Raw genomic sequence first — 72,089 nt, 5'->3', positions numbered from 1 at the left:
TGGCCAAAATACTGGAGTTTCAGCTTCAGCATCAGTCCTTCCAAAGAAATCCTAGGGCTAATCTTCAGAATGGACTGGTTGGATCTCCTTGCAGTCCAAGGGACTCTCAAGAGTCTTCTCCAACACCACAGTTCAAAAGCATCAATTCTTCAGTGCTCAGCTTTCTTCACAGTCCAACTCTCACATCCATATGTGACCACTGGAAAAACCATAGCCTTGCAATAGATCCATACAATTAAAAAAGAATTTCCAGTCCTCCAAATTCCAAAGCCTGTGTTACGCCAGATGGCATCCTGAGCAAGCTTTATCTTATTCATTCACAAACAGTGAGAAATCCAGATATTATTCCTACCTTCTTCTTGACTTTGAGAATCCTAAGGAAAGCCTGGGGAAGCACTTTCTTCAATATGATTATCCTCCTACCCTCCACTGGGCTGTATGGCTATACTTCATGTGCTGAATCATCTCTAAGAGCATAGTCCTGCCCATCTAGGTAATTACAATCTCTTAAATTCACACAATTTAGAACACATTCTTACAATGATGCAGTTAAAATGAAAAGGTTATTTTTTTAGTTAAGATTTATAAAATTGCTGTGTTATAGTACCGGTAGAGTTAATGTACGTTTCTCTTAAGCGATTGATTCCTCCCTGCCACTTGGCCAGAAGGTGCTCTATTTAAAGGAAAGATCTATATACTAGGACAGTTTCAAGAATAAAATATTAGGAATAAGTTACACATTAAATAATTCCTAAGAGTTAGACAAAGATCTTCCCTGGTGGCTCAGAGGTTAAAGCATCTGCCTCCAATGTGGGAGACCCGGGTTTGATCCCTGGGTCAGGAAGATCCCCTGGAGAAGGAAATGGCAATCCACTCCAGTATTCTTGCCTGGAGAATCCCATGGATGGAGAAGCCTAGTAGGTTACAGCCCACGGGGTTCCAAAGAGTCGGACACGACTGAGCGACTTCACCGGAGTTAGATAAGAAAATCAGTTGTCGGTAGAGAACTTGCATTAGGTTTTAAGATTATGTTATTATTTTCACAGTGTAATATGGAATTAATCTTCATCAGTAGGAGAAAGTAGCTGATCATCACTTTGAAAGGGAAGATAGGTAACAAGCCAAAAACATTCTCCCATAGAGACTGCTGCTGCTGCTGCTGCTGCTGCGTCGCTTCAGTCGTGTCCGACTCTGTGCGACCCCATAGAAGGCAGCCCACCAGGCTCCCCCGTCCCCGGGATTCTTCAGGCAAAAACACTGGAGTGGGTTGCCATTTCCTTCTCCAATGCATGAAAGTGAAAAGTGAAAGTGAAGTCGCTCAGTTGTGTCCGACTCTTAGCGACCCCATGGACTGCAGCCTACCATCCATGGGATTTTCCAGGCAAGAGTACTGGAGTGGGGCACCATTGCCTTCTCCTCCCATAGAGACTAGCATAATTTAAATAAACAGTAGGTAAAGGAGAATATTTTCATGTTTTCTCAAGCACAAAAACATAGATACCCCGATTCTGACTGTTTTGAGGAGAATATTTTATTTTTGTGGAGGCAAACATGTATCCATAGAGTGAGGCGATAAAGTGAGTGAGGTTGGAAAACACATGATGGTAGAAAAAATAAGCTATTTTCATTTTTTCTTAAGTCTCTGCAGAATTATGCTTTATGTAATCTTTGTCATTTTATATGGCATTGTTTTATTAAATCTGAAATAACTCTGCACTCAAAATAGCTTAAAAGGTGACCACTGACTCTCACCTGTAGTCAGAACACTTCAAGAACACTTTCATATTCTGAGGATCTCCAAATAAGAGAAACTTGGGATATTCCTAGTAGGTGGATAATGTTCCTGGTTGTCTTCAGTAGCCCATTGATTGAATTTCCAGCCAGGGCAGTTCAACAGAAATCTCAGACACATTTGCAAGACTCCTTTTCCTGGCTTTACTGAAGTTCTCTCTTGTTCTAGCCAAAGCATTTGTGGTTTCATATTTGCCTTTTTCTGTATTTTTAAGAAAGTGATAGAATGGTATTCCTTAAACAATAAGGGTTTGCAAGGCTGCCCTAACATTACCTTCTTAAAGGGCACCCAAAAGACCCATCAAATTGATGTTTTTACTCTATAACTTTCTCCTTTTTTTCTGTTCCAAGTCTCTAATAATTTAAAGAAAAGTGATAAAAGCACATCTGAAATGCCATTGACAAGTTTTAAATGCACTTTTCTGTATATCATCATTTTTTTAATCATCACTTTTTTTATTTGGCAGTAGTAGAAATATGTCCATGTTACAGTGCTTATTTTGGCTAAAGAGCCAGTGCTATATTTTTTTCTGCTACTGTAGTGTTTCACTTTTACATAAATTAATAAGTTCAGTCCTTACATTATGGAAAATAGACATTTACTGATATCAGCCAAGTAAAGCTAATACATGGTTTGTTCTCAAACTAAGGTAAACAATAACATATTAAACATAATATACACAGGAGTAACAAAGAAAGGATGCCCTCATTTTCATTAACCACAGGTCATGTAAATTCTTAAGTCTCACATACAGAGATATTTCTAAATTTGATTAATTCAAGTCAAGAAAAAAAAGGCTTTAATTCAGCCTAGTTCTTACAATCACTTTGAAAGATATTGATATATTCCAAAGAATTTCCTAACATGTGTTCATATTAAAACAAAAGCAAATTATGTTATGAACATAATTTACAATTTCTGATTGTGAAGTTTACAGAGAAGAAAATCTTTATGTTTTAGGCATACTATATACAGGCTGGTTCTTTGAAAAGGAAGTCACAATTATTATCTAGTTACTGTAGCATTCTGCAACAATCCTGGGTACTCATCTAGTTTTGCTGTTAGATTCAAATTTGTGTTAAAATAATTTGGGGCCTGTTCTGCTTTTTTTTCCTAGAAGGATCATAAGATACTGTGATCAAGAAACTATTGTGTGCCATCAAAAGCATTTTCGAGTATTTCTAATAGAAAAAATGCCAGATTTGATTGTCTAAGAATTACAGAAGTCTAGGTTGTCTGATAACTACTGTTGGCAGTATTCCTCACTGCCTTGAGCTATTTCTTTCTTTCAAATTCCAGGAATAGAGGGATAAATAATGTACCTATATTTATTATTATTATCATTCTGCCATTAAAAAAAAAAAATCTTCTCCACTGTTCTCCAGGCCTCCAGCACACAGGTTGAAAATTGATTGTAAGTTGTTTGGAAATTAATCATCCACAGTCTTATAAAACCTCAGCATCACTTGTCCTCTGGCTGTATCGGTTAGTTTACAGCTTAAAACAAATGGAAAATTCTCCTGTCTAGATGCTTCTTCTGGAGTTTCTTTTTACATCTTTCATTGGCCCCCAGGGAAGAATCAGTGTATTTAAATATCGAGAAGATTTGTTTCAGGTTGTTGATATCACAATGTTTTGTAGTCCTATTAAAATGACATTTGCTGATGACTTGAGACAATGCATTGCGTCATTCCATCTCAGCATGAAAACGGACTGATCTTTTCATCACAGCCACCCAGGTAATCCGGTAACCCGCAGCTCTAATGTGATCAGCCACACCACTAACACCGTATTTGCATAAGTGCTTCTCTGAGATGGACTGAATTTTTAATCCAAAGTCAAGTCAAGGAAAAATAGCTGTTGGAGAATGATTTATCCTTTTATTGACTAAATGAAATTATTCAAATCCTGAAATCGGCTCTCTCCTTCAGTATTAGAATTTCAAGTAGACGCACCCTGGTTCTATATTGTATATTAAACACACACACACACAGTAGAACTTTTGAAAGATAGTATGTTTTTATTTCCATTACTCTAGGAAGTGAGTCAAAGAGGATCTTTCTGTGATTTATGTCAGAGTGTTCTGCCTATGTTTACCTGTAAGAATTTTATATTGTCTGGACATATATTTAGGTCTTTAATCCATTTTGAGTTTATCTTTGTGTATGGTGTTAGGAATTGTTGTAATTTTATTCTGTTATATGTAGCTATCCAATTTTCCCAGCATCACTTATTGAAGAGGCTGTCTTTTCTCCTTTGTATATTCTTGCCTCCTTTGTCAAAGATAATGTACCCATAGGTGCATGGGTTTATCTCTGGGCTTCCTATATTGTTCCATTGCTTTGTATTTCTTTTCTTTTCTTTTTCTTTTTTTTTTTTTTGTGCCAGTGCCATACTGTCTTGATTACTGTAGCTTTGTACTTATTTGCAGGGCAGGAATAGAGATGCAAACACAAACAGGCTTGTGGACACAGCAGGAGAAGGGGAGGGTGGGACAGACTGAGAGAGCAGCACTGAAACATACATAAAATAGGAGGTTGCTTTATAACACAGGGTCCTCAACCCGCTGCCCTGTGACAACCTAGAGGGGTGGGAGGGGGGTTCAAGGAGGAGGGGACATATGTATACTTATGGCTGGTTCATGTTGTATGGCAGAAACCAACACAACATTATAAAACAATTATCCTCCAATTAAAAATAAGTGAAAGACAAGATAGTATGGAATGTTCAGCTTTTACGCATTCTATTATTTTCCAATACCAGTTACAAAAAAATGGGCAGTTGATGAACATGGAATAATTAAGAAAATTAAATCACTCCTCTAGGTTAGATCGGATGAGAGCTTTCATACTGTTCACATACAGAACTAATACAACTGTAACTTTCTTTTCCTCTCTCAGTTCATTGGAGAGAAAAAAATGCAGTAGGCAACAAAACAAAATAGGAACATGGATCTCTCTGAGACATACATGACTCTGGGTAGTGTACTTGTCTTAAAAGCAGACAAGGCCACACAGACAGGAGGCTTATTTGAGAGGTCATGATGCTCTCTGAAGTAGAAAGTGAATTTCATATTCCCTCTTGAATATTGTGACTGTAGAAAAATAGAAAAAAAGCATTAAAGGAAACAAAATGAATAAAAAATACTCTCAAAGTACATTTTCAAAGTGCCAAATATATTTGAAGACATTTATTCTGTTTCTCTAGCAGAAGAGTAGTACCTATTTGAAACTAGATTCTAATGCCAGGTGGTGAAAAAAATTCAAAAAATTCATGGGTTAAAATATCAAAAGGGCAATTTTCTCTTCTGTGGTATTTTTTTTTAAATCTCACGTGAAAATAAGAGGCTGTGGACATTTCACAAAACAGCCTATTTTCCTGGCTGATTTTATAGACGTGCAGGATTTGGATATTTGGGGCAAGTTCCAAGTTTCTGAAGCCACCAGCGTTTTGTCCATCAATATTTGAAACCTGTCAGTTCCCGACATTAAGTCTGTGTGATGACAGACAGCAAACTGGATGTGAGACTGTGAAAATAAGGTCCACCTGGTTTAGAAAAAGCCCTGCATTCAGCTTCTGGCCTCATGACTTAGCTGTGAAGATGAGCTAGACAAATCAGATAGACTATATTTTAAGGGGAAACAACCTAGTTTTGTAAAGCACATGCCTCAAACCGTTCTTCTGAAATATATCCTCATTTTCTTAAAGTCAACTTTAGATTGCAGGACTCCATTTTAAAGATTGTGAAGTTTTATCACTTAAAAATAATTATATGTCATAGCCTTAGATGTCTATTATTTTGCCTCAGTACAATCCCCAATTGTAATTTCTAGGATGAAGTTTATAGGGCATTTTTATGACATATTTTTAAGTTTTAATAAGACTACATAATGGGAAAGAAGACTTTGGAAATCAAATTGCATTATGAATGCTATTTAGGTTTCTTGTTTCTGTTAATAAATGTCTCACATTTATAAGTTTGATTAAGCTTGTTACTGTTTATTCATAAATGCCCAACTCTTTTGACTAAGAAAAAGAAAAACTCCACAAGACAAACAACACTGCAAAACTAATTATCGAACTGTTCTTATTGACTAGAATTAATAGTCCAAAACATCACATAGAATGAAAAGGTAATGAACAGAATGGTGTGAGCAGAATGCCATTTGAATAGAGGTGTCTTCACTAAGATTTATACCATAATTAAGGACAAATTTCTACCTTTCATCATTTTGGGAACCTGGAACTTCTTTTTGTTTTGAGTCCAGGATTTCATGGGTCATATATTTTGTAAATGCGCAGTCCCTCTGTATAGCATTTTTCTGCACTGCTCCATGGATCTCGCAGCTTTTGAGTATTGAAAAAACTGACCTTAATAATACCTTGAACAAGAATCCAATTCAGTTTGATATTTCAGATGTTGGGGGAAAAAGAAAAAAACAACCAAACAGGAGCTGAGTTAGAATAGATTTCCTTCTTTTTACCAAGCATATGATACCGATCCTTAAACACGAAACATGTCCTCTAAAACTTTACACTTGACAGTCTGTTCTGCTAGTAGATAGTTGGGAGTGTCTATGCCAGTCTTCACAGAGTCGGACAGTTCTTGGATCATCATTTTTATACTAGTGTTTAAATAGATATTTTAAAATATTGGCAGTTCAAATCTTCTATAGATTTCTATAAGATTCGACAGTTCCCAATCTATCAAAAAGAAACATCTTTTCTGAAATTTACTTATTTCATTTCCATTAAACGAAACTATTTTTATACCAATTGTTACATACTTTTTACCATTACATACACTAGTTTCTGACCAATGAAGTAAAATTGAAGAAATAATGTGGATACTCCAGTACCGAGAGCTACTGTTTGCATGGCATTTTGTAATCATATAATGCATGCTAAGTCACTTCAGTTGTGTCTGACCCTTTGCGACCCCATGGACTATAACCCACAAGGCTCCTCTATCCATGGGATTCTCCAGGCAAGAATACTGGAGTGGGTTGCCATGCCCTTCTCCAAATTATATAATGGATATTTGTAAAATATCCATTTGACTCCTTCCAATAGCTTCATGAGGAAGGTTGCACTGTCCTATTTTCACAGATAGTACGTGCTCAAAGGCGTCCCATGTGACCCGGTGGTCAATAATCTGTCTGCCAATGCAGGAGATTCAAGAGACATGAGTTTGATCCCTGGGTTGGGAAGATCCTATGGAGGAGGAAATGGAAACCCAGTTTAGTATATTGCCTGGGTAATCCAATGGACAGAGGAACCAGGCGGGTTACAGTCCATGGGGTCTCAGAGCTGGACTTGACTGAGCACAACAACAACAAGACTTGTTCAAATGTCGCCTGCCAGGAAGAGACTTGTTCAAGCCTTCTGCATTTTTCATGTCCTGTTACCATGTTAGTTTAAATAAACTAACGACTCTCATTTCAATGATCTGAAAGAAAAATATAAATTTAGGATTATACAGATGATTTAGAATTCTCCGGTGAAGACATTCAACTGGTTTTAATACTGAGTGTCTCTTGTACCTTCCCTACAAAAAACAGTGCAAATTTATGATGTCTAAAAGATAGTAACTGGAAATGCAGACTTTTATTTGCTTTTAGTATTATATTAAAAAGGAAAAATTAGAATTAAAAGAGGCTGACTACTATATTAGCAGGGCATGGATACAGGATTTGCTCAGATAAAAGGGAGCATTATCAAGATTCCTGGCTTGAGCCCAAAGGAGAGAAAGCTTTCTCTAGTGCAAATTGCCTCACACTTCAACACTGTGCCAGCCTTGTAAATGGGACATATTTCCCCTCTAACTAAAGTAAAGGATCATATTTACTTTTTTTTGAATGCAATAATTAAGTCATTAAGTAGGAGGTTTCTAAATTGGACCATGTTTGAAGAAACCATTAGGAAAGGTCAGAAAAGGCCATTTTGCTTCTGAAACAACACAACTTGTTAATCCAAATCAACCCCACTGGACAATCATTATTTGTCCCTCTTGTGGAGGCTGGTTTTCCCTGTAAAGCTCATAAACAAAAAAGATACAATCAGCAGTTTCATACAATCATGATTGTGGTTTCTGTTAGGAAACTTCATGGAAGTTTTTTATGATTTTTTTAATGGAGTTTTATAATTTTTATGAATTAAGCTTCAAACTGGCAGCCCTAAACCTCAGATGAAGAGGATCTGGGAACTTAGATAGGAAACCATTACATCTATATTTTCACTAGCCTCTAATGGAAATTTAGCATTTCCTTCAATATTCCATCAAAGCAGCATATCACTGTAGTATCAGCAGTGCCTTTGAATTTGGTACCAGAGCAATCATGGTTATTTTCACATTGCATTACTGTTGCTTCAGCCATCTCATGTGTTGTTCAAATATTATCACTTCAATGAAATTAACAGTAGTTAGATATGTCAGTCCATTTATCAATTAATGAGAAAGAAACAATATTACTAGGTCACAAATGTATTTTAAAATATTTTGGTGGTTGTAATTAAATATAACTGGGATTTTTGTAATTAACTCCAAACACATTTCATTTCATGTATTTAAAAACACTTTTCTGAGAAGGAGTTCAGAGTTTAGCGTGCTGCCAAAGTGGTCTCTTGTGCATATCAAAAAGTTCAATACCTTTGAGAAGAATTCCACTGTTGAGATTGTCATTTCTATCTGGCTCAGATTCAACAAGTGTATGTGTACACATACCATGCATACATGCACACTATTTGCTTGACTCTGTTCTAGGCACTAGGAAGACAAATATAAATTACTATATGATTAGTGACCTTACAAGAAAGATACACACCATAGTCATGTTTTGCATGCATCATAATTTTTATCTTTACTTTATAGACAAAGAGGGGTTTCTCTGGTGGCTCAGATGGTGAACAATATGCCTTCAATGTGGGAGACCTGAGTTCAATACTTGGGTTGGGAAGATCTCCTGGAGAAGGGCATGGCAACCCACTCCAGTATTCTAACCTGGAGAATCCACCTGAACAGAGGAGCCTGGCAGGCTATAGTCCATGGGGTCACAAAAAGTCAGAAATGACTGAGCAACTAAGCACAGCACACAGACAAGGAGACTTTGGCATAAATAAGTTAGGTAAAAAATAATGAAAAAAGTATTTTTGAAAATAAACTGCTCAAGCAAGTAATTTGGTTGAGCTGGAATTTGCATCTAAGAAATTGAACGCCAAGACCCCCCAAGTAGAACCAATGGGCTCTCCCGCTGCTCCATTTGAAGAGTGTGGGCCTACAGATTTTTAGAGGCTCTCTGAGATCAGAGAGGGCACGTAGGCAGCCAAAGAATAGAGAGCATTGTTGTGGATGTCACTTCTTTCACTTATGATGTCTAGATAAGGTTGGCGGGATGGCAGCAGTCATCCAGGTGAAGAGGGAAAGTAGGCATGGCAGGAAAGGATGGTGACACATGCAATGAGCAAGAACATTTCCATTGAATTTACTGCAAAATATTACCAAGTGTATAACTGAGCCCAAGACTGGAGGCAGATGGGACCAGAAGGTAAATGGAAACCGAAAGCAGATAGCAAACTCAATGCCAAGCTCTCTATTTTTTCCTTCATTACTAGATGTACACTGTTTTGCAATGCACCCCTTAGGTTCTGCAGGTTAGGCCCACCAGTTTTAAAATCATGATATTTTTACTTAGTGACTAAATTACGAGGTTTCTACCTAGAGCTTCACATGTTGTTCAAGCAAGTAAACTTCTAAAGGAAACAAAAGACAAAGTCTGATTGAAGATTCTTGAGGAGATACTTACCAGAAGCTAAAGTGCTGGAAGCTGACCTGACTGACTCTCGTAGTCCTCAGTTCAGTTCAGTTCAGTTCAGTCGCTCAGTCGTGTCCGACTCTTTGCGACTCCATGAATCGCAGCACGCCAGGCCTCCCGGTCCATCACCAACTCCCAGAGTTCACTCAGACTCACATCCATCAAGTTGGTGATGCCATCCAGCCATCTCATCCTCGGTCGTCCCCTTCTCCTACTGCCCTCAATCCCTCCCAGCATCAGAGTCTTTTCCAGTGAGTCAACTCTTAGCATGACGTGGCCAAAGTACTGGAGTTTCAGCTTTAACATCATTCCCTCCAAAGAGTTCTAGAAAAGCTTATTTTACTGAAGAGTTGCCATGGGCTGTTGGTGGTGGTGAGGGTTCTGTCTGTATCATTCATTTATCATTTTTAGCAACATTGTGAGGGAGCTATTTTTAAAGCTCCTTTGCAGGTGAGGAAACTGAGTTTTAGGAGAGACTGCATAACTAGCCTAAGGCAGGTGGGGAATGGCATCCAAATCCAATCTCTCCCACTGGGAATACATCCGAACTAGACCACACCTCTACTTCATCCTCTTCAAAACAACACCAGAACAATTGCTAGACTCAATGACAAAATCTTCCTGACAAAGTATTTACATTTTATCACAAATAAATAAATATATGTTCCCTTAAAACCATCTATTTCTCTTTACTTGTGAAGGGAGGCATGAATGCAGCTTAAAGAATATGTAATATAAATGTTTAATAATCTAGTGTAAATATTTTGTGTTAATATTTCAATTGGGAAATTTAACCTAGTCTTTAAAAGTCTTTTAAATTATTAGACTATGAGTTCACTAGGAGTTCAGAAATTCATCAGAAGTTTTCATTTCATTGTCTCTGATAGCCCAGTTTTATTATCTTTGGGTTATTTAGAAAATATTTGTGAATACTGGGAAAACTCTCTTTTTACTGTATCCAAACAAAACAAAACAAAACAAAACCACTTTGGAGAAAACTATCCAAAGAGGAGGATTCATTACTCATCACCTGATAATTAATGTAGCTGGGGAGCCATCTTATTTTAAGTTTACTGCCCATTCTTGTCCCTTTTTAAAATACTGCTGGTTATATATAATCCCTTCTCAGAGATTTATATATGTATTGATTAAGCATCTTAAATTGCATGAGAACATAACATATAAGAATTTCCAATTGATTCCTACCAATAAGCAATGGAGCCTAGTTGTCAGTCTTTGTAAAATCAACAGAGGACAATAATATCTTAGATTTATATGACTTTAATATAATTTGAATGTCTCAGAAAAGGATCCTGAGGAAGATAACTTATTAGATTTGTATAACTTTAATGTAATTTGAATGACCTGGAACAAGATCCCCCCAATACACTAGAGCCTTTTAATGTAATTCATTATGGTACACAGTTCAGAATAAAATAGTTTTATCTTTGATCCCACCAGATTCAGGAATATAGAACCACATGGGCAAATTTAGCTAATGTCTGTCTCTTCAATAATACTGATTGTATGGCAAGGATGCCAAGTTTGAGTTATAAGGGTGTTAAATGACTCCTGTATAAGCAAAACTACGCAGATTTGGTCACAGCAAACCCTTCCATGGTGTTTACTTTGTGACAGGTTATCTTTAATTCTTATGTTAATACTCACAACAACTTTGTGAGGTCGACCCAAATATTCTCAGATCCAAATATTATCATTTGGATAATCTAGATTATTCAGATGAGGAAGCTGAGGCAATGAGTGTTTAAGAAACTTAGCCAAGGTTACGTGTAGCAGGGAACTGAGATTTGAGCCTATACAGTCTCCTGCCAGAGTACATGTTTCTAACCACCAAGCTTTACTTTGCCTCAACTTGAATATCTTAAGCATAGAAATGATGCTGAATTCTTTTTAAAGGGCTTGAAGTCTGTGAGATCTGGAAGTTTGCTGAAGCTTAAATTGAAATATGGTATAGTAAAAATATTTGCCATCTCCTCTCTAATTAGGCTCTTCAGAACAGAGATAGCATCTCTCACACTTCATTTCTGAGTTAAAAACTGACAATAAAATGGACATAGTGGCTACTGTAAAGCACTACATAAAAACACTCTTTTCCAAATGATGATGAAAACATACAATAAACCAAAGATAGATTACATTATAAAAATCACATCAAAAGACCTTCAATCAAAGCTAGTGATAAAATATTCAGGCACAGAAAATAGGAAAGGACCACAGGTTGTTGTTGATCAAAACGGAAGAGACAGAGGGGGAATAAAGAAACAAATAAACTACCTGTTGCATGGCTGCCAAGCATAAATAAGAGATGTTCAGATTCTGAGAGCAAATGAGAGGGCCTGGGAAACCACAGGCATTTGAGCACCTTGTTCTTTTTAAGGCAGTTTATAAGACAAACAAAACAAGGAAACAAATGTAAAAACTTAACTACAGAGAAAGAAAAATCAGAATATCACAGAACTAGCTAAAGAGCGACATAGACTTTATTTTTGGCTAGTAGCAGACTTAAAAGACTGCCAGTCTTATTGAGGATAAGGATAGGGAATTAATTAAAATCTGACGGAGCTGGTCAGATGGAAGAAGGAAAGTTTTTTTTATGACTCTGGCTGAGAAATATGTCTGTCCCTCATTAGTCCCAGGATGGATTGGGCAGACCTGGCTGGTTTATCTGTTTCTTCAGTCACAGCCTTCCTGAGGATGCTCAATTAAAGAATTACAGAAACCTGATTTTCAAACAAGTTTTTATAACCTTCAGGCCTCCTTTGCTAGAACTTATAAAGAACTGTTTAAGAAATAGTTTGCAACTCCAAGTTAAGCAAGGTTAATATCAAATAACGACAGCTAATAATTGTTCTAGAAAAATTCTTAAACTAGGAGCCCATGGACAATATGGTTTTCAAGAAGACCAATCCTTCACTCCGCCAAAAGAAATCATATGTATAATTTTGTGTATGGGGTGAAGTCTGCCATAAAAAAATTACTGTAAACAAAGTGACTTCAACCGCAGAAATTTGCATTCTCACAATTTGGGAGGCTGAAAGTACAAGATCAAGGATCAAGGTGTAGGCAGCACTGACTTCCTCTGAGGCCTCTCTCCTTGGTTTACAGATATATATCCTCTTGTTGCTTCTTCATGGGGTCTTTTCTCTCTGTAGATGTATACTTGTTATCTTCTTGTGTGTCCAAATTTTCTCTTCTTAGAAGGGTGCCAATCAAATTAAATTAGCACCCACCCATATGATCTCATTTAACCTTTGTTGTTATTTAGTCACCAAGTCATGTCTGACGTTTTTGTGACCCCCATGGGCTATAGCCCCCTCAGGCCCCTCCATTCATAGGATTTCCTAGGCAAGAATGCAGAAGTGGGTTGCCATTTCCTTCTTCAGGGGATCTACCTGACCCAGGGGTTGAAACCATGTCTTTTCCATTGGCAGGTGGATTCTTTACTACTGAACCACGAGGGAAACCCCATTTAACCTTAATTCCCTCTTTAAATACTCTCTCCAAATGCATTCACAGTCTGAGGTGCTGGGAGTTTGGGCTTCAACATATGAATTTTGAATGGGGCCAAAGCTGGTTTTAGAAAAGGCAGAGGAACCAGAGATCAAATTGCCAACATCCGCTGGATCATGGACAAAGCAAGAGAGTTCCAGAAAAATATCTATTTCTGCTTTATTGACTATGCCAAAGCCTTTGACTGTGTGGATCACAATAAACTGTGGAAAATTCTGAAAGGGATGGGAATACCAGACCACCTGATCTGCCTCTTGAGAAACCTATATGCAGATCAGGAAGCAACAGTTAGAACTGGACATGGAACAACAGGCTGGTTCCAAATAGGAAAAGGAGTATGTCAAGGCTGTATACTGTCACCCTGCTTATTTAACTTTTATGCAGAATACATCATGAGAAACGCTGGGCTGGAGGAAGCACAAACTGGAATCAAGATTGCCGGGAGAAATATCAATAACCTCAGATATGCAGATGACACCACCTTTACGGCAGAAAGTGAAGAAGAACTAAAAAGCCTGTTGATGAAAGTGAAAGTGGAGAGTGAAAAAGTTGGCTTAAAGCTCAACATTCAGAAAACGAAGATCATGGCACCTGGCCCCATCACTTCATGGGAAATAGATGGGGAAACAGTGGAAACAGTGTCAGACTTTATTTTTTTGGGCTCCAAAATCACTGCAGATGGTGACTGCAGCCATGAGATTAAAAGACGTTTACTCCTTGGAAGAAAAGTTATGACCAACCTAGAGAGCATATTCAGAAGCAGAGACATTACTTTGTCAACAAAAGTCCCTCTAGTCAAGGCTATGGTTTTTCCCGTGGTCATGTATGGATGTGAGAGTTGGACTGTGAAGAAAGCTGAGCGCTGAAGAATTGATGGTTTTGAACAGTGGTGTTGGAGAAGACTCTTGAGAGTCCCTTGGACTGCAAGGAGATCCAACCAGTCCATTCTGAAGAAGATCAGCCCTGGGATTTCTTTGGAGAGAATGATGCTAAAGCTGAAACTCCTCTACTTTGGCCACCTCATGCAAAGAGTTGACTAATTGGAAAAGACTCTGTTGCTGGGAGGGATTGGGGGCAGGAGGAAAAGGGGACCACAGAGATGGCTGGATGGCATCACCGACTTGATGGACGTGAGTTTGAGTGAACTCCGGGAGTTGGTGACAGATAGGGAGGCCTGGTGTGCTGCGATTCATGGGGTTGTAAAGAGTTGGACACAACTGAGCGACTGAACTGAACTCCAAGTTCAACGTATAACAAAACGTATAGTCCTCGTCTGAAAAAGATAAATAATCCAGAAAAAGTTAATGACTAAAGAATCAGAGTCAAAGCATCAGCTTCTTTTTATGATATCCTGTTTCTTAAAAGCCCACATCAAATAGTATTCTCCCATGTTGCTACATAGTTATAGATAATTAGTGTGGAATATTATGCAGTGTTTAGAGAAGTGCTGTTATTACAGACAAAATATACTGACCTCCTTATATGATTCCACAAAAAAGGCATCATTGCATGTTGTTTACTACTACTACTAAGTCGCTTCAGTCGTGTCTGACTCTGTGCAACCCCATAGACGGCAGCCCACCAGCTTCCCCCATTCCTGGGGTTCTCTAGGCACATTGGTTAGGTCACCAGTAATAATGCAAATATGTTGTCTAAGAGCAGATGACAGACTTGTTCTGGGAAAAAACAAATATCTTAGGCTTACCAGGCCATATTGTTTCTGTCCCAACTACTCAGCTCTGAAATTGTAGTATGAAAACAGCCATGGATGACAGGTAACAAGTAGGTGTGGTTGGGGTCTAATAAAATTCATTTATGGACACCCACACTTAAATTTCTTGTGATTTTCACATATCATTCTTTTGATTTTTTGACCATTTAAAAAAGTAATTATTCTTCTATCTGGAACTGTATGAAAAACAGGCAATGGGCCATAGTTAGCTGACCCCAGTCTAGGGAAAAGGATCAGTTCCAAGGAACTAAACCTGAGATTTTAGGGTTATTTGGTGTCTCAGACAGGAAAGAATTTGCCTGTGATACAGAAGGCCTAGGTTCAGTCCTTGGGTTGAGAAGATCCCTTGGAGAAGGATATGACATCTCACTTCAGTAATCTTGCCTGGAGAATTCCATGGACAGGGGAGCCTGGTGGGCTACAGTCCGTGGGGTCACAAATAGTCAGACACGACTGAGCAACTAAGACTGCTGGACTTTCAGAGTTTCTTTTGATAGGAAAGAAAAGTTCCCTATATTATCTCCTTAATGCTGTCATATCCAATATTAAGAGTCATGTAAACTGTATCTTGCAAACACTGTAGAGACTGTTTTCCCCCTAACATTTGTGTACTTTCCTGTTTTCAATACTAGATGGTCAATAACAAAATCAGATTGAATATATTCTTTGCAGCCTAAGATGGAGAAGCTCTGTGTTGCTGCTGCTGCTGCTAAGTCACTTCAGTCGTGTCCAACTCTGTGAGACCCCATAGACGGCAGCCTACCAGGCCCCTCCATCCATGGGATTTTCCAGGCAAGAGTACAGGAATGGGCTGCCATTGCCTTCTCCAAGAGAAGCTCTATATAGTCAGCAAAAACAAGACAAGGAGCTGCCTGTGGCTCAAATCATGAACTCCTTATTGCAAAATTCAGACTTAAATTGAAGAAAGGAGGAAAAAACACTAGGCCATTCAGATATGAGCTAAATCAAATCCCTTACAGTGAAAATGACAAGTAGATTCAAGGAATTAGATCTGATAGACAGAGTGCCTGAACAACTATGAACTGAGGTTCATGACATTTTACGGGAGGCAGACATCAAAACCATCCCCCCCCCAAAAGAAAGGCAAAAAGGTTGTCTGAGTCAGACACAACTGAGTGACTGAACAACAGCAAGACGCTGCAGACATTAGAGCTAGGAAAATGGAAAACTAGAAAAGCGTCCTGGCCCCATGGAGCTTATATTTCTTACCTCAGTAGCTGTTAAGAGGAGAAAATAATTAAAACTTAGAGAGTATGAACCTGATCCCAGATGTTACGTGAGCATAGAAAAATAATTGTGTCATTGGTATTAACATTACCACATCAGATGTACTCTGCACTGCTCAAGTCCCTGACTCATAGGTTGAAGCTCCCTTGTGCTGTTCTATGGAGAGGTCAGGGGACAGCATTATCTCCTTTTTGTGAACAGGGAAATTTATCCTAAGTCACATTGTTCTAAAGCAGCTTAACAAAGTGCAGGACTGTTTGCCTCCAAAGTCCATGTCATTTTCCTTACATAATTTTTCTTCCAAAATAATTTTTGTCAATATTAAAAACAAAAACTTTGTACGCCATTCTTCGAGAATATGAAGAAGGATGAGGTCAAATGCAAGTTTAGTTACCCAGGGCTCTTTCCATTGAGGATTCTCTTGTAGCACCACTTTGAACATTAACTGAGGGAGTTAATTAGATTTAATCAAACTTTTTTTCTATTATTATAGCAATGTCTCCCCTGAACCTTATTTCATAGGTAAATTTCATGTCACATTTCTCTCAATTTTTTTCCCTCTCTTAACTTACTTTCTACAATCTTCAATATCAATTTTGAAAGTTTGTATTTGCTTTTGATGACCATCCTTAAAATCACAAGCCAGTATACAAATATAAAATCTTTATGTCAGATTTCCGTTTAACAGATAAGCAAAAATGCTCCAGTTGGAGAAACTCAGGTTTTGTTAAATATAGAAGAAATCTAACTAACCTTATATTGGATTAGAAGGCAACATAATAAAATGAGGAAAAATGAGACTAGGTATCTTAAGTTTTAAATCTACCTAGAGTTATAAACTTGTCCAAGTCACCTCTCATGCTAAAATTCTTCCTTCTTAATTACTAAGTGGTGATTCCTTCAACCTTTTAACATGGCATGGGTTTTTCTACTTTGTGATGCGAGCCAACAATATGTAGACAGAGAAACTTCAGTAAGGACTGTAAAGTGCCCTGTCTTGCTATGGTCTCAGTGTCTTCTATCTGGGGTATATTTGGATAGTATGTGCATTGACTTTTGAAAGAAAAAATGTGACAAAATTGAAAGTATCTCTAGGATTATTGTGAAAAATAAGCAAAACTACATGTGCCTAGCTTAGCCCCTGTGCAGTGTAGGAATGTCTAGTACATGATGTTGAGTGGTATTATTCTTACCAATAATTCACAAGCTAAGAAAGTCCTGAGGGGACAGTCAGATGCCAAACGTGGTCATTCACAATGAGAACTGTAGCCGTTGAATGCGTCCACACATGTAACAGACTGACCGCTGCCTTCTCTCCAAGTAGGGAAACCCCATGGGTTGCTGTGTCCAGTGGAGATTATTGGTAAGCTTGGAGTTAGGCTAAAGGAGTTACACCTACATCCTCATACTTTTAGTCATAAATATGGTTTGATCTTCTAGGTTTGTTGTGGTTTCTAATGTCTTATTCTGTCCTTATTCTCTTAAATCTGTTAATATGTGACTCTGCCGCATTACAAAGGAGGATTTCTCTGTATAATTCACAACTCATTTGGAAGTCATCTGAAAAAAGTCCTCAAATTAAGACATGCCTCTGTTTAAGCATTCCATTTCTGGTCTGAGTGTAGGAGAAGCCTGCAGTCATGTTACTATTTATGGTACCAGTACTGGTTTGTATCATGTATTTAGCTGTTCCAACTGTTCTAAAGGAAAGTCAGTCTGCCTTTGTACCTATATTTTTATATATTCTCAATACAACATCAAGTGCAAAGGAACTGGGAATCTGACTCTCAGATTCTGCGCTTCTCAAAAGGGACTAAGGTTGAGATGCAGAATGGCATTGAGCTTGAAGTTAGCTATGACCTGGGGCAACCACCTATTATAGTTCAGTGATTGGGAAGTTTTGAGGTGACATAGAGATGTGACCCAGGGGCCTAAGAGAAATTTTTCTGCATTTACGATCAGCTGACCATTTTGTTTGTAGTGTAGTCTAGATTAAGGCCAGAAACTACTCATGGGAAAAGATGCATTTTTTTTTTTTCTTCAAGTGAAACAAACAAAAAAACTTTTATACCTCTTCGTTCTTCCTACCCACCACTGGGAAAGGGTGACAATAAGAAAGAACAAAATGTACAAAGATATCAAAAAAAAAAAAAAAAACCCACACGTTTTTGAATGTGATTCTGGAACTAGAGCAAATTCATAAAAACAGAGTTGTTTTTAGAGACTTGATTTTATGCTTTTCATACTAGATGTAATAATCAGTCAGTTCAGTTCAGTTCAGTTGCTCAGTCATGTCCGACTCTTTGCCACCCCATGAACTGCAGCATGCTAGGCCTCCCTGTCCATCACCATCTCCCGGAGTTCACTCAGACTCACGTCCATCGAGTCAGTGACGCCATCCAGCCATCTCATCCTCTGTTGTCCCCTTCTCCTCCTGACCCCAATCCCTCCCAGCATGAGAGTCTTTTCCAATCAGTCAACTCTTCACATGAGGTGGCCAAAGTACTGGAGTTTCAGCTTTAGCATCATTCCTTCCAAAGAACACCCAGGACTGATCTCCTTTAGAATGGAGAGGTTGGATCTCCTTGCAGTCCAAGGGACTCTCAAGAGTCTTCTCCAACACCGCAGTTCAAAAGCATCAATTCTTTGGCGCTCAGCTTTCTTCACAGTCCAACTCTCACATCCATACATGACTACAGGAAAAATCATAGCCTTGACTAGATGGACCTTTATTGGCAAAGTAATGTCTCTGCTTTTGAATATGCTGTCTAGGTTGGTCATAATTTTCTTCCAAGGAGTAAGCGCCTTTTAATTTCATGGCTGCAATCACTATTTGCAGTGATTTTGGAGCCCAAAAAATAAAGTCTGACACTGTTTCCATTCTTTCCCCATCTATTTCCCATTGAAGTGATGGGACCAGATGCCATGATCTTTGTTTTCTGAATGTTGAGCTTTAAGCCAACTTTTTCACTCTCCACTTTCACTTTCATCAACAGGCTTTTTAGTTCTTCACTTTCTGCCATAAGGCTGGTGTCATCTGCATATCTGAGGTTATTGATATTTCTCCCGGCAATCTTGATTCCAGTTTGTGCTTTCTCCAGCCCAGCATTTTTCATGATGTACTCTGCATTTAAGTTAAATAAGCAGGGTGACAATATACAGCCTTGACGTACTCCTTTTCCTATTTGGAACCAGTCTGTTGTTCCATGTCCAGTTCTAACTGTTGCTTCCTGACCTGCATGTAGGTTTCTCAAGATGCAGGTCAGGTGGTCTGGTATTCCCATCTCTTTCAGAATTGTCCACAGTCACACTAGGTGCCCAGTAAATATTAATTTCAATTAACAAATACATACACAGCTTTCCAGATGTCAGGGACCAGGAATTATTGGTTTCTCTATCTATATTGTCATATTCCAAACGAATGAAATATTGTATTCAATTTGATCTTCTGCCTAAAGACATAATCTTGTATTTTGAACAATATACAAGATTTTACATATATATATACACATACGTGCATGCATGTATACTAAATTGCTTTAGTCATGTCTGATTCTTTGCAACTCCTTGGACTATAACCCACTGATCTCCTCTGTCCATGGGATTCTCCAGGCAAGAATACTGGGGTGGGATGTCATTCCCTTCTCATATATGCACACATATATACACAAATATGTGTGAGAAAGTGAAAGTGAAGTCATTCAGTCGTGTCCGACTCTTTGCAACCCCGTGGACTGTAGCCTACCAGGCTTCTCTGTCCATGGGATTCTACAGGCAAGAATACTGGAGTGGGTTGCCATTTCCTTCTTCAGAGGATTTTTCCCACCCAGGAATTGAACCGGGGTCTCCCACATTAGAGGAAGACGCTTTACCCTCTGAGCCACCAGCTATGTATGCTAATTTTTTTAAAGTACGTCTGTGTGTGTCATCTGAATACTTCTAGTCACTAAACTGTTGGCAGAAAGGAATGTTATCATTATCAAATTAATGGAAATTCACAGACAATAAATTAAAACTCCGTTTAGAAAATGCTTTGAATGTTTTGTTGTTTTCTTGAGAAATTCATGCCTCCAGTTCCTTTCTTTCTGGAACTTATAACTTTTTGTAACTCTGGGTTAATGTATGAAACCAAATCTTTGTTATCAACATTATAGGCGTATTCCAGTAACATCTATCTTATCAACAAACTGAAAAACATCTTTTCCTAGCTGAAAAGCATTTTAAACACCTACATTTTATTTCAGGGAAATCTTTTCTCTCCTGAGATGTGTTGTAAAATAGAAAAGTTTAGATTTTCTGAAGAGATCTCGTTTACTGATACAGTTCAAATCTTGGAGAACTACTAAGCTTTCTTATGACTACAAATGTATCTATTTCCCTAGGAAAAAAATGTGCAAATTTTCAAGACATTTATTTTTGATCTATCCTTTTACTCTTCAATTTCCCCTATTGAAAAGACTGAAGGTAAAAGAGTTGCTTTGATAGTTAAAAAGACGAATTACCCTAGATGACAAGATTCAGATGTTATTTGATTATAGTGTTTTATAAAGCAAGCAGGAGACTCCCACCACCAAGGGAATGGAGGTTAGATTGTCTTTTTTATCTCAAAATCTGCCATATGAGCATTCTGTCACCAAAAGGGTTAGAAGGAATTCACTTAACAAACTATCCTGGAGGAAAAAAGAACATGTTGTTTCCTTAAAAAAAAAAAAAAAATGTCCAGTGGCTTCCCGTAGTGCTCATAAAAGACTCGAACTGCTTGCCACAAACCACAAGGTCCTGCCAGACCTGGAGAGTCTCCTGAGCATTTCTGCCACATTCATTTGTTTTGATATTCATGGTTCTCCTCACCAGACATTCCCTGCCCGCAGGTTTCCTCATGAACCCGCTAAAACTTGGTCTCTGCACAGAGACTTTTTCTCACCACGTATCTCAAGTAACTCACCCCCTCCCACTAGAATGCAAACACCATGAGAAGAGGGAATTTTCCATTGCACCCAAGGCTATATCCTCAGCAGTGGACTCGTATAAGTTCAGTGTTGGTTGAATAACTTTAAAATGTATGTATGTATTTACTTCTTCCTAATTTTATAAATGAATCTAAGTCACACATTCAAGGTTAGCCAGCAGCTCCTGCAAGAGCTTCATTGTCACCTAGCTCCCTAGACAACCAATGCTTTTCCACTGTGCCCTGCAATTAGAATTTTTTCTTTTCTTTTTTTTTAATGTTTCATTTTGTATTGGGGTGTAGCTGATTAACAATGCTGTGATAGTTTCAGCTGGACAGCGAAGGGACTCAGCCATACATATACATTCTCTCCCTAACTCCCCTCCCATCCAGACTGCCACATAACATAGAGTTCCATGTGCTATATAGTAAGACCTTGTTGGTTATGCACTTTAAATACAGCAGTGTGTATATAGCAGCATGTCCATCCAAACTACCTAACTATCCCTTCCCCCCACCCCCTCCCCCTCTGGCAACGTAAGTTCCTTTTCTAAGTCTTTGAATCTCTTTCTGTTTTGTAAGTGAGTTAATTTGTATCATTTCTTTTTAGATTCCCTTATAAGGAATGTTTGTTGTACAGTATTTCTCCTCTGACTTTCTTCACTCAGTATGAGTCTCTAGGTCCTCCCATGTTGCTATAAATGGCACTATTTCATTCTCTTTAATGCTGAGTAATATTCCATTGTATACATGCACCATTTCTTCTTTATCCATAGGATTTTTTTTTTTCATTTTAGTCTTTGCCTTTTATTATGTGTTCATGTGTTCATGTGTTCAGGTTTTCACAATTTTCTCTTTCCCTAAATACATTCTTATTAAAAATATTTGGAGATTTTTTTTAGACAGTATGAATAATATTTACAGTGTTTTATTTGATAAAGATAAGAATGAGGATATAGAGGTGTATGTAGCTTCTAGGATAAAAATGCAGAAATTGTAATAAGCATTTTGTATTTGTGCCTGCTAAAGAAACTCTGAAAGAATATGCATGAAATGAAGAACAGTGGGTACAATGTATGGACATACATTAGAAAAGGGAAGAAAATAAAATGGTTCATTTAAAACTCTTAAAATTTTTTAATTTTTAAATTATGCAATAGTATCTTTACTCAATAAAGAAATAAAATTTAAAACTCTTCACACAAAAAGTCATTTATATATATGAAAGTTCATTTGTGATTATTTTTGTTTTCAAAAGCAGAGGGACAATGTGGTCATATCCACGTGTGGTTACCAAGTCACATAATTGGGGTAGATTCACAAGTGTTTTGTATTTGTGATTTAACTTCTGAACAATATGTAGAATATTTCAGGAATTTCAAATGTTAGTAAATAACTTTTCTGCCATACTAGAGAAGGAAACACAATGATTAAAACTGCCAAGAAGGATGAGAAAACTTAAAAACAAATTTAATCCTTTTACTGATTAAATTTGGCTAATTCTTTTGCTGGGGGTTCCCTGGTGGTTCAGTGGTAAAGATTTCACCTGCAGTGCAGGAGATGAGTGTTTGATTCCTGGGTTGGGAAGATCCCTTGGAGAATGAAATGGCAACCCACTCCAGTATTCTTGCCCAGGAAGACCCATGGACAAAGAAGCTGGGCGGGTTATGGTCCCTGGGGTCGCAGAAAAATAGGACATAACTTAGTAACTAAATAACAACAGCAACAGTTCTTTTAACTAATGGTTTTCATATAGTATTTAAGTGAATTATGTTCATAATTATTACAAAGACCCTCACAGGGACCTGTAGCAAGTAAGAGTCTACAATTTTGGGGAGAAGATTCCATTTAGGTGGAGAACATTAACATTGAAGAAAATATCATGATTTTGAGGAGGGTTTTATAACACGGCCAGCTAACCTTACCAAGATCATCAAACATAATCAAGGTTTTAAAAGTTGATTGACAGTTATAAATTAGTGTAGGCAAGTAAAACATGAGAAGAAAATCTATGCATATGGTTAAAGATGAATGAACTAATTTTTCTTGGATTACAGTCCCATGAACCTACAGCTTTCACGATGAATAAAAGAATCCTCTATGTAAGCCTAAAGACATTTCTCTGTATTTTCTCCTGACTCTATTTTTTTTTTAGGTTAGCTGATTTAATTAAGTATTCTCTAAAACACTGGATGTTAAGAAATGTACAAAATCTAAGATCCTAAAATCTCCCAATTTAATGTTGATTAAAATTGATGAGTTTAGAGTTTTCTGTTAAATCAAAAGCTGCTGACTTTCAGCAACTCTTTATTTTTGGAGAAACAGGTTTTTCTTTATGTAACAAAAAGTCTTAGGAAAGCTTCTTAAAAAAAAAAAAAAAAAAGACATAGGCTGCTGAGTCTTGAAATAGCCTTTATGGACCATCCCAGATGTAGCAAGATGTGTAAAGGCATCTGGACCCAAACCCGAGGAGTCACGTGTCCTGCAGTTCAGGACAAGCCCTTTCTTGGGGTCACATCCTCCAGCTCAGTCCCGCTGTTGCATTGTGTGCGCCTTCCCTAGAACTCATCAAAGCAAAGGCCATTTCTTTTGTTTCATTTCCATTTATCTCATTTCATAAACAGCCTACTTCGCCACTGTGTAAATATTAGCTCCACAATATGTATCACTGATTGACCAAAGTATAGAAACTGAGTTAATGCAAAAATGTAATTCCCGAGACAACTGTGTTTCTCTGATTGCAAGAAGTTTGATATTTACCAAGGGCCCTCTATGTAGTGTGGCCCAAAGTTCCTAAATAAGAGACTTAAGCCATGCCCTCAAGTAATTCATCACATGTCATAAAGGAAGAAAATGCAGATTTTTGAAATTTGTATTGGATATAACTTTTGTTGAACAGTAATTCTGTTAAGGAATTAAGAGCTGTTAATAGAAATGTGGAAATGAATGCTGAGTGCAGGATAGATTGAGGTCCATGAAATGTGAGAAAACAAAACAAATACTGATGGAAAACACCCATAATTGGTTTTCAAAAGTTTTAGGGATAAGGAATTCTAAGAAAAAAACAATCTAAGGATTATCCTTATGTTACCCACTCTGACATTGGTTAATTTTGCATTCTTTTATTTCTAAAGGGGATGAATGATGGGAAAAGATTGCTTCTTTGCAGGGTACTAACCGAACACAATAATCTCTAACAAATTGACTCCAAAATGTATAATGACTCAGTCAATAGGTTAGCTTTTGCTCATATAACAGAGTGGATGAATGGGTTGATGAAATGGCTTATCTTCATGAAATGATTCTGGGACCCAGGTTTAGAGAAGTGTAGCTGTCTTTAATGGGGCTACCCTGATAGCTCAGCAGGTAAAGAATCTGCCTACAATGCAAGAGATGTAGGTTCAATCCCTGGGTTGGGAAGATCCCCTGGAGGAAGAAATAGCAACCGACTACAATAATCTTGCCTGGAAAATTCCATGGACAGAGGAGCCTGGTGGGCTACAGTCCATGGGGTCACAAAAAGTCAGACATGACTGAGCACACAAGAGCACAAATTATACTTAATATACTGTAGCTTCTAAGGTCAGCCTGAGTCTGACTCCATTCTTGGAAAGAGGAGGTGAGAAACATGGAAGATGTTTAGTGGGCTGTTTCAGTGGGCTGTTTCAGTGGACCATAACAGAAAATGGTGTACAAACACACCTCAGAAATATCACAGGGTATGTTTCAGACCCCTACAAGAAAGCAAATAGCATAGTAAGGCAAATCACACGCATTTTGGTTTCCCAGTGACATAAAAGCTAAAGCTATGTTTATACTATACTATAGTCTAGTAAGTGCACTATAATAACATTGTCTAAAAATAGTACACTACTTAATTAAAAATACTTTATTAATAAAAATATTAACACTATCTGACAATGCAGGGTTACCATAAACCATCAGTTTGTTAAAAAAAAAAAAAAAAAGATCTGCAAAGCACAATAAAACAAAGTATACCTACACGTCATTCCTGCTGTTGGCTAGAGCTTACTCAACAGCTATATCTAACTACAAAATAGACTGGAAAATGTAGTCTATCTATAGTGCCCTGGAAAATAAGAGAATATAGATTTAGGGGAATATACATAAGTCTCTGCCATAAACAGTGAGATTGGGAAGAATAGGGTCTTTTCCCAGGTGGCTCAGTTATAAAGAATCTGCCTGCAATGCAGGAGACGGGAAATGCAAGTTTGATCCCTGGATTGGGAACATCCCCTGGAGAAGGAAATGGCAATCCACTCCAGTGTTCTTGCCTGGAAAATTCCATGAACAGAGAAGACTGGCGGGCTACAGTCCATGGGATCGAAAAGAGTCTGACACGACTGAATGTGCGTGTACATATGTATTTGGAAAAACGATTGTCCCTGTCAGTGGGTATAATGACCTGCCACATCAGTTCAGTTTATGCAAACTGTCTTCAGATATCAAACAACTCAGTAAAATAAGTGACTGTGATGAATGGTCCCAGGTTTATATATTAATTGAAGATCTTATTTTAATTTAATGGTGAATTAGTTTGCTTCTTTTTAAACGCTGCCCCCCCGCACCCTCAGGAAGTACCATCTGCTAGGAAATTTGGCTTTCCAATTAAGGGTTCTGCTAACAGAAAAAAAGTTGTGTTCTTTTCTCTTTGCTTGTTTTCTGTTTTATCTCTGAAAGTCAAAGTCAATCCATCTCTAAAATCTTCCTGATACAATTTTACATACTGTTTTGCATATTACTTTTTTCCACTTAATACATTTTAGATATTTTTCTATGGCAGTATCACAGATGCATCTGTCTCTCTTTTTTGTTGTAGTGCAGCTTTCAAGATCTTAGTGCCCCTACCAGGATCCAATCCATGCTTCCTCCTGCAGTGAAAGCCTGGAGTCTTAACTATTCGACTGCCAGAGAAGTTCCCCTGAGAGTTGTAAGTCCTTCACATTCATAAAATTTAACACACATTATCATTATTATTGTGAAAGTTTTGTAGATGGAATGAGTTTGAAGCTGGTGGGAGAAGGGACACAGAGCTCACATTTGGTGGGCATTCATTCACCCAACCATCCACAAATGTTTATGGAGTTCCTACTCTGTGCCAGGCTAACACACTGCTGCTGCTGCTCCTGCTAAGCCGCTTCAGTCATGCCTGACTCTGTGCAACCCCATAGACGGCAGCCCACCAGGCTCCCCCATCCCTGGGATTCTCCAGACAAGAACACTGGAGTGGGTTGCCATAGCCTTCTCTGGGCTAACACACTAGGCATGCTTAAACAGTGGGCATTGACAGTGTATCAGACTCCAGGCTGGGTGGCATGCATCTGTTTCCTCTTATAATCCTCCCCAAATCCTTCTGAGGCAGAAGTGAAAACCCCTGAAAAATCAAAAGGGCAGTGAGATTAGGTCACTTATCCCAAGTCACTTGTTAGTCAAAGTCAGTAGTAGATCTAAGGTTAGAAACAAAATCTGCCTGACTGTAAATCTGTGCTGTTTCCAATGAGCAATCCTACCTCCTAAGGCAAGTGTCTATTTACCTGATCATCCACAGGATCTTGAGACCTTGATATATATCTGTACATAAAACAAAGTAATGGAACCAGAGGAGTTAAGGGATTTGAGGTGCTACTGGTTTCCCTTGTGGGAACCCCCCTGCATGATTGCAGCAGTTTGAACATAAAACTTGGCTTTTGAATATTAAACACAGATGTTTTTGTCTTTCTCCCACCAATGTGGGAAAAAATTTTGAAAGAGGACTTGAGAACAGCTATAGAGAAAATAATCTATCATTTTCCAGGAAAGTTATGTCATGGTGATGCTTTCCTCAGAGTCTGTTTCTGCCAGCCCCAAACCATGAAGGCAAAATAATGAACCTCTCCCAGAATGCCAAGAACATCCTGAGAGATATTCAGGCATTTGTGGAAACCACGGTATTGTGGTGGCAACAGGTGGACCAGTTCTTGGCTGGATTCCAGGTTGACTCAAATAAAGGGTGGGGATTCTGGCCATGGGATACCAATGGGTACTTTGAAGCTTGCCAACATACTCAGATGGCATTAGGTGACCCTAGGATTACAGGAACAGGGATGATCTCATAAAACAATTGGGGTCACCATTAATAAATGTATAGCCCACTAATCAAAAGGGGTCTGACTTTGATAGGTATAAAAGTTGCTTCCTAAAATAGCCATTATATTCATTTAAATTATTATAGTTACCATTTACAGTAAGCAGTAAATGTTGATTCATTTCACACAAATTAATTGATCTCTTACTAAGTGCCTAGGTTGAGGATAAAGTGATGAACATTCTGGCAAACCTGCACTTACCTTCTCATAGGGGAAACAAACAGGCATATAAATACAAGTTAAATCATTTTAGGTAATGATGGGAGAGAAAGTGTTTAGAGGTAAAAGGGCAATTTACTTTCAAAGGATTCAAATGAAGGACTCGAGCTAGTGGGGTAGCGGGGAAAACTCTTTAAACATAGATTAAGGAGAGTAATAGAGGTGACATTTGAGTAGAGGTATGAATGATTGGGGGAGAATGTTGGTAAAATGTGTTTGAGGCACAGAAAATAGCACTTTAAGTGACGCTGAACAAAAATAGAAGATTGGAAAACAGAAAATCTCAGAGGCAGTCAGCCGCCTCACAAACCATGGTGAGGACTATGAATTTTATCCTGTCTAAAGGGAAGCTATTGTACTTTTAAAGGAATTATTAAAATCTGATTTGCATTTGTATGTGATTACTATTGCTGCTAATCAGTAAATAATCTACACCAGAGTAAGAATGGAAGTAGCCCAATTAAATATTTCCATCCAAAGCATGAAACTGGCTCAGCTTAGAATGGCAATGACTAATAGAATGAGACAGACAAGGAACCTACAAGTTAGAAATAGAATGTTTTAATTTTAGCTTATACTAAAGGTAAGACATAGAAGTTCCTTGCCCTCAGTAAGTTTACATTCTAGGGGGAAGGTAAGAAATCTACAGATAAACTGATTACATAAAAGTCAGAAATCACGTCAAATGATATTAACAAGTGGAATACAGAGAATTGAAATATGAAATGAAGTGAAATGAAAGGTGACTGGGTAGCCAGGGAGGAGCTCTTTCTTTTTTTTAAACTTTTTATTCTTATACCATTTCAGGCCTACAAAAACATTTTAAGACTAGTGCTATTCAGCCAGATTCTCTGATGTTGACACTTCGCTGCTGTTGGTTAGAAATATTTGTGTTTGTGTCTGAGATTATATATCCTCTAGTCAGCTATTGTTAAAAAAATGCTAGAGCCTAAAAATGTTCAATAAACATTTCTTGTAATGAAAATATAGAATTATACTCTCTTTTGAATTTGGTTTTCTCTAAGTTTCCCAGGGATGAAGAATTAATATCTAACATATGTAAACAGCTTATATAACTCAATATCAAAAAAAATACAGACAACCCAATTAAATAAAGGGCAGAAGCACTAAATAAGCAAAAAGGAAATGCAGATGGCAAACAGGCACATGAAAAGATACTCAACATCACTAATCACCAGAGAAATGAAAATCAAAACCACAGTGAGCTATCATATCACGCCAGTCAAAATGACTGTCTTCAAAAAGAATACAAATAGCAAGTGTTGACGAGAATGTATAGAAAAGGGAACCCTCATTCACTGTTGGTGGTAATGTAACTTGGTACAGATGTGGGAAACAATATGAAAGTTTCTCAAAGAAACTAATAGAACTGTTATACGACCCATCAATTTACTCCTGGATGTATGTATGTATATATATATATATATATATAACTTGTGTGCTTTATGTATGAAGAAGCATTTGAAAAGATGTTTGTAACAGCACTATTTGTAATAACCAAGATATGGAAGCAACCCAAGAGTTTGTCAACAGAGGAATGGATAATGAAGATGTGGTATACATATATACACACACACACACACACATATATATATATATATATAATGAAATATGACTCAGCCAGAAAAAAGAATGAAATCTTGCCATTTGCACCAACATGGATAGACTTGGAAGGTGTTAAGTGCAATAAGTCAGACAGGTGTAAGACAGGCTATAGGGTTGTATTGTACAATGTGGGGAATTTAGCCAATATTTTGTAATAACTGTCAGTGAAATACAATTATTAAACAGTGTATAAAAATTTAAACAATTAAAAAAAATACAACATGCTCTCATAATCAAGGATTTTCTTCTTCTCTTTTTAGTTAAATGTTGACTGCTTGAGTCTGAAGCTACCTAAGGACCCAAGCAAATAGCCCCAGACATCTTCCTGCTCACTGCAAGTGTCTCAAGCTTTTATGTATGTACATACACATTAGAATCTTTGGCCTCCCTGTCTGAACAGTCTGAAGCTCTGGCTCCCAATCAACATGTGGTTACTGTGAGCCCTGATCATGACTTAATTATAGAGCTTGTGTCTGTGTTCATTAGCTTAGTCTTGTCTGACTTTTTGCCACCACATGGACTGTAGCCCACCAGGCTCCTCTGTCCACAGAATTCTCCAGGCAAGAATACTGGAGTGGGTTGCCATTTCCTCCTCCAGTCACAGGGTTAGCTCAAAATAAAATAGAGATGATGGATAGAAATGTAGAAACATTGCTATCAATAGGTTTTTGTTTTTTTTTAATTAAAACTGAAGTGTAACAGGTGGCACCAGTGGTAAAGAACTGGGCTGCCCGTGCAAGAGATGTAAGAGATGCTGGTTTGATCCCTGGGTTAGGAAGGCAACTCACTCCAGTATTCTTGCCTGGAGAATCCTACGGACACAGAAGCCTGGTCATAGGGTTGCACAGTCGGACACGACAGAAGCGACTTAGCATGCACGCACACAAACCCTAATGGTGGGGGGCAAGTCAGGCATGTTTTTTAAATAAGATCTTTGCTTGTGTTACTTATTTTTCTTTTGGACTTTAGCTATAACTAATACACATTAATTTTAGAGTCTTTAATAGTTTTCAGAATCAAGCATGTCCACAAGCATGTTTTCCTGTTTTCTGGTAGTGTTTCAGAAGGTCTGAGCTGTGTCCTACTTCTCCTTTTACACCGAGCATTCAGTCCAAAGCTCGCCACATTGTAAGTACTTAATAAGTAATTCACAGATAAACGTTTGTCCATGTATATAAACATGTATATTATATATAAGGTTAAAAGACTACAGAAATCAGGAGTAAACAATAGTACATTATGTTTGGAAAATGGTTTTCCCAAAAAGTTAGAAAAAAGCTATGGAGTGTGTCAGTAAAATGCTGAGAACTTGAGAGATTCTTTTTTTAAAAAAATAACTTAAGAAACATCTTTTTGATAACAGCTTTATTTTTTTAAAGGCACAGGGGATTTGTAATTTAATGCCTTAACCACTCAAGAATATTTATTAAAAAGAGCAAATGATTGAGTAGATGAGTTTGATAGAGAACCAACTTTCTTCGAAATGGGAAGCATTGTTTATTTTAAATAGAAAATAAAATGTACATACACACAGATAAAATGCATTCAACGAAGTGTTGATACCTAACACACACAATTAGAAATGCTTTCTCTTTTACTTCCAGACCATCTGGTGGGTTTGCCAGTAACCATACCTTGAAGGTATGTGGAGAGGATAGTAACTTGAGCTGGTCTGGCAGCTCCTGAGTGGGTGGCAGAGACAGCTTGGCTTTGAATGGGCCTTTTGATGGAGCCAAGCATCTCCCATCTCTGGGAGCCTTATTCTCATTAACACTTGCCCCTTGGGGCAACGCGGCCAAAAGGAAAGCAGACAGGAGTGCACCCGCTCTGGGCGTTGCCCTATCACATTGGGACTCTCCTGACTGGCTTTGGCACTGGCAGTCCATTCAGTGGCTGGTTTCCCATTCTCACAGGTGGCCTCTTCCTTTCTAGGTTGCTGACCTGAAGATAGACGTGCAAATGGCAGCTTTAAGGGAGCTGTGGTCTTCGTGTTCAGGGCGCCCGACAGCTGGCCATACTCCATTGTGAACCACCCGTAAATGATCGAAACTTTTGCTCTATTCCCAGTGGACCCCCCATTAAAATGATTTTGCATTCACTACCTGCCAAGAGGACCTGTAAATGAGCCAAAAGGAGTAGCAGATTAAGCGTAATTATGAATTCTGAGTGGAAAGGAGTAGCTGGAGATTGTGTGCATGAAAGACCGTTTTTTTTTCTTTTTTCCCTCCTGAAAATTCACATAGGAAGTATTGAATGCTCCATGGAGTCTTTTGTATTTAAATGTGCTTTGCAATTAATGCTTCTCCTTGTGCTTTCATGGAAACAGATAGAAAACCTCCCAAACTTGAAAGCTGTTTTTAGAGTTGGATTTTGATTTGCTCAAATCTGTATCCAATCAGCACTGAATTTTCTAGATAAGTATTTTTAACATTTATTAACAAGAACCAGTACCAAATGCATTTCCCAGGCTTAGTTGTCAATGACCGGCTAATCCCTAGGGATTTATAAACTAGCACAACTGAGTAAGGATTCAAAGGCCTCTTACAGGCTCTTCTAGGGTACTTAATGTGTCACCATCAGGAACAAGTCATTGTGCCATTTATTCTTTTGTCTTTTCCTTCTTCACGAATAGAAAAAGAAAAGTCCAAGATGTTAAACATAAAAATATTTGCAGTGCCTGCAGACACGGCATCAATTCGCATCCATGAATGTTTACAGTGTTCTTGATTTGCTTTTAATTTTATAAACGTAATAATTTTGTCAACTAAAAAAAAAGTGTTATGAATTGTTGATATACCATACCAATGATTTAACGTGCTAAATAAAAATGAGTTTTGTTTTTCTCTCTCAAGCACACAACTGGATAAAAGTGAAAAATTTTCCTGATTTGCTTAAAAATTACTAACGTGATTCGTCACTGTTTTTTTGTTTTTTTTCATGTTGTCCACAGATTTTTTTCCTCTTCTCAGTTAGTGATCCCCAACCTTTTTGGCTCCAGGGACTGATTTTATGGAAGACAATTCTTCCATGGACTGAGTTGCCAGTGGATGGTTTTGGGATGATTCAAGCACATTCCATTTACTGTACACTTTGTTTCTATTATTATTACATCAGCTCCACCTCAGATCATCAGACATTAGATCCTGGAGGCTAGAGACCACTGTTAAATACTTTTATCTGTATATAGGAGTAGTAGCATTCAAGATTTCTTTGTGGCTATGTAAATATTCTATTTATCTTTCCTAAAGTGTGTTATCAACTACCATCACACTATTAGGAAAGTAAGATTAGAAATTATGTAAATTCAAGTAAAAATGCTGATTTTTAAAAAATGAATCTGGCAGAAAGATGACAATGATCAGGACAGTAACACTGATAACAGCTAGAAAATGCCATATACTTATAATATGTCAGACACCAAAACTTCCACGTCTATTATCTTCTAAATCTTCATAAATCTATAGAGGAGTTACCACTATTATCTTTACTTGATGATAGAGTCTGAAGCCTAGAAGGGTTGTTAGTTTCCTAAGATCATAGGGTAATTTTTAGCTGCTGCTGTTGCTGCTGCTAAGTCGCGTCAGTCGTGTCCGACTCTGTGCGACCCCACAGATGGCAGCCCACCAGGCTCCTCTGTCCCTGGGATTCTCCAGGCAAGAATACTGGAGTGGGCTGACTAGAGGCTGAAATTTGAACCTTGACATGCATGTGTTCCATGGATAATATATATATATATATATACATAGTTTTAATTACTTTCAGAGCAACCTTTTGGAACAAACAAAAATGCCAGTCTAATTTCTTTACAATCATCTTTATACAAAATATATCCTGTTTCTTACATTCTTAAAATTTATTTAAATCTACCCATTGTATGTGGTTTCAAAGCAACTAATGCATTTGGCTAAAAGAAAATCCAGATGTTTAGTCAAAGATGCACAAAGCCCAAATTGCAATTGAATTAAGTTTTCACTTTTATCCAGTTGTGTGCTTGAGAGAGAAAAATAAAACTCACTCTTATTTAACATGTTAAATCACTGGTATGGTACATTAGCAATTCATAAAATTTGTTTTATTTTTTCAGCTGAAAAAGCTATGTTTAACCATTTCTATTATGTTTATGAAAAATACTTAATGATGAAGCATATATAAGATGAGAACAAAACGCAGACACTCTGCTCGCACATGACTGTGCAGCTTCATAGAGCCACCACCCCATAGAATTAATGGTTCATGTTTTTAGCCTCATTAATGAAGCTATTTTTTTTTAGCAAGACAAATTATATCGCTTCCTTCATTGCTGATATTCGATTATTTAAGTGGCTTAAAACAATATGCAATTAATCCTACATTTATGTTTAGTACTTATTAAAGCAAGACATCTCGTTAGTCTGGATTTTGTTGCTGTTCTTAACTTGAAAACAAATTTACTCTATGTTGAATAGTCAGCAAACTTTGGATCTACTCATTCACTGTTTGGTTAATTTGTAATTCACAGCAGGATGCTATAGGCAGAGGTGGGAGGTTGTCATTGTTTGTTGTTCAGTTACTAAACCATGTCTGACTCCTTGTGACCCATGGGTGCAGCACACCAGGCTTCCCTGTCCTTCAGTGTCTCCCGGATTTTGCTCAGACTCATGTTCATTGAGTCAGTGATGCCGTCCAACCATCTCATCCTCTGTCACTCCCTTCTCCTCTTGCCCTCCATCTTTCCCAGCATCAGAGTCTTTTCCAATGAGTTGGCTCTTTGCATCAGGTGAAGTGGGCATGATGAATAATAATTGATTTTTTCTAACACTGAATGCTCAAAGTTTCTGAAAACATTTTCATGGAGAAAGAACAGTGTCAGGGGTTAGAGTATTTATCCAGCCTTGCTATTTTTCTTTCTTCTTCCTGGACCTTTATTGTCCAAATATAGTCATGGTCATATAGTGATGACCTCAGAAAGTAACAGAAATGTTTTTCTCAGTTTATATGTAAACATTCTGATCTTCAAATATCTGAAAAGCCTTTGAAAAGTTACTGAGTAGTCTCTGGTGAAAAGTGAAAGTGAAAGTGAAGTTGCTCAGTTGTGTCTGACTCTTTGCGACCCCATGGACTGTAGCCTATCAGGCTCCTATGTCCATGGGATTTTCCAGGCAAGAGTGCTGGAGTGGATTGCCATTTCCTTCTCCAGGGTATCTTCCCAACCCAGGAAATGAACCCGGGTCTCCCGCATTGCAGGCAGATGCTTTACCATCTGAGCCACCAGGGAAGCCTCTCTGGTAATAACCCCTTAATACCAATCTGTAGTTGCAAATCACAACTATATGCCTTTCATGGGAATGGGATGGGAGGTAAAGAAGGTGAAAGAAAGCTGGGTGATACACACATTTGTGGTGGCATAATAGTGGGAGAGTGAATAGTTATATACTTTTTCTAATTATAAAAGGAATATGTCTGAGTCACAAAAGAATATTTGAAAGAACTGTCTGGAGGTTTTCTTGAAAAATATTTGAAAAGCACCTTTAAAAATATGGCAACTGGAAATAGTTGCAGTAGGTATTATTAGAACTCATATTTCCCTTTGTTTCTTGTGGCTTCTGACTGCAGATGAGAAAAACACCATTTGTCCTACCCATTCCCAACAGCTCCCCTCCTCTCCTGCCCTGGTTTTGCTTTTGCTTCCCTTTGGCTGAAGGTCCCATATGAGGAGCATCTTTAGGTGATCTTTGTGACCCTCCATACTTTAAGAATTCTCACTTGGACAGGTCACTGGATCTTCCTGCTTGACAATATTTTAACACATAAATATGTTATCCTGAGCCTTGTTTATCACTCTTGAAAGGAAGTATGAAAAACTAAAATTATGGTTTGAAATTTTAAATGGAGTTCTGTACTAATGAGTAAATGATGTAAAAGAAAAGAGGGATTTAAGGAGTCAAAGAAAGAGACAGAAAAAAGGAAATGGTCATAAAATGGTTAAACAGGGCTAAAGACTGAACCGTGTCCTCTCACATATCTGTATTGATGCCCTAACCCTCAAGGTGTTAGTATTTGAAGACAGGGCCCTTGGGAGGTACTTAGGTTTCGATGAGGTCAGGAGAGTGAGACACTCATGATGGGATTAGTTACATTATAAGCACAGATGCCAGAGAGCTTACACTGTCTCTCCCCCTGTTCATAGGAGGGCAGAATGAGAAGGTCTCTGTCAGCAAGTCAGAAAGAGAGCCCTTATGAGACCCAACCATGCTGACCATTCTGTCACCCTGGTCTTGGACTTCCAGCCTTTAGAACTGTGAGAAACAAATTTCTGTTACTCAAACCACCCAGTCTATGCAATTTTGTGACAGTAACCCAAGGTAATACAATTATCTTAAAGAGGCAAAGTAAGGCTTATTAATATTTTAATAGAAAAATACCAATTAGGATATCAAAAAGTAATAAAGCAAGACAGACAAAAATTACATTGTTTAAAATAACTAGAATAAGATAATTAGTAAATACAAACATCTTAAAAGCTCAGAAATGATGAGGAGAAAGAATGAAAGAGAAGAAGTAAAGAAAACCAGTCGCAGAAAAGAAAGAATGAAAAAGTGTAAGTTGCACCCCTTCCCTTCAGGGCAGGGCTTCCCAAGTGGCTCAGAGTGCAAAGAATCCACCTGCTGTGCAGGAGGCACAAGAGACATGGGTTTGATCCCTGGGTTGGGAAGATCCCTTAAAGAAGAAGGGCATAGCTATCCACTTCAGTATTCTTGCCTGGAGAATTTCATGGATGAGGAGTCTGATGGGTTACAACCCATAGGGTGGCAAAGAATCGGACACAACTGAGTGACGAACACATCTGCAAGGCAAATAGTCCATTGGATGGAGAAAGCCACAAGTGACCAAGGGGCTAGCTTTTCTGGCCTTGTTGATGAGACAAGTTCCCCTAGGTGGAGAGCAGTTGTTCAGATTAAACATTGACTGAGAGCAAGTCCCTAAGACCCTGCTTTTTCACTCTTGCCAATGGTTTATACTATCAAGATCGCATGTCTCTCACTCCTAATGTCAACTTTCCTATCTACTACAAATGATTCTAGTTGCTCTCTACCGAGGATCCAAAGGTGTTCAAATCCAGCATCCTACAGTCAGATAGAATTTGGGCTCAGTCTTTCCTTCCCATCTAACACTCCCACCTTTCTTTTTTCTGTTTATTCTTTGCTTTTATCCATTAAAAAGAAGAAACAACAACAACAACAACTCCCTGGAAGCCTTTAATGCCTTGGGTACCATACCAGTGCTTTGTGTACAATGGAGTCTATTGAAAGGGAGACAGGGTCTTACCCTCTTCAACTTTTCACTCTAGTGGGTGGATGAAAGAGGAAGGCTGAAAACCAAGTGGATCTATATTTACAAGAGTCAACTGCTATAAAGCAAACAAACAGCATGCTGAGAACAAACAGGAAAGGAACTCTACTATCAGATAGAGTAGTTGTGGAAGGCCTCAAAGGGATTTAAGCTGAGACTGCAGTTTGAGGTGGAGCCACTTGGTAAGAGGAAGGAGCAGTGCAAAAATTATCTAAGTCAGAAAAAAGTCTTAGACACAAAAATGCGCCTGTGAAATTGAATCGCTAATCTATGTCTGACGCAGGATACAGCATGCTTGGGGCTGGTGCATGGGGATGACCCACAGAGATGTTATGGGGAGGGAGGTGGGAGGGGGGTTCATGTTTGGGAACACATGTAAGAATTAAAGATTTTAAAATTAAAAAAAAAAAAATGTGCCTGTGAGCTGGAGGAGGAGCAGGAGGAGAGTGGGATAGGGGTTTGGTGGGTCTCTCCAGGGGTGTATAGACCTTGGGCAGGTTGTGTAATGACTCCATGTCTCAATATCCTCTTTTCCCCATCAGATATACTTGACAATGTCTTCCCCAGGGATGCCACGCTGGAGACATCTAAATCATGGCCATCCCTCCCTTCAGGTTCTTCTTAGGACAGGTCATTTCTCTTCAGAATCAAAGACATACTGGGCCTCTTGAGAATTTGGCCTGCTGGAAATGCAATCTGATTGCCTATCTTTTATTTTCTTTCAATGTATTTAAAAATAAGACCTAGTTTATTGGACTGATAATGCACTCATTGCAACTCAATGTGAAGACAGTTTAAAACTCCAGATTCATTATTTCTCAGTTGAATTCCTTTCTCAGTGTAGTCAGTGTTGTGAGACAAAGACTGGGCCATAAATCTTAAAATTAGCTGGGGAATTAATTTTAAATTAAACACACTATGATGAATTATAGGCAAATGAATGACTAGGAATGTAGAGAAAGAAAACTGGGCGGGTGGGGTGCATTCACATATGGTGGCTTAAACCAGCTGGCCTCTGCAGGTCAGCATCTCTGTCAGAGGAAGAGAGTAATATACACTTCTTTAATTTTGTTTTTTGACTCTACTTGTGTGAAGGCTCATGTCTAAGAAGTCATTTCCAAATGAAAGCAGAATTCATGAGTTGTGGGGTTTTTACAGCATACAGTGACAGTGAGAAGACAACTTTTCAAAATCTGAAAATGCAAAGATTAGACCAATGGTCACACTTGAGGATTGCAGACAGTCATCTGACTTCCTAAGTATCTGAGGATGAGGGCAGCGTCTGTAACTCTCTTTTTCCCTCCAACACTTCTCCATTAGTGTGTTGGAAACTGGAATTTGGAGTGGAAGGGTGCTCTGCAGAGGCTTTTGTTAGAATTTTGTGTGGAACCCGAGCATGAGTTTCCACATCGTCCCAGATTTGATTTCCAGTGTGTGGATACACTGTGGTGGACTGGGCCAGCCCAGCTCCTCGAGCCTTTATTTAGACCCTGCCAGGTGCTGTTTTTCTGATCTTGTATAATTTATTAAAATTTGAGCATCACTTTCCTTAGCTCTAATAATGACAGAGTCCTTAGCCCACAGGTGTAAATTAAATTAAATGAGATGCTGTATGGAAAGATTTTGGCATTGTAAAGATTATCCAGAGCATGGTTTCAAAGATGTAAGTCATGAGTAGTTTATCAGATTTAGCAAACTGATGTAGGTAAAGCAAGATTTGATAAGGTGAAAGGAAAGGAGTTATTGAAAGGATGAGGGAACTGATCCACAGGGGATGGACCTGCCTGTGGGTGGGCAAAAGACTGCTGTAAGTTCAGGGGAACTTGGCTGATAAACAGAGAAGTGACAATAGAGGGCCAAGGTAAACTCTTATTTCACTATCAAATATGTGTTTAGCTTTTACTTCCAAACAGGTAAAATATGTAAGACAGTACCTCATTATTACTTCATGGGTGGTATGCACTCTTCCCATTTACAGATGAGGAAACTGAGGCACAGAGGGGTTAAGTAACTTGCCCAAGGATGTACAGCAGGTGAATATCCGAGCATGGGTCTGGATCCACACTCCCAACCCTATGATTTGAAACATTAGACTAAAGCTTCATTTTTGCAATATTTTTCAGTCTTGGCTCTGATCATCTAGAAGTGGAACAGGGCATAAAATATTCAGGGTCAATCCTTTGCATTTTGCACCTTCTTGATCCCTACTCTCCTGGGCACCTTCTTGTTGTGTCACTGTTTTAATGCATCATCCTTTGAATCAACTGATCCCACTTGTTCTTAAACTTCAGTGTATCCTCATGTTTATGTATTTTCCAATTTATTTTCTGAGAGACTTGGAACCTAATCAAATTTTATTTTGTAACCCATATCAATTTATCAAAATTAGCATGCATTTTCTTCAGAGTCAACAATATTTTCTCATTTTACTGCCCGCTATCTGTAGAGATAGGGAATATGGGGTTAAGCTAGAGGCAGTGATCAAAATCTGCAATCCATTTCACAGAGACAATATTCTTTTATTATAAATTCTTACTGCTTCATGTGATTGAGAAAATGGTAGTAATTCAACTAGCCTTAAAACTGTAAAGAGATAGTCGCTTTTCATCTCCTTTCTTTCATGCATGTACTATAAAATGTTTCCTCCCACCAAGGGTAAATTTGTTACCATTGTGCAACATAAACATTCAAGTTTATAATGCAGTTATTTATTGTCTTTATTAAACATTGTTAGCTTTGATGCTGTAAACCTATTAAAAGACATTGAAAAACATAAAGCTGTTTTATAAAGCTGACGAAAGTTGCAGTTGTGAAGTCTCCAACTCATTTTTACTAAACACTATAAAGCAGAGAAGGAAAATCATTTCTATTTAGTTGAAAAGATAAACATGTGTTTATTTGTGTGCCTTTTTCACTCAAGTGAATTGAAAGCATACAAAACTAAAGCCATTGCTTTCTCTATCAGACAAAAAAACACAGACAGTTAGGCTGCCTCACCTGTGAGTCACCATCTGAGCTGGAAGCATCATTTTAAGAAAGTCATTCCTCCGAGATGACCGTTTCAGCTTGAAAGTTCTTTGAGATTGTTATTCATTTTTACAGCATTCCAAATTGGCCATTTTGATATACATTCTGATTTATAGGAATATCTGATTAATGCTGATCCTGACTCTAAAGCTCTTCTTGGTAGATTTAATTTTCATATTTTAGTATCATTTCATCCATATTGTAGTGACTCAGAAGAAAATGGAAATGACAATGCTTTGTCCACTGATCATCCTTACAGTGGACAGATATTCTTACAGAGGCTGAAAAAGAATTAATATCTTCTATTCCTCTTTTGCGGCACAGAAGGAGAAATTTTTTTTTCTAGGGAAACCTGGGTAAAGAAAAGTGTAGAGTAGACAGAGGACATTTACATGTGTTATTCCCCTTGTTCTTTTTGAGAAAACTACCTAATTATTTCTATGAAGTAAAAGTGGTTGATAACTGACAGAGGCCTCAGGTTAATTCCATATAATGATAATATATTTTTCTTGTCACCATCAAAGTCATCATCATTGCTTTCCATAGATTTCTGTCAGTCCATTGTGGCTGAAGGACATTTTCTCCCTAACTTCGTTTAATTCAGAGATTTTAATATGTCAACTTTAGAATCAAAAGTTGCTTAGTCTCTTAATAAGTAATGTGATTGGAAATATGGGAAACATCACTCATACATTTGATTAGGTTGAAAGAACCATTTCACTGCTTACTTCTGTACCATCCTTGAACTAAAAATATTTTTAAAAAAATGTTTTGGAAAAATAAAAAGAAAAGAAATATCTTATGACCCATGAAAATAATGTGAAATTCAAATATGTGTTTATAAATAAAGTTTTACTAGAACACAACCACTCCCATTTGCCTGTATTTTGCATGTTCTTGATTTTTCTTAGAGCAGATTATTTATGGAGACCATGTGACATGCATATCCTAAAATATTTACTTTATAATCCTTTACAAAAGAAAATTTGTTGACCATTGAATGATAAGAATATTTGAAAGAGAAAAAATGAGAAATATTTCTTTAAATTATGTTTTTAAAGATTAGTATTTGTTAAAAGAATGAGTGACTTCAAAATGTCCAGTTGCTACTCTGTGTCTGACTCTTTCACAACCCCGTGGACTGTAGCCCTCCACACTTCTCTGTTCAGGGGATTTCCAGGCAGAAATACCACATGGAGTTGCCATTTCCTTCTCCAGGGTATCTTCCCAGCCCAGGGATCAAACCCTCATCTCCAAAACTGACAGGCAGATTCTTTACCACTGAGCCACCTGAGAAGGCCTTATATACCTATAATAAAGTGTTACAGAAAAATGTCAAAAGTACTGTTCCTAGTTGTTCACAGAAGTTTTGGCATTACAGTTACAAGAAGTAATCTGGTTAGTTTTACCAGGCCGATTCCCTCCAGAGACGGTGGTCCCAGGAAGGCATAATAATTGTGGGTTTACCCTCCACTACTTGAACTCTCTTTCTTTCCTTCTTTCTACAGTGCAGCATATAGTCCAGGAACAACCAATAATTATGGTGAAACAAAGCAAAACAACAACAACAAAAATCCCAATCAGTTTAATTAACTACTTCGAGAGCACAGTTGTGTCCTGATATTCACACTAACCCTTCCTCTCCAGCCCTTGGAAACATTAATTATTCATCCCTGTAAGTTATGAGTATCTCCAACCCTAGTCATCTTCCTGCCCCTTGGTTGTTTATGCTTTTCAAGTATTATCATGTCATCACTTTAGTCATCCTGGCAAGCTATGTGTATGGATAGATAGTCTGGGGCATTAATCTTGCCACATAGGTTATGTCTTCCAATACCTTTATCACTCTCCTTGCTTGTCTCTGAACTCCCTCCAAATTATGTACTGCCTTCTTTCTGCAGTTGTGATGCCTCAACTTGACCATGGTATTCTAGGTGTGATTTCACCAACCCACAACTCAATACCTTCCCTAAGTCATAATTCAAGACAGAACTAGCCCTCCTCTCTTCCCTCTGTGGCATAAGACAAAATGCAAACAAATGCATAAATCACTACCGTGTCTCTTCCGTATCCTTGGTGATCTCCAGGCAAAGCCAGTGTTCCCCTCCCTGAACAGTTTGAAAGGACCTTGAAAAATCATTGACTTCTTCCTACAGGTAAGTTTAAAGATGAAAAAAATCCTAGACTTGTTTATTCTACCTTGAAAATCTTAAACCAATGTGGGTGTTACTTCTTATTTCTTAATACTCCATAGGTCTTGTCAATAATAGAGAATCTTTATCTGCTGGCCTTTCTTTTTCTTTAGTCTTTACTTAGAATAATCGGACATATCTTTATATTACATTTTTAAAACTCAATATAATTAAGGTATATGCGGGATGCTCAATCTATACAGACATGGATAATTTTGAGAGATATCTCAAAGCCTTTCTCTTACATGAGAAAGTGCCTGGGGAAGTGTTATGCAGTGGAACAAGATTCTACAGTCGTTTCTAAACTTCCAAGAGGAGAAGCACATTAGTCTAATGAAGGGAGTGGGAAAAAAATATCCCTGTACATACTAATTTGAGCAGCAAAATGATCTGGAGAAGTTGGAGATCTTGATAAATGGGGCCAAGTAATTGACAGAGTGTTATAATTAGGGCAAGGCATCTGTCAGTTAATTATCTTTTCCACCATAAATAATTACAATTTTTACATGTTCCCATAGCTTCTAATTTCTAGCTGGGATTATCGTCTCCATTCTCATCAATTTAAGCTTTGAAGATGAGACAGGAATGGATATAAAGAGAACATTTCCCAGTTATCCCCTCTGAAAAATAAATGTAAGGTAAAAAGTATCTGGCTGGGTAAGCTATGAATTTGGCAAGAAGGAATGTAAATTGGCAATAAGGTGATTTTCTATTTCAAGTTTCCTTTGTGTGTGATCCAGACAATGCACCCAGGCTTGGGAATTCATTTGCTCACTTGTCAATTTATTAAAAAAAGTCTTTATAGAATCCCTAATGATATAATAGCTCAGGGGTCTACAAAGATGTTTTAAAGAACTTGTGGTTTGGTGGAATAGACTTATATATGAACACGAAAAAGGCAATGGGAATAGAAATAGTCTAAGAAAAGACATCTCAAAATCTTTAGAGCAGTGGTCCCTTTATTTTTAATTGCGCACCCCTTTTAGGGAAAATATTTTGGGCATAGACTCTCATTATTTAAGCATAATTTATAAATTATGTATAAGTACAGATGTTAGTTTGTGTATTAGATAGCTATACAATTTATTTTAGTTTACTATTTAGATTAAATAGGAATGGAAATTCTGAGTTTTTAAAATATACAATACATTTTAATATATTCCTTGTGTTATACCCATCCCACTTTGTAGAATCATTGCTTTGAAAACTTGATCATGAATATTCCAACATGCCTCAAGCTCAAAAGATTTGGAAAGCAGAGGGCAGAGATGATGCAAAAAAGTTAGGCAGGGATCAGACAATAGTGATGTGTATACTGCAGGTCAGTGTTTTCCAAAGTGTGTTCCAGTGAACATTAACTGAGATTCTTTGAAATTTAAAAACAAACAAACAACAAAAAAAGGTATCTAACAGATTTGGAAACTGTAGGCTTAAATTATAAAATTTCCTTATTATAGGTCTAACAGTCTATGATGGTCTCATGGTTTCCTATTTGTCATCTTACTAAGCTCTTGAGTTGAAAGACAATATTTTTCCATTTTATTTTTATTCAATAGTTAACCATTGAAAGTGTCTGCAAATATTAGGTTCATAAAAATTGGCACTGTGCTTGGAATTGAATTCTGTTGTTTAAAGGTAGGAAAAACGTGATTCCATTAGACTTTATGAATATTCTTTTTTGCCTTATATTATTATCACTTTTCTATACTAACCATTAGTTAATGAATTGCACAATATTTCTATTTTGACTTAGTCATCTAAAAAGACTCTTCACAGACCAGCTATCTGTGGAGGAAAATAAGTAACCACTCTTTCCTTGTCAGTTGAAGGGCTCCCTAAGGATCTGAAATCCTGGAACTTTACCAGCACATCAAATGTTGGGATTAAGGTCCTATATCTCCAGATCACTCTTAAAATTTGCTAATGTTCTATCTATTGTGGAGCAACATGTCCAGTTGAGTGAAGGTCACTCGTTTGTGCCTAAATAGATTTAGATTTCTGTTTTGGAGAAAAATATTTCTCAAATGCTACATGCAGCCTTGCTATCACAAAGACAGCATAATAAACAGAAGTCAACCTTTATCTGATGACACAGAGTTGTAATTATTGTCATTAATCACTGTACTGTGATTGATGAAATCATGATATGCTTGAGCTATCTTGCTGCATAAGGTTGCTTTTCCCCCTATGTTAACTGACCCCAAACTATGGCTTTCCAAGTATTTGTGTGTGCTCTTTATACTTGTTTTTTCTATCCTTTAGTTCCAAGTATAAATACTTGTAACAAACAAGTATAAAATACAGATATAAATACATAATTATATATATACTATAACTGTGTGTCTGTGACCACTGCCCACAATATTACCTCTCACTACCTTCAACCTTTATTTTGGGGGGCTCCAAAATCACTGCAGACGGTGACTGCAGCCATGAACTTAAAAGATGCTTACTCCTTGGAAGAAAAGTTATATGACCAACCTAGATAGCATATTCAAAAGCAGAGACATTACTTTGCTGACTAAGGTCCATCTAGTCAAGGCTATGGTTTTTCCAGTGGTCATGTATGAGAGTGAGAGTTGGACTGTGAAGAAGGCTGAGCGCCAAAGAACTGATGTTTTTGAACTGGGGTGTTGGAGAAGACTCTCGAGAGTCCCTTGGACTGCAAGGAGATCCAACCAGCCCACTCTAAAAGAGATCAACCCTGGGATTTCTTTGGAAGGAATGATGCTAAAGCTGAAACTCCAGTACTTTGGCAACCTCATGGGAAGAGTTGACTCATTGGAAAAGATTCTGATGCTGGGAGGGATTGGGGGCAGGAGGAGAAGGGCACGACAGAGGATGAGATGGCTGGATGGCATCACTGACTCGATGGACGTGAGTCAGAGTGAACTCCGGGAGATGGTGATGGACAGGGAGGCCTAGCGTGCTTCAATTCATGTGGTTGCAAAGAGTCGGACATGACTGAGCAACTGAACTGAACTGAGCCTTCAACCTCCTTCTTCTAATTAAACCAGAGAAATCAAGCTTATGAAAACTGGATACAAGTAGAATCTGAGTGATGGCCTGAGAGCTCCTTCATGAAATAACTTCTGTTCTCTACTTGAATCTCTCAAAGATTATTCTGCTGGCTTATCTTTATTTGCATTTATCAAATACTTATAAAGTAAAAAGACATTTTCACATACAATTTTCCTTGTGATTTGTGCAAAAGAGTGCAAGTTAGATATTCTTAAGTGTATTTTCATGTGAGTAGGGTTTTCATTTCAAATTTAACCCCAAAATTTGCAGAACTCCCAGTTAATATTAAATTTTACATAAATATTTATTATTTAGTATAAGTATGTTCCCTGAGATGTAATTACATGGGGCATATTTATGCTAAAGATTATTTTTTATTGATCAGAAAGTCATATGTAACTGGGTGTTCTGTATTTTATCTGGCAAATTTACATGTTAAAACACTAATTTCAGAGAACTGAGGAATGATATAGATTAGCATATCTAGAAAGTATTAGGATTATCATTTAAATTCAGGGCTTTTGACTTCAAGTCCAGGGCTCATGATTATTCTCTGTACCACTGAAAATGGTGAAATCATGTCTTCTGGATAAGTGGATACTAATATCAGACTATATATCAGACTATTAATATCCTACTTTCCGAGGACAGTTATAACAAATTATGGAAAACTAGGCAACTTAAAACAAAACTCTACTTTCTCATAATTTTGGAGTCCAAAATCCAAAATCAAGGGACTGGTAGGGTTTATGCTCTCTAAAGACTCTGGGAGTAGCTGCTTCCTTGCCCTTTCCTAGCTCCTGATGGTTCCTTACAACCTTGACTTTACTTGACTGAGGCAGCATCCTCTGATATCCTTTCTCTGTGTGTCTGTGTCCATATCTTCCTCATCTTTGAAGAACAAGTCATCGGGCTAAAATCCACTCTAATACAGTACGTCCTCATCTTAATTAAATCTGCAAAGGCAGTATTTCCAATCAGGTGACATTCACAGGTATGTAGGACTTGAACACATGTTTTTAGGAGGATACAATTCTTCAGTGGTAAAGAATCCATCTGCAATGTAGAAGATGCAAGATGCAAGATCGAAATGTTCGATTTCTTTGTTGGAAAGATCCCCTGGAAGAGGGCATGGCAACCCACTCCAGTATTCTTTCTGGGAGAATCTCATGACTGGCTATGATCCATGGGATTGCAAAGAGTCAGATGCAACTGAAACAAAAGAACACACACCCATGCAATTCAACTCTTAACATGCAATTCAATCATTAGTACAGAGTGGAATATAAGAAAATTATATTACCAATCTAGAAAACCTAGGACACTAAATACAAGACCTGGAAATGTGAATTGGAATGGTGGACACTCAGACTACATTCGGTTTCTGATGGGATCGACCCAAAACACAGTGTAACCTGGGCCATGGGCAGAATGATAGAGACAGCAAATACACAGTTATATATATTTAGCAGAGTCAGACACTCAAATCTGTACAATAGTGCCAGGGGATAGGTATGATTTCACTCCGTTTTATAGATGAGGAAAGGGATACAAAATGCTAAGTAATTTGCTTAAAGTCATGAAGCTAATATGTGATACAGTTGTGATTGAAGCCCAGGCACTGATGGTGGAATCCACATTCTTAACAATTTCTTAGGACTATCTGGGGGAAGAGGAGGGAGTTTAGGCAGAAAGAAAGGCAATTTGAGGAAGGAAAATACAAATGAGAAATAATGACCACTCTAATTTTCCGGTTGGTTGGTGTTTGTCTTGTCTTGGTTTTGCCTCTTGACCTTGCTGATGTGTACATCAAGCAGAGATTCTCAAATTTGAGTGGGCATTAGAGTCACCCAGAAGAACTTGTTGAATACAAGTTCTCCCTCCCCCTATCATCCCCTAGTTTCTGATTCTATGGGTCTAGGGTAAAGCACAAAAATTGGCATTTCTTACAGTCTGATGCAGATACTACCAGTTATAGATCACAGTTTGAGAACAATTGATATAGAGAAAGTTGAGATGAGATTAGGGTAGAAAATGGTTTTCAGATTCAAAAATTCAATGGCAATTAGGATCTGTCCATAGGGAAAGAACCACCAATTATTTTATAGGGAATTCCCTTGTGCCTCAGATGGTAAAGAGTCTGCTTTCAATGTAAGAAACCTGGGTTTGATCCCTGGGTCAAGAAGAAACCCTGGAGAAGGGAATGACAACCCACTCCAGTATTCTTGCCTAGAGAATTCCACAGACAGAGGAGCCTTGTGGGCTATGGTCTATGGGATGGCAAAGAGCCAGACAAAACTAAGTGATAAATTCTTTAAAATTATTTATTAATATAAATCATTTCATAAACCAAACTCAAACTTCTGTTTTTAAAATAATAATATAGTATTTTGTATCCATGTGTATCACACACACATACACATATACACATTGCACTCATAATTTATCATTAAAGTTCCTGGGTTTATAACATCTGCAAAGCAGCCTAGGATTTAGACCTTTGAAACAGACATAGATTCTAGTTCAGACTTGTTCATAAATTAGCAAGTATTTCTTGTCTCTGAGCCACATTCACTACCCCCCACCCCTATAAACTAAAGGAACTGAGATTGAGAAATAATTACCTACACAGAGGTACCTAGTGCCATTAACTGTTATTTTAGAGAAAAATAATGATATGGAAAATATTATCTCTTACGCATTTTTTCCTATTGACTTTTTTCATGAGCATAAGTGTTAATTGTAAAAGATTAATGCATTCAGACAAGCTAAAAATACATATTATTCACAAAAATACCCACTCAGAGAGAAGCATTTTTAATATTTTGGATATAATTTCAAAAGTTTCAACATTCTATACATGCTCAATATTCTATGACCATGTTTGTATATTAATTCAAATGTATATGTCAGTATTTTTAATACTCTTGTAGTATTACATTGCACAGTTCTCCCACAATTTATTTAACCAATTTAGTATTCTTGGGAATTAAAATTGACTCTAATTTGTGATGGCTTCCTATATGGCTCAGTGATAAAGAAGAGTCTCCTCTAAATAAGAAGTTGCAGGAGATGCTGGTTCGATTCCTGGGTCAGGAAGTTCCCCTGGAGAAGGAAATGGAAACCCACTCCAGTATTCTTGCCTGGGAACTTCCATGGAGCCTGGCGGGCTACAGTCCGAAGAGTCACAAAGAAAGTCAGACACATGAGCACAGAGCACATGGTGGTGGTCATAATCAATACCTTCATACACACATTTTGATGTTTTTGTTCATTCTAGAGGTGAAATTGCTGGGAAAATTGATGTCACTTTTATGTATCTATAAAAGAAAAAAATTACTTATTTCTATGTGTTTATTCTTTGTGTGTCTATTGCAGAGAAAACAACTGTAAGTGTGACTTTGACATGTGAATAAATGGGATCTCCTGCTCCTTAAAGATGGATGACTTTTAAATTTACTTTTTAGTGGTTTTCTGTGTTTCCTAATTAGTGGACACATAGGCATGAGTTGAGATATACTGTAAGCAGCAGCCTTGTTATCAGGGGATAGCCATCTCTAAGCTAAAACCAGAAAAGAAATATCAGTGTGGGAAAAGAGACAGTGAGAGAGGGATTCATTTTTCTAAACAGAAGGAGAAGAATTTGGCTTAATAAAAGTTTTAACCAAATCCAAATGAAATACATGCATGAATGCCCTCAGGTCCTTGAGCCCATTCTACTTTCATAGGAAGAAGGAAAAGTAGTAAGGAAAATCAAAAAAAGAAAGACAGTGCTGAAGCCGGCAGGTACAATCTGCAAGGAACCTCTGTAAAGGCTGCACTGAACTGAATCGCTCTTTGTGAACCAAGACTGAGCTGATCCAGCATCCTTTAGCCTGAAGGCTGCAAGGTGTGTGCTGCTAGAAACTAAGGCGTCAGGGAACGCTTTCTGACTGGGAGCCTGTTCACACAGGGACAGAGAGAGACAACAGGGGAAGTACTGGTTCGATGGAGAAGTGCTAAGGAAAATGGACCAGACCAGTGTTGACGTGGCAGAGTGTCAGGACTCCACTCCAGCAGATGCTGGATTCCTGAGTGCCCAGATCCCGGCCCCAGTCCAGGCTGATAGGAGGAGATGGGAGGCTTCCAAATAGGCTGAGTCTGGGCATGCAGAAGCGTCAGAGGCAGCAGCCTTGTGGAGGAGAGGAAAGAGCTGTTCTACTCAGGAACAATCAATCAATCTTCTGATTGATTCCCTGGTACGCATGCCTGGCCATAAGTCAATCAGCACAAGATCTGTGTGGGGTGGAGGGAAGGGGGAGGAAATAAGAGGAGAGAAGGAGAGGAAGGTGGGATGTGGCTCACAAAGAAGGTGGGGTGTGGGGTGCCTTCCAAAGCATCAGCTGGAAGAAAACTCAGTGCTGCCCTGAGAGAGGGAAGGCTGGCTGAAGACTCCTCTCAAAACAGGCTGCCTTGCAGACCTTTCTCCAGAGCTGACCTTTGCAGACTTGAGGGCTCACATCCAGGGGAGCATCTACCTCTGGAAGCACTGTGTACCTGAAGAATGTGAAGGAAGGTTCCCTAGTGGATGGATGTGAGGAAGACACAGGAGCTGCATTCACAGTATCAACAAGAGGGCAGTGGGCTATGAGCTTCCTGCAGTGAGGTTGGGAATCCAGACACATAGCTCATGTTTTTCTTTTTCATTAATAAGACTAATGAAGTTACACAACCTGTACAGATTAGAAATTAGAACATGGTTCCAAGACAGTAGGAATTCAGGCAACACTCATCTCTGATTTTTTTCAGTTAAGGAAAAAAGACTCTATCTTAGTAAACAGACCTCTTGATATAAAATGAGATAATTTTTAATATATACATGGGGTCAAAGCCGCAGAAAGCTATTCTGAGGAGAGATGCAACTAGGTCCTCAGGAAGGAGTTTAGGATTATAAAAGTGAACTAGAATCTAGACAGAGAATCTAGAAGGTGGAGCAGAATCCAGAATCTGACAATATAACCTATACCCCCTTGTTTCCTTCTCGAAGGTCCCATGGAGCAGCTACTCTGGTTTTGCTTCCTGCTTGTGGCCTTTGCACAAGCAGTTCCTCTCCCAGGAAGTCCATATCTACTTTGGCCTAACTGCCTTCTCCTCTTGGAGGCCCCCTTGATGATCCCTTCTGGGATGGCAGCTAGCACCTCAACTTTTTCATCTCCAAGTTCTCCTGCAGCCCCATCACAACATTCACCACAATATCCCAAGCATAACAGTCACCACAATATCCAAGCAATAAGAGTCACCACAATATCCCAAGCAACAACAGTCACCACAATATCCCAAGCAACAACAGTCACCACAATATCCCAAGCAATAACAGTCACCACAATATCCAAGCATAAACCACTATGTGCCTGGGTATCTCTTTTCTATCTGTCTCCTCCTCAAAAATATGATCTCCAAGAAGGTGAAACCAAGCCTGCCTTCAATTCAGTTCAGTTCAGTCATTTAGTTGTGTCTGACTCTTTGTGACCTCATGAATTGCAGCATGCCACGCCTCCCTGTGCATCACCATCTCCCGGAGTTCACTCAAACTCACGTCCATCAAGTCGGTGATGCCATCCAGCCATCTCATCCTCTGTCATCCCCTTCTCCTCCTGCTCCCAATCCCTCCCAGCATCAGAATCTTTTCCAATGACTCACCTCTTCCCATGAGGTGGCCAAAGTACTGGAGTTTCAGCTTCAGCATCATTCCTTCCAAAGAAATCCCAGGGCTGATCTCCTTTAAAGTGGTCTGGTTGGATCTCCTTGCAGTCCAAGCGACTCTCAAGAGTCTTCTCCAACACCACAGTTCAAAAGCATCAATTCTTTGGTGCTCAGCCTTCTTCACAGTCCAACTCTCACATCCATACATGACCACTGGAAAAACCATAGCCTTGACTAGATGGACCTTTCTTGGCAAAGTAATATCTCTGTTTTTGAATATGCTATCTAGGTTGGTCATAACTTTCCTTCCAAGGAGTAAGCGTCTTTTAATTTCATGGCTGCAGTCACCATCTGCAGTGATTTTGGAGCCCCCAAAAATAAAGTCTGACACTGTTTCCCCATCTATTTCCCATTGAAGTGATGGGACCAGATGCCATGATCTTCGTTTTCTGAATGTTGAGCTTTAAGCCAACTTTTTCACTCTCCTCTTTCACTTTCATCAAGAGCCTTTTTAGTTCTTCATTTTCTGCCATAAGGGTGGTATCATCTGCATATCTGAGGTGATTGATATTTCTCCCAGCAATCTTGATTCCAGCTTGTGCTTTTTCCAGCCCAGAGTTTCTCATGAAGTACTCTGCATAGAAGTTAAGTAAGCAGGGTGACAATATACAGCCTTGACATACTCCTTTTCCTATTTGGAACCAGTCTGTTGTTCCATGTCCGGTTCTAACTGTTGCTTCCTGACCTGCATATAGGTTTCTCAAGAGGCAGGTAAGGTGGTCTGGTATTCCCATCTCTTTCAGAATTTTCCACAGATTATTGTGATCCACACAGTCAAAGGCTTTGGCATAGTCAATAAAGCCTGCCTTAGACGCCATATATTCCCAACATAAGATGAGCATGTGTGCACGTGCATGTGTGTGTTAGTTGCTTATTCATGTCTGACTCTGCGACCCCGTGGACTGTAGCCTTCCAGGCTCCTCATCCATGGGATTCCCAAGGCTGGAATACTGGAGTGAGTAACCATTCCCTTCTCTAGGAAATCTTCCTGACCTAGGAATCTTCCTCCCCAATCTCCTGCATTGCAGGTGGATTCTTTATTATCTGAGCCATCAGGGCAGCCCAAGATTAGCACATGCTAATCAATAAATGAATGACTGAGTGAATAAGGACCTGTAGCAAAATCTAGGAAAGATTCACAGACTCCAAAAATGTATGGGTTGAGTGGGAAAATACTGATCTACAAAGCCCAAGAATACTGCAAAGCATGATTTAAAAAAATCTTACTAGGAGGGCCCAATCAGTCAACAGTACTATCTGAAGTGAAAGACTATTCCAGAGACCTTAGTATTCTTCAGTGTGTCCACTTTGACCTACCTCCCTGAAAATCCTCCAGAACAAGAACTTGTCAAGAAGAGAAACTAGCAGGACACTAAGCACTTTGAAGCCTTATTTTGTGCCAGGCACAGTTAAGCAGTTTATATATGGGATCAGTTCGTTCCCACAGGCAGATTTGTGAATTAGGGATTAGTGGTGCTCTTTTCAACTGGAGCTTACAGATGTCATCAGCTTGCTTAAGGGGAAACAGTGTTCAAGGGTAGAGCAAGGATACTAACCTAGATTTATTTCTGACTCCAGAGTCTATACTTTCTTTCTAGACACCATCTTCTTTATTAAAGATCTTCCAGTGTAGCTGCTGATTTTCTAAGGCTTCTGAGATGGCACGAGTTATTCTTAGAGTGCTACAGTTGCCCTAGGGCAGTGTATGCACATATGTGTTTGCAAAAGCACATATGGTCAAGCACGTATGTGTTTTTGTATTTCTAAACAATGCTATTGCAAAAATATTTGCAATAACTTTGCCATCTCAACACCAGCTTCCTAGGAAAGAAAAGAGTTGCAATTTTAATTCCTGTTCATGCAATCATAAAATGGATAGTACATATTTTTTCTACCTAGTGTGGAGTAGATTATGGATCATGTATGAAATGAAGTGGTCAGACTCACAGTAGCAAGATTGGTAGCTGGAATGTCTTCCCATTTGATTATACTTGCAATCTAATAGAATAAAGAGATCCCCTTAATTACTTTTTTTGATACCATTTGGATTTGCCTATGGCCACTGCCCTGGATTACCTGTGGGTAGACTATTTCAGTTTGGGTTTTAGGTTTATTCAAGCGGCTTTCAAGTTTATTAATGATGACCCCTCTGCACAGAGGCTCTGTTGACATCTCAGCTCCTTCTGTTTACTTTATTGCTACAATGTCTCTTGAAACTCAAACACAGGCTTCTTCACCTAATCCAGGAAGGTCTAGGTCAGGGTGAACCCATGCATCAGTGTGTGAGTGACCTGTCGATTCATAATGTGAAGGAGCTTCCACATTAGACTTGAGCAGGAGGGCAAGCTGGGAAACAGGACACTTTCCTAGACTATTTTTTTTCCTGTTTCTTTCTCTCCTCTTTTTTTGATAGGTGTGACTTGTTATGTTACTTGAAGTGATTAAACTAAAGCATGGCATATATATCTTCATTCACATCTAAGAGCAAGGCAGGATTAAAAGTCAAATGTAAATTGTCAATATATTATTTTTTTAATTTTTCATATCTCTACTATCAATAACCTCAGATATGCAGATAACAACACCTTTACAAGAGCAGAAAGCGGAGAGGAACTAAAGAGCCTCTTGATGAAAGTGAAAGAGGAAAGTGGAAAAAGCTGGCTTAAAACTCAGCGTTCAAAACACTAAGATCTTGGCATCTGGTCCTATCACTTCATGGCAAAGAATCGGGGAAACAATGGAAACAGGGACAGACTTTATCTTCTTGGGCTGCAAAATCACTGCAGATGGTGACTGCAGTCATGAAATTAAAATATTATTGCTGCTTGGAAGAAAAGTTATGACAAATCTAGACAGGGTATTAAAAAGCAGAGACATTACTTTGCTGACAGATGTCCATATAGTAAAAGCTATGGTTTTGGTAATAGTCATGTATGGATGTGACAGCTGGACCATAAGAAGGCTGAATGCTGAAGAATTGATGGTTTCAAATTGTGGTGCTGGTGAAGACTCTTGAGAGTCCCTTGGACTATAAGGAAGTCCAACCAGTCCATCCTAAAGAAAATCAGTCCTGAATATTCATTTGAAGTACTGATGCTGAAGCTGAAGGTCCAATCCAATAATTTGGCCACTTGATGCAAAAGGATGACTTATTGGAAAAGACCCTAATGCTGGGAAAGATCAAAGGCAAGAGGAGAAGGGGATGACAGAGGATGAGATGGTTGGATGCCATCACCAACTCAATGGGCAAGAGTTTCAGCAAGCTCTGGGAGTTGGTGATGGACAGGGAAGCCTGGTGTGCTGCAGTCCATGGGGCTGCAAATAATCGGACAGACTAAGCAACTGAATGATGTTGATTTACCTTTAGCAAATAAAATAACCATGCTGGGACTCAATATCATGATACAAAATGGGTCACCTGACCATCTGAAGTTAAAAACCACTTATGTAGACCATAGCATGCCTTGTCCTGGCTTTGCAAATGTGGTCAGTTGACCAATTCAGTTTCCATGTTCAGGGCAAGAGCAGCTCACACTGAGCAGTGAGGTTCTGTGACTTGATAGGTGAAAAAGAGTCTTGCCACTTCAGAGGAAACTTCAGGCTCATCATCCATCAGGGTTTCCCTTCCACAAGGACAGCAACACCTCAGCTGCTTTCCTGTTGAAGGCCAAAGAGCCACTAGGAGGAGCTAACGACTGAGTGAGTTTGTGCTCACCCATATTTACAGCAAATTGCCTCCACAGACCTCCTAGCTTCGGCTGCAGGCTCAAGGTGTTTAATTATTTACATGGTAATGGATGGACCAGGAATTGCCTGCCCTTGAAACAACTCACCTAGGAGAGCAACGATGTCTCCTGGTTTCATTTGCGGTTTCTTTCCTGTGAGGAGGAAGGCATTTCACTCAATTTTACTGTAGACAGAAAGACAGAGAAAGTGCTGCGTTAGCATGAGTCCCAAATGGCTTCCATTAAAAAAAAATACGCTGACTTCTGGGTTCCCTATGTTTCCGACAAGCTCCCTGCATGCAGGAACCGTGGGAGAGACCCAGGTCACGGTGAACGCTTTCCTGGGTGACATGGGAGCCTTTCCCTTTCCTGTACACAGGATGATGTAGGTTAGAAAAGAAGTGATTCTGGAGTCCAGCACCTGGGGTTGAATCTCAGATCTGCCATTTCATATTTTTGGATGTGTTTCTTAACCACCTTGCTCCTCCTTTTCTCCATCTGTGAGAGTGCCATCTCCTCCTGGGGTTGTGGTGAGGATGAAATGAATTAGCACATGTTTGTACAGGCAGGCATGCCTGATAGTGCCCAGCTCTGCTTGGTGAGTTTTCTGGTCCTCAAAGCCAAATGCATCCCAAACTGACAGAGAAATTCAAGTGAAATAACAATTTTCTACTCTGCCTTTTCAGTTAACAGTTTATCACTATTACATTCAGAAGTGTTTCTGAATTTAAAGCTCTCTGTAAGGGTGGAAATGAGAGTTTTCAAGTAATTTTCAACATTTAAAAAAAAGACTAGTGATGTTATTAGGTTTAATTTAACTGAATTAAGAATCTATTTATTTTTGTTTTTGTTAAGATTTCTGGCAAAGCTATGAGTCTTGCAGTTCTATATCTTTAAGTATTTCTTAAATAGGTAAAAGTAATTAAAAGTATTCTTTTCAAGTAAATAGGATCTCCTAAACATTGGGATTTAGATGGAAAAAATTGCAAATTTTCCTTGGTAAGAAAGAAGTTTGGAAACTTCAGTTATGTTATTATCATATATTGCTATAGTCTTCATGATTTTATTATGAATTTGCATAGCCATTTAATTAACAATTTTGACATAAAAGCTTAACTGTTTTTAAGTAAGTTTGTTTTTTTTTTTTTTTTTTTTTTTTACTGGTGGTAAAATAAAGACAATTGCAGGAGAAAATGTATAAAATAAGAGGAAGTATGTTGAAGAAAATACAGCCATCTAAGAATTCGGCCATTGTTAAATAATCTTTTTTAAAATGTCCTTTTTATATTTGCTTTTGTATATACACATATGTATATGTGTTTATGTGTGTGTATATGTATGCATCTATATATACATGTGCAGTTGTTAAATTCAGATTGTTGTTGCTGTCGTTCAGTCCCTCAGTCATGTCCAACTCTTTGTGATCCCACGGATCGCAGCTTGCAGTCCAGGAAGCCAGGCTTCCCTGTCCTTCACCATCACCCAGAGCTTGCTCAAACTCATGTCCATTGAGTTGTTGATGACCTCCAACCATCTTGTCCTCTGTTGTCCCCTTCTCCTCCTGCCTCTATCTTTCTCAGCATCAGGGCCTTTTCCAATGAGTCTGCTCATCACATCAGGTGGCTGAAGTATTGGAGCTTCAGCTTCAACATCAGTCCTTGCAATGAATCAATTCAGTTCAGTAGTTCAGTCATGTCCGACTCTTTGCGATCCCATGGACTGCAGCACGCCAGGCTTCTCTGTCCATCACCAACTCCTGGAGCTTGCTCAAACTCATGTCCATCGAGTCAGTGATGCCATTCAACCATGTCATCCTCTTTTGTCCCCTTCTTCCCTCAATCTTTCCCCAAATCAGGGTCTTTTCCACTGAGTCAGTTCTTTGCATCAGGTGGCCAAAATTTTGGAGTTTCAGCTTCAGCATCTGTCCTTCCAATGAATATTCAGGACTCATTTCCTTTAGGTTTGGTTGGTTTGATCTCCATGCAGTCCAAGGGACTCTCAAGAGTCTTCTCCAACACCACAGTTCAATAGCATCAATTCTTCAGCGTTCAGTTTTCTTTATAGTCCAACTCTCAGATCCATACATGACAATTGGAAAAACCATAGCCTTGACAAGATAGACTTTTGTCAGTAAAGTAATATCTCTGCTTTTTAATATGCTGTCTAAGTTTGTCATAGCTTTTCTTTATTTATGATCTGCTCATTTTCTCTTATCATCACAATTATTTTCTCATATCATTAAAGTTTTAGAAGATAGTATGCTTAGTGATTCTATAGTTACACATTATTTTATTTACCAAACCTGTATACTTGGACATTTATATGATTTCTAGTTTGTTTGATCTTTTGCCAAAATAGTTTAAAGCAGGATTTTTGCAGATAGACTGCTTGAGTTTAAATTTTGGCTATACCTTTTCCTGCCTGTATGACCTTTGTTAATTGATTTAGTTGTCAATGCCTCAGTTTCCTTGCCTATAAAATGGTGGCAATGTTAACACATATCTTATGGAGGTTTGTGAGGACCAAATTATTCAATTTGTACAAAGCATTTAGAAAAGGACAGGTAACAAGCACTCCATCAACATCATCTATTGTGGTTATTATAAACAGTGCTGGGAGAAATAAAATGTTAATTCAGCTTAATTTATGATCATGTCCTTAGGATACATTGTTAGAAAGATTATTAATACAACAAAGATTTTATGTATCATTTTTCCAATTTGTGCACCATTCTTTAATTCATGCAAACTTTTAGGAGAAGACAGTTACACCTGCTGAGATCATTGTAAACATTTTTACTTTTATTTGCGAGGACAGGGGAGTCAGTAGAAGATTTTGAACAGAAATGAGATGCAATCTGGTATATGATTTTGAGAGATCTCTCTGACTGCTAACCATAGGGTCCAATGGCTGATAACAATGATGGGAGACCAGAATCCAATGATGGGAGGCCAGAATGGAATCTTCTAAAGTAGTCCAGGTGAGTGATGATGGGGACTCATACTGGAGTTATGGTGAAGTCAGAGAAGTTTGGATTCTGAGTGTATTTTAACAGATAGAGCCATCAGGATCTGCTGGTTGGATGTGGGAAGTAAAGAAAGAGAATACCCAAGAATGCATTCAAGGCTTTTGACTGGAGCCATTGGAAGGTTGGCTTTGCCATCGAGTGAGATGAGGAGGACTGTGGATGGAGCAGATTTAGGGGTGAAGATATGGTATTCATATTTGAAAATCTTAAGTTTAGATGTTTAATAAATCCCTAAATAGAGATGTCTAGTAGGAATATTTGTAGTTGAATCTGTTTTGGTAACTCACTGTATCATTTGACTCATGCAAATAAACTTCCAAGTTTGTGAAAAGTGCATAATAAAAATGTACTAATTTGAACTTTACATACATATTATTAAAACCCAATAATGAACACTTGTTTCGGACTTAGAATAACAAAATATTTTTTAGAGGGGAGGAATATTTTAATCATTGGCATTGGTTAGAATATCTGGTTCATGGTAATAATAAAATGCATACTAGCTTTTGACCAGTCTTAACATAGTTTTTAAATCCTTCTTTATATTATCCACACTCTAACAAGATTGCTTCCAGTGCCTCTCCACACTTGGAACACTGTTGTTTGTAATGATTCACCTTGCAAGCTCTACCAAAAGCTGAATTTATGGTGAAATTAATGAAACTTGAGCTGCAGGGCCTGAAAGGGCAAAAAAAAAAAAAAAAAAAAAAGGGAAATAAAATTAAAATATATTAATAGCACATTCCATTTTGATCAGGTATCACTAGACAGTGTTGGGATATGGTTGAGGGTAAGTTGACTTGGAAAGTGCTGCTTTGGCGTTAGTGGAATATATTTAGAAAGTCACAGACATTTCTTGTGGAGGAATGTTTATGCAAATGTCCTGCATTATAGACAGGGTTATAATTCACTGACAAACCTGCTATTGTGAAACCATAGTGTAGAGACAGAAAAGTCTTATATCTTGGTTCTCAGTAGGGAAAACAGGAAATACAGAATGTGAAAGGTACAGGACCAGAAGTTAGTCTGTAAAGAAAAAAGATTCTCTATTATCATTTATGTAAAAATTTAACAGAGGATTCAATCTTTATTGATACATATGCAAAAAATTAAAATTCTATCCTGACAGGAATTCACTCAGTGATACAGCATGTATAAATGAATCATACAATGAAATTATTTTCCTGTTGTTTTATGATTCAATAGGCTTCCCTGGTGGCTCAGATGGTAAAGAATCAGTTTGCAGTTCAGGAGACCTCAGTTTGATTTCTGGGTCAGGAAGATCCCTTGAAGGAAGGAATGGCTACTCACTCCAGTATTCTTGCTTGGAGAATTCCCATGGTCAGAGGAGCCTGGTGGACTACAGTCCATGGAGTTGCAAAGAGTCTGACACAACCAAGCAACTAACACTTTCATTTTCAAAATTCAGATATTCCACTACTGCATGAAATCAACAGCAAACTGGGTTAGAGAGTGTTAGAGAGTGTCAGTTAAGGAATATTTAAGGTAAGTCATTGAGTAAGGCTGTTTGAAATGTTGAAACATTAAGCTTTCATATATAAAAGAAATTTGGCAATATGTAATCTCACAAACTTACATGACATTCTCGATGAGATGTTTTAATGATGAATTTCACTTTTTAAACTATCAATACTACAAACAAATTTTGTCACAGTAGGCTTAAATTCATATTTTCATTCTATGAAATATAATAAAAATGATCACCATATGAAGAAGCAATAAAAAAAACATACAGCCTAAGTAATGAGGGAAAATCTTATAGATGGGCACCAGGCAACAATGTAACACAAATATTATATTATTCTTGGTTCTTAAAATGTTTATGATAATTTCAGCATTAAAAATTTTATACTTTTAAATTTTTCACTTAAATTAATATTAATCTTTGTACCTAATTTGTATGCATAATACTGCATCCTTATCCCTCTTCCCCTCTTTTTCTTCTTTTTTCCCCTTAAAGAAAGCCCTCAAAACTGACAATACTTCAGATGTTTCATCTCTTTTAAACTTTGTATTAGGCTTTCATGGTAGCTCAGATGGTAAAGAATCTGCCTGTAATGCAGGAGAACCCTGTTCAATCCCTGGGTTGGGAAGATCCCCTGGAGGAGGGCATGCAGCCCATTCCACTATTTTTGCCTGGAGAATCCCATGGACAGAGGAGCCTGGCAGAAGTGGCTTAGCACACATGTAATGGTTCAAAAGATGTTGTGAACCACATCTTGAAGGGTGTTTGACTGTCGTCAGGGAGATTCACTTAACCATATACGACCTGGTAAGATCCTAGCTACTCAAGTTTGTCGTCAGTGGACCTGATTTCAAATAATGAAGTAAAAAGAGTTTTCACACAAATTTTACAAGTGCATCTGTTTGTTCTATACCAGATTAAACAGTTTGCTCTTGAGAATTATATCTTCTTTCGTCATTTACCTTTCTTATTCTCAATGACAATGACTGCTTCTGGCACTGTTTTTGTTCTCACCAATGGAGATTCTGAAAGAGACGGGAATACCAGACCACCTGACCTGCCTCTTGAGAAACCTATATGCGGGTCAGGAAGCAACAGTTAGAACTGGACATGGAACAACAGACTGGTTCCAAATAGGAAAAGGAGTACGTTAAGGCTGTATATTGTCACCCTGCTTATTTAACTTCTATGCAGAGTACATCATGAGAAACGCTGGGCTAGAAGAAGCACAAGCTGGAATCAAGATTGCTGGGAGAAATATCAATCACCTCAGATATGCAGATGACACCATCCTTATGGCAGAAAATGAGGAGGAACTAAAAAGCCTCTGATGAAAGTGAAAGAGGTGAGTGAAAAAGTTGGCTTAAAGCTCAACATTCAGAAAACGAAGATCATGGCATCCAGTCCCATCACTTCATGGGAAATAGTTGGGGAAACAGTGGAAACAGTGTCAGACTTTATTTTTTGGGGCTCCAAAATCATTGCAGATGGTGACTGCAGCCATGAAATTAAAAGACGCTTACTCCTTGGAAGGAAAGTTATGACCAACCTAGATAGCATATTCAAAAGCAGAGACATTACTTTGCCAACAAAGGTCCATCTAGTCAAGGCTATGGTTTTCCCAGTGGTCGTGTATGGATGTGAGAGTTGGACTGTGAAGAAGGCTGAGCACCAAAGAATTGATGCTTTTGAACTGTGGTGTTGGAGAAGACTCTTGAGAGTCGCTTGGACTACAAGGAGCTCAAACCAGTCCATTGTAGAGGAGATCAGCCCTGGGATTTCTTTGGAAGGAATGATACTAAAGCTGAAACTCCAGTACTTTGACCACCTCATGCGAAAAGTTGACTCATTAGAAAATACTCTGATGCTGGGAGGGATTGAGGGCAGGAGGAGAAGGGGATGACAGAGGATGAAATGGCTGGATGGCATCACCGACTTGATGGACGTGAGTTTGAGTGAGTTCCGGGAGATGGTGATGGACAGGGAGGCCTGGCGTGCTGTGATTCATGGGGTCGCAAAGAGTCAGTCACGACTGAGCGACTGAACTGAACTGAATGGGAGGATGGTCTTGTATGGATGACAAGGAAACTCAAAAACGCCACTCTTGGACCAGAAGAATCAGTGAGTCATCGAAATGCTCAGAGTCATCCTAAGGGTTTCAACACAGAGACAGCAACACATAGCACCTGGCTTTGATATTATAACTAAACTCAGATATCTTGGGATCTTTTAACCATCTGAAAGTTTGAGCATTATTTAAGTAGAAATAAACTCTGGCTTCTAAGAAAAAAAATTATCAGTGCTTTAAACCCAGGTCAGCCCCTGCCACCATTTTAGCCAGAGGCAGCTTCATCTGAATCCACAAGGTTAGAGGGAGGCAGGGACAGAGCTGTGTTCTCAGAATCGTCTGAGGAAGGTATATAGAAATTCCTACATGCTCTGGTGTTTTCGGATGAACTTGCCAGTGAGAGCTGCGGTGAGGAGAAGTGGCTGAGGCCCTAGGTCCTGAGCACCTGGTCCAAGGATCGTGTGAGACTTACAGCCTCACCTGGAGGCACTGGGTTGAGCAGAAGTGTGATCAAGTCTTCCAGGGCCAGTGGGTTGACTGTACTCCGGCCATAGAGGAGAGGATCAGACTGAGAGTCCCTAAGCCATCTCCCATCACCAGTCTGCACCCAATGTGACCCTACACTGCCCCCATCACCAAATACCAGGCCTCCTCTTGGAAAGGACTGTGGATTAAAAGAAACTGGAAAAACTGAACATTTATCCAGTGTTTCAAGAAACAGCATGAATTGCTGACTTGCACCATATCTGGGCTGATCCTCCCATCTTCTCCATGCATGTGGATGGCTTTGTGAAAGATTAGTGCCCTGACAGAGACGTGAAGGCACTCGCTTCCTTGTACAGCTGACTGAAGTGTAAGCTTGCAACCCTGTGTCGTTGTTCAAGAGCAACCTTGCTGCTCCCCGTGGAGGTCAATAAGGAAAGAATTAGTACAACAGCTACATGGGGAATGTGGATTATCTGAGATTTTCACCTACTCCTAACCGACCACCTTGTCCTAGCAGGGATCTCTTCTGGCTTCCAGTGTCCTGCCAGAGAATGAGGCCAGGATTGCAAACGTTATTCCTGAAATGCATCATTTGTTTTGAAGAAGGGGGGTGTGATTTGCCTCACAGTGGATCCCAGCAGTAGTTGGCTAGCCAAGAGGTAAGTCAGGGTTAAGTCACTTAACCCTGTAACCCATCTATGTCAGTGAGGTCTGGGCAGACACAGTGGGAAACTTGGCACAGAAACTGGTCTTTCATCTACTACTTTTCCAGGATGATTTTCCTGGGTGATGCAGGAGCCAATGAAAATATGTATAATGAAGGTCGTTTTGGCTTCTAGTTTGGACTCAGCATTCAGCCCCCACCCCACCTGACCTTCCTCCTCATCCACAGGACAGCCAAGAGATTTCCTGCAGCTTGACTGAAACAGACACTAAGTCAGGCCCGAGCTGCATAAATTCAGCACCGCAGGATGCAGCAGGTACTGTCAAACGTCCAAGTGTTAATATCAGAGAGATTATGAGAAATTCCTTTCTGATATAAGCAAGTTCCTTTTATGGAAACCAATGTGTTTCAATTAAATGTGCAAAACTGCCAAAGCCTGTAGGACATATAAAATCAGGTAGGCTAATAAAGTCTTAAGGTATGTTAGCAAAATCCAACATGTTAGTGCGAAGGAAATCAATGATTCAAAGAACTCACACTTCTGTCGTCTCTGAAGGGGAGGAATGGTTCACTAGGTGTGAGTGAGTCACTTCAAATACAAGTCCAGACGTTCCAGAATTTTATGTGCATAAGTGCAATGTTATTGGAGGAGTTCTCACGAAGACGAATGACTATGAGGCCCATCTACTTTCTCAGAAGAAGATTTATGGAACAATTCATCAATTCAGACCAATGTATTTAATTTACCAAGAGTGATACCCAAACAGCATTAATGACCGAAGGAGGGGCCTTCCTGGTTAGTCACACTCAGATGCCACCTCCCAGATCAACAAGGGGTCCCTCTATGTGAAATAGCTCTATTTTACACAGGGCACTGCACACTGCAGTTTTTAGTTCCAACATTTGTGAGACGAACTTTAATATTGTTTGGCTTCCAAGTTAACCTCAGGGTGACTGTGCTTTAGAAATAAAAAATTTTGATGGCTATTCTGTTCCCTCCTAAACCCCCCAGGTTAGACAAACAGTTTAGCTTGAAAAAAAATGGTAAAGAAAAATAAAGAAATCCCTTAAGACAGCTTATGGAAGTTTTATGCTTAGTGTAAATAGAGGACAAAATACGAATGGAAAACTAGAGGAAGAGGGGCAGGGAAGGTTCAGAGGCTAACAAAAGCCAGTAGTCCCAAGCCAAACAAAGAAAATTCTTTTGTTCCAGTTCCATTCAAGTCAGATTTTGCACAATCTCTTTCTTTTGTTATCACACTTACAATGAATGACAAATAAATATTTTTAAATAACCTATGTATTAACAATGCTTGTGGAGTGTCTGTGTTGGGAGGAGGAGACTTGCTGAAGGTAAGAAATGTGGTTCACTGGGAAAATACAGGTGGGCAGGTTGGTCTATGTAAGCAGCTGCCCAGTGAGGTCTTGGTTAGCGGCTAAGTCATGTCTAGCTCTTTTGCAACCCCATGGACTGTGGCTTGCCAGGCTTTCCTGTCCATGGGATTTCCCAGGGAAGAATACTGGAGTGGGTTGCCATTTCCTTCTCCAGGGGATCTTCCTGACCCTGGGATCAAACCTGGGAACCCAGGTCTCCTGCACTGCAGGCAGATTCTTTACCAATGAGCCACCAATGAGGATGCTGCCGCCAAAAGGCATACCTCCTGCCACTTCTCCTCTCCAACAACTCCAAGCTTGAGCTGTATTTCCTCTTCTGTCTCTTAAAGGAAATACCCTAAAGATAAATGCAAGAACTGCCAGGACTGACACCTCGTGTAGCAATTAACTTGGGGAAAGCCCTGAAATGCCGAATACAGAGTGAACTCGTCCAAGTTTTCCTTATATCTGTGCTCATGGATTCTTGCCCCAGACATCCAGAGGGGTCTTTTTATGGAGCTAAAGACCTACATGTAGTATCTGTAGGAGTAAGTGGAAGAACTGTATCTTCTGGGAAGGGGAAGAATATTTTATATTTTTAAAAGTCTGAAGTGGGCAGAGTAAAGTTTAAAGTTTTGAATGGCACTGAATGATGAGAATCTGGCTCAGGCCAAAGGCTGCTTATTAAAAAAAAAAAAAAGCTGGCTTTCCTAAGCCTATTCTTTGGGGCTTATTGCTGTGTGATTTTTTTTTTCCTTTCCTTTGAGTAATCTCTTCAACAAAATGGGGATCAGAAAAGGAAAAGGAAACCTTCACAATGCAAACTGGCCCCTGGGAGCAAAGACTGATTAATGGACAATTTTATGGCTCATTTGTAAAAAGGGAAATTCTAAGAGAGCCCTCTGTTTACTTTGCTCCTACAATTCATATCAAAAAGACAGAATGTGGAGATGTGGGAGGGTGGGGAGCATTTTTAGATCTTCCAACCCTCAATTGCTCCACTAAAGAGAGCAAATAGATGATGAGCATCTGAGCATTAATGAGTCCAAATTACCTGGGGATTTGTTACAAATACTAATTGTCAGGAAATGACAAAGTGCCAGCACATTTTTCATTTTTCTTCTTTGGTAGTGTAAATGCAAGTTCAAATGAAACTCTGGAAGCTTGAGGCTGGACTCCAGTTTTTTTCTTCCTCTCGCACAGTGAGAGCCATCATCACAAAGTGGCCGACGGACTTAACAAGTCTGGCGTATTTATCAGTGCAAGTGTGTGAGCATCCATGTGTATGTGCATGCTTGTATGTGCGCAGGGGTGTGCATCAGTGTGTAAGCATGCTTGTGCATGCAGATATGTTAAACTGTTGTTAAGCTGGGTTGAGTCTTCCTATTTAATCCATCATAACCCATTTCCAAGGACAAGGGCTGTCCACATCATCTGTAGATAAATGAGTATTGTGTTGGTTCCACGTCCTCCAAGTACAAACTTCAGGAAGAACTAGTTTCGATGCCAGAGATGGATATACCCCACCTTCTAATTCAAGCCTGGTTTGAATTATATTTAGAGTCTTCCCTGGTGGCTCGGATGGTAAAGCGTCTGCCTGCAATGTGGGAGACCTGGGTTCGATCCCTGGGTTGGGAAGATCTCCTGGAGAAGGAAATGGCAACCCACGCCAGTGCTCTGGCCTGGAGAATCCCATGGATGGAGGAGCCTGGTAGGCTACAGTCCATAGGGTTGCAAAGAGTCGGACACGACTGAGCGACTTTACTCACTTGAATTATATTTAAATATAAGTTTCTGGAGCTCAGTCTTGCTAAGTAGTTACTCTACATTCTTTCTCTAATTCAGGTAAAGTGAAAATAAAAAACCCACAAAACTCAAAATAATAATCTAGCTTTGGCTCACTTGAAAGCACAGAAGCTCTCTAGTTTTACCTTGCAGGCTGCACCAGATCAGGAGTCTGCAACGGCTCTCCCATCTTCCTTTCTGCACAAATGCCTGCACACACCAGGTGCACAGCATAGCATTTTTGGTATATTTTGCTTTGATTTCCCAAATATGGTGAGAATCTGTATGTTGTTTCACGGAGATTGTCCTCTTGGAGCTTCTCTCTAGATGTATTTTTCTCTGACATCAGGGTTGCTATATGCTGGTTCCTTTCACGGCTGGTCAGTTGTATTTACACATGAAAAGGGCATCTCTTATTGTAGAAATCAAGTTTCTTCCACTTGCAAGTGACTAACTCACATCTCAAACTAGTTTAAAAAATCACATGGATTCACTCACTTCGGTAACTGACCATCACACCTGGTCAGTAAAGGTAGGTATTCACATAATGCCGCTCAGTGCTTTCTTCTCTTTCTGAGTTCTGCTTCTTCTGACTTGGCTTCATTCTTTCCACAAGCTATACCAGGAATGCAGCCTTGCAGGGGAGGAGCCAAGTCCACCTGCCCCATCACAATACATAAAAGCCATCAGATGATGTAGTACATGTATACTACGAAATGCTATTGTTCTTGTTTAGTTGGTAAGTTGTGTCCAACTCTTCTGAAACCCCATAGGCTGCAGCCCTTCAGGCTCCTCTGTTCATGGGATTCTCTGGGCAAGAATACTGGGGTGGGTTGCCATTTCCTTCTCCAGGGAATCTTCCTGACCCAGGGATCAAACCTGCATCTCCTGCATTGGAAGGTGGATTCTTTACCACTGAGCCACCAGGGAAACCTATAATGGAATATTACTCAGTCCTGAAAAAGAATGAAACTGGATCATTTGTAAAGATGTGGATGGATCTATAGACTGTCATACCGAGTGAAGTAAATCATAAAGAGAAAAATAAATATCATATATTAACACATAATATGTGAAATCTGAAAAGATTGGTATAGATGATCTTTTTTACAAAGCAGAAAAAGAGACACAGATGTAGGAAACAAATGTATGGATACCAAAGGTGAGCAGGGATGAACTGGAAGATTGACATATACACACTATTGATATTGTGTATGTAATAGATAACTAATGAGAACTTACTGTATGGCACAGGGAACTCTACTCAACACTCTGTGGTGACCCAAATGGGAAAGAAATCCAAAAAAAAGAGGCAATATATATGTAGTACAGCTAATTCACTTTACTGTACAGCAGAAACTAACACAACATTGTAAAGCAACTATACTCCAATAAAAATTTTAAAAATGAAAACCACTGGCAAAAAAGAATAACTACCAAAAAGTATATTAAATTAAAGCCATCAGGGTCCCTCATCACCTTTGGGTGATGATGCTCGAAACTATTTCAGTGTTGGGAAGGGTGAGGTTACTATGATCGACCTGTCTTTGGTCCTTGGCTTTTGTTTGTTTCCTCCGTGAAGAGGAAAGAGAAAGGAAAATAGAACCAGTAGCTACTGCAATCCATTACTCTTCAATTCTACTTACCCACTTGACTTCATTCTTGGTACCATTAATGTCAAGAATTGTGCTGGAGAAAAAGCCAATGAAAATGTACCAAAAATCTTTAAAATAGATATCCATGCTATAATCTTTCTGAAAATATGTAGAAGAAACTGGTAATGAATCTGTCTCTGAGGAAGACAACTGGGGACAAAAGGTAGTAGGGAGATTGAATTGTCACAGTGTATTTTTACTGTCTGTCTCACCAGACCCTTGCATTATTTGTTAAAAACAGTTTGAAAAAAATGAGAAAACCTATAAAAATGGCCTCACATATAGGAGTATACTCAGATAACTGATACAAATTAGTACAAAAGCAAATGTTTCAGTCTATTGTCTTTACAGTACAAAAGGAGAGAGGTTAGGATAATGCTTCCAATGATCAAATTGTTTAAAATAATGTTTTCACAGCTTGTTTAATAGAATTTTAAAATGCATGTTAAATGTCATAAAAGAGCAATACAGAATGGCATAGATTCCAAATTCTACCTTCATAAAATAAAGGATATCAATGAAAATAGTAAAAAAAAAAAACCAAAAAACTAGAAAATATGAGCACTGATAGTGTCTGGGTGGTGGAGTTTAAGAGCTAGTTTTATCTTTTTCCTTGTATTTTCTAATTTCTCTCCAATGAGTATTAAACTACAAGCAGAAAATAATTGAGTTAAAAATATGCTTAAATACAGTAAGTGGCAATTTAGGTTTCTATTTTAAAAAGTACAGCATGAGTCTCCTTCTTTCCATTGTTTTTACCCTCCAACTCCCCATTATCAATAATGGCAAGCAACAGTCTCACCCCTTACTCTTTACAGTATATTATTTCATTATTTCATTCATTAAGAAATACGTGATTTAATGTGCTTGAAAAGTGAAGGGCAAAATTAAGAGTTTGTCAAAATCCTGTTTCTACCCACGCTCCATTTCTACCTCCAGATCCAAGGGATTATAACTTACTCTTTCCCTGAATAAGTTTGGAAGGGTTGTTTTCCCCCTACTTAAAGTAATTAAAAAACTAATCATTTCTAAGAAAATATTAAAATATTCAATACACACTGGGGTCTTTTCCTGGGAAGGCTTCACAGTGAACAGTTGTATTGAGTCTTTACTCCTTAACAAACTTGAGCTTCAGTATTGGAGTATTATTAAGAGGCAACATGGGCTTGTAAGGGAATTTCATGACTTTTGCAGCTACAGCCAGGGAGCCCATTTTCCCTTCCACATGTGAATGCAACTCAGATTAATTTTGGTGTGAGTTGGGCATGTGTATCTTGGGGAGAATAAACCCCTAAGTGTATAATTAGTAATTACACACTTATTTCTATGTCCTGACTTGTAGAGATCAATTTTTTTTTTTTTTTCCAGTTAAACACAATGACTACATTGAAAAAAAAAAAAAGTTTCTAAAGCCAACTATTTGACCTAGTTTCTTCATAGTACAGTTCAGGGTAATGTGAGGTTTTTTGACAACTTTTTTTCTTCTTGGCATTAAAGCTTATATCTCAGATATTTAGAGTGTGGAATAGAATTTTCCTGTATGGCACATTGGATGTTGGGTAACAAACTTAGATTTTTTATACCTCAAAAGGGTGTCAATAGTTGGGCTTATTATAAAAGTGTGACTGAAAAGACCTCTAGGATCACCATGTATTTTACTTGTCCTTTAAGTCAGAACTGATGCTTCGCTACCTGCAATACTTTTCACTAGTTTTGTTTAAGGTTTGGTAATGAGGAGCATCATGGATATGGCCATTAGAAAGTCATGTTTATAGCAGACTCCTTCCATAGCTGGGGCAAAGAATATTCCACCCAGATCCCCCATGGCACGAAGGAACCAAGTGTCCATGTACTCCAACTCCCCCAATTTTCTCCCATCTAGAAGGAGGGATTAGAGGGAAATCAACTTTCCACAAGAAACAACTTAAGGTCTCTATTTTGTTTCCACCTTACATGTGAATCTAATTCTAAGAGAATTATAAGAAAGTGCAAATAAACTTAAGCTTATTGGTTTTATTTCAATACAGACCCATTCATTTCACAGTATTTCATGGCTGACAACCAAGGCAAAGCTCTCTGCACTGATATTACATCTATCAGCGAAGTTTTTTGATATTTCATAGTTTAGAAGAGACCTCTTTGGGTGTTCAACTTGCCTCCTTGAAGACGGAATACATGCGACCTCAAGAGAAATTGTGCAGTTGTGAATTCAGGTGCACAAAATATAATTTATTTCTAAATTACTGAGGTCTATCAAGCTCAAGAGGCCCATTCTGTAGTATTGAGAACGTCAGTTCACTTCAGTCGCTCAGTCATGTCCGACTCTCTGCGGCCCTATGAATCACAGTACGTCAGGCCTCCCTGTCCATAACCAATGCCCGGAGCTTACTCAAACTCATGTCCATTGAGTCGGTGATGCCATCCAGCCTTCTCATTCTCTGTTGTCCCCTTCTCCTCATGTCCCCAGTCCCTCCCAGCAACAGGGTCTTTTCCAATGAGTCAACTCTTTCCATGAGGTGGCCAAAGTACTGGAGTTTCTGCTTTAGCATCAGTCCTTCTAATGAACACCCAGTTAACACATTCTCCTTTAGAATGGGCTGGTTGGATCTCCTTGTGGTCCAAGGGACTCTCAGGAGTCTTCTCCAACACCACAGTTCAAACGCATCAATCTTCAGTGCTCAGCTTTCTTCACAGTCCAACTCTCACATCCGTACATGACCATTGGAGAAACCATAGCCTCGACTAGATGAACTTTTCTTGGCAAAGTAATGCCTCTGCTTTTTAATATGCTATCTAAATTGATCACAACTTTCCTTCCAAGGAGTAAGCATCGTTTAATTTCATGGCTGCAATCACCATCTGCAGTGATTTTGGAGCCCCCCAAAATAAAGTCAGCCACTGTTTCCCCATCTATTTGCCATGCAATGATGGGACCAGATGCCATGATCTTCGTTTTCTGAATGTTGAGCATTAAGCCAACTTTTTCACTCTCCTCTTTCATTTTCAACAAGAGGCTTTTTAGTTCCTCTTCACATTCTGCCATAAGGGTGGTGTCATCTGCATATCTGAGGTTATTGATATTTGTCCTGGCAATCTTGATTCCAGCCTGTACTTCCTCCAGCCCAGAGTTTCTCATGATGTACTCTGCATATAAGTTAAATACGCAGAGTGACAATATACAGCCTTGACATACTCCTTTTCCTATTTGGAACCAGTCTGTTGTTCCATGTCCGGTTCTAACTGTTGCTTCCTGACCTGCATATAGGTTTCTTAAGGGCAAGTCAGGTGGTCTGGCATTCCCATCTCTTTCAGAATTTTCCACAGTTTATAGTGATCCACACAGTCAAAGGCTTTGGCATAGTCAATAAAGCAGAATTGGATGTTTTTCTGGAACTCTCTTGCTTTTTCTATGATCCAGCGGATGTTGGCACTTTGATATCTGGTTCCTCTGCCTTTTCTAAAACCAGCTTGAACATTTGGATGTTCAAGGTTCACATATTGCTGAAGCTTGGTTTGGAGAATTTTGAGCATTAGTTTACTAGTGTGTGAGATGAGTGCAATTGTGCAGTAGTTTGAGCATTCTTTGGCATTGCCTTTCTTTGGGATTGGAATGAAAACTGACCTTTTCCAGTCCTGTGGCCACTGCTGAGTTTTCCAAATTTGCTGGCATATTGAGTGCAGCACTTTCATGACATCATCTTTCAGGATTTGAAACAGCTCCACTGGAATTCCATCACCTCCACTAGCTTTGTTCGTAGTGATGCTTTCTAAGGCCCAGTTGACTTTACATTCCAAGATGTCTGGCTCTAGGTGAGTGATCACACTATCATGATTATCTTGGTCATGAAGCTCTTTTTTGTACAGTTCTTTTGTGTACTCTTGCCACCTCTTCTTAATATCTTCTGTTTCTGTTAGGTCCATATCATTTCAGTCCTTTATCGAGCCCATCTTTGCATGAAATGTTCCCTTGGTATCTCTAATTTTCTTGGAGAGATTTCTAGTCTTTCCCATTCTGTTGTTTTCCTCTATTTCTTTGCATTGCTTGCTGAGGAAGGCTTTCTTATCTCTTCTTGCTATTCTTTGGAACTCTCCATTCCAATGTTTATATCTCTCCTTTTCTCCTTTGCTTTTTGCTTCTCTTCTTTTCTCACCTATTTGTAAGGTCTCCTCAGACAGCCATTTAGCTTTTTTGCATTTCTTTTTCTTTGGGATGGTCTTGATCCCTGTCTCCTGTATCATGTCACGAACCTCTGTCCATAGTTCATCAGGCACTCTGTCTATCAGATCTAGTCCCTTAAAACTATTTCTCACTTCCACTATATAATCATTAGGAATTTGATTTAGGTTATACCTGAATGGTCTAGTGGTTTTCCCGACTTTCTTCAATAAGTGTGAATTTGGCAATAAGGAGTCATGATCTGAGTCACAGTCAGCTCACGGTCTTATTTTTGCTGACTGTATAGAGCTTCTCTATGTTTGGCTGCAGAGAATATAATTAATCTGATTTCAGTGTTGACCATCTGGTGATGTCCATGTGTAGAGTCTTCTCTTGTGTTCTTGGAAGAGAGTGTTTGCTATGACCAGTGCGTTTTCTTGGCAAAACTCTTATTATCCTTTGCCCTGCTTCATTCTGTACTCTAAGGCCAAATTTGCCTGTTACTTCAGGTTGTTGACTTCTTACTTTTGTAATCCAGTCCTCTATAATGAAAAGGACATCTTTTGGGGGTGTTAGTTCTAGAAAGTCTTGTAGGTCTTCATAGAACCATTCAACTTCAGCTTCTTCAGCATTACTGGTTGGGGCATAGGCTTGGATTGCCTTGATATTGAATGGTTTGCTGTGGAAACGAACAGAGATCATTCTGTTGTTTTTGAGATTGCATCCAAGTACTGCATTTTGGACTCTTTTGTTGACCATGATGGCTACTCCATTTATTCTAAAGGATTCTTGCCCACAGTAGTAGATATAATGGTCATCTGAGTTAAATTCACCCATTGCAGTCCATTTTAGTTCACTGATTCCTAAAATATCGATGTTCACTCTTGCCATCTCCTGTTTGACTACTTCCAATTTGCCTTGAGTCATGGATCTGACATTTCAGGTTTCTATGCAATATTGCTCTTTACAACATCGGACCTTGCTTCTATCACCAGTCACATCCACAACTGGGTATTGTTTTTGCTTTGGCTCCACCCCTTCATTCTTTCTGGAGTTATTTCTCCACTGATCTCCAGTAGCATACTGGGCACCTACCGACCTGGGGAGTTCTCTTTCAGTATCCTATCATTTTGCCTTTTCATACTGTTCATGGGGTTCTCGAGGCAAGGATACTGAAGTGGTTTGCCATTCCCTTCTCCAGTGGGCCACATTCTGTCAGACCTCTCTACCATGACCTGCCCATCCTGGGTGGCCCCACAGGGCATGGCTTAGTTTCATTGAGTTAGACAAGGCTGTGG

Source organism: Budorcas taxicolor, chromosome 2 (genome assembly GCF_023091745.1).
Source record: "Budorcas taxicolor isolate Tak-1 chromosome 2, Takin1.1, whole genome shotgun sequence".
Taxonomy (NCBI): domain Eukaryota; kingdom Metazoa; phylum Chordata; class Mammalia; order Artiodactyla; family Bovidae; genus Budorcas; species Budorcas taxicolor.
Note: the sequence above shows the minus strand (reverse complement) of the source record.